This window comes from Lissotriton helveticus, chromosome 2_1, assembly GCF_964261635.1.
Source record: "Lissotriton helveticus chromosome 2_1, aLisHel1.1, whole genome shotgun sequence".
In the NCBI taxonomy this organism is placed as follows: Eukaryota; Metazoa; Chordata; class Amphibia; order Caudata; family Salamandridae; genus Lissotriton; species Lissotriton helveticus.
The window spans coordinates 1,343,276,657-1,343,348,745 of record NC_136059.1 but is presented as its reverse complement, the minus strand read 5'-3'; the positions used below and the strand labels follow the sequence as shown (position 1 = coordinate 1,343,348,745).

The window sequence follows — 72,089 nt, the reverse complement described above, 5'->3', positions numbered from 1 at the left end:
AAGCAGTTTAATGAGACTTTAGGAGGGAACTGTGCCCACTCCATCTCCCTCGGTGAGTCAGCTTTTGACTGTTCCCATTGCTCGCTTAAGCTCTTGCCCTCTTTTCCCACCGCCCCTCACTCAGGAAACCTATGATATGCTGCTATTAAACTGCAGCTCTCTGCCCCAGCACACAATGGAAATCTCACTCCTTATAAAGGATTATAGCCCTGGCGTGCTGTTTCTTACAGAAACATGGCTTCATATAGCCGCAGAGCCAGATGTGGTGCAAGCTCTTCACACAGGATATCTGATTCAGAGACTAGATAGATCGACCGGCAAGGGTGACGGTATCACTATTATTTATAAACAGAACCTCACCTGTCGCTTGTTTGGCAGCTTGGTAGAAGACTGTGAGAATTTCCAGTTTTCAATTGGGTTTACCCCCACTCTTTCTTTCTCAGGCATTCTCATGGGCAATTTTGTAAATCACTATTGGAAGTAGCCGCAAACCTTGCCAGTACTGAGGCGAATCTTACCTTGCTAGGAGACTTCAATCTGCATTTCTATGATGCCACCTCCCTAGCTGCAACTGAACTGGCTCACGATCTTGCTGTATTTCAGCTCCTTCAGAAGGTTCTGTCTGCGACTCATGTTAAAGGACACCTCCTTGATCCGATAGTCTCCAAACTGGAGGATATCTCTGGGAAAGAGCCCATTCTACTACCTTGGTCGTACCACTCTTTGATTCCATTCTCATGGTACACTCTAAATATGACTCCACATAACCGACCTATGCGAGTTTTGTCCCGTCCTAGGACTAAACTCCATGTAGACAAGTGGGTTCGGGAATTGGAGAGTTCAAAGCTAAACCTGAATACTAATCCAGTTGTCGCCAATGAAAGCTTCAACTGATGGAAAAAGGGTACCCTTGACCGAATTCTCCAAAAAACGCTGGTTTCAGATGAAAGAAGGGCCCAATAAGATGGCCTGTTATTCCCACAAACTTTGGGAGTCAAAACAGAATTGCAAAAAACTTGAAACAGCCTGGAGGAAAGATTTTTCCCCCAGCAAGAAATTAGATTATAGGGAGGCAGTTAGAATTTACAAATTAGAAATCAAAAGGGCCCAGGCTTCTCATTCTGAGGAGAGGATTTCCCTAGCCTTCAACTCTCCACGGGAAACCTTTCACATTGTGAAAAAACTATTAAAAACCCTCCTCCCTCCAGACACTCCGGAAGTGTCAGGCCTTTGATGCAATAAACACGCAGACCATTTTCATCATAAAATTCAATCTATATACGCCTCCTTCCCCATGGTTGACAATTACCTTAACCACTATCAGGAGAATATTGGTCAGCCGAATCAGGGACACCTTCTAGACGTTTTCTCTCTTATTAGCCAGGAATCCTTCCAGTTCATTCTAACAAAGGTCAAGAGAGGATCGCCTTGTGATCCGGCTCCTCCCAATATTCTGAAGCTGGTAGCCAATACAGTTGCACTAACTATTATTGACCTGTTTAATGCCTCGCTCTCTAAGAGTGTAGTCCCCCACCAATGGAAAAGGGCCATGGTAAAATCTCTTCTGAAGAAACCTAATTTGGACTCGGATTTATTGAGCAATTACCACCCAATTTCGCTTCTCCCCGGGATTAGCAAGATTGCAGAGAAATATGTAAACCTCACTCTCTCCACTTACCTGGAATCCAGTAAACTCCTCCACCCTCTCAGACTGGCTTTTGATAGCGCCAATGTAGTGCAGTTTCGGTACGAAAATGCACTACTTTCTGTAGCAGAGGAGTCCAGAAAGATCCTTGATGTGGGAGGATCCTCTGCGGTGATCCTCCGAGACTTGAGCGCAGCATTTGACATGGTTAACCACCAAATCTTGGTTCACCGACTTGGAGCTCTCAGGGTAACTGTTACAGCCCTGTTGTGGCTACAGTCCTTTTTGGAGGAAAGATCTTTCCAGGTGTTTGAGGGTGAGGCTATCTCAAAAACTCTGCCCCTTCATTGTGGAGTTCCTCAGGGATCGTCCCAGAGCCCCACTCTTTTTAATGCCTACATGGCCCCGTTGACGGAGATTGTGCTTCCCTTTGGGGTCCACATAGTTACCTATGCCGATGACACGCAGCTGGTTGTGGCTCTGAATCATCCCGACCAGGTATCCATGGGTCTCCGTCCGTGCCTTGAGGAAGTCGCCAACTGGATGAACTTGTCTCTCCTGAAACTCAACAGCGACAAGACTGAGCTCATGGTTCTTGGGGATCACATTGATTTTAAAGCAAATATTATGTGGCCAGCCTGCATGGGTCCTCCTCCTGCCCCCAACACAGAGATAAAGAGTCTGTGAGTCTGACTGGGCCAGGACCTCAGTTTTAAAATACAGGCCAGGAAGGTGGCAGCTTTGTGCTATGGCATCCTTAGGATGCTCCGCAAAGTGCTCCCTCTTCTTCACTTCCGGCCTAGAACACTGAGGATTCAGGCACTCGCCTTGTCGCGGATCGATTATGGAAACACCCTATATTTAGGTGCGCCTATCTCGGTACTTGTAAAATTTCAGACAATGCAGAACTGTGCGGCAAGAATGCTCATGGAGATTGTTAAATTTGGGGGTCTCTAGTTGGCACAGATAGGTACTTTTGACAAATAGGGACCCTTGCCTCTAGTCAGGATAAAAGGATTACACTCCTAAAATAACCCCTACTCACCCCCTTGGTAGCTTGGCACGAGCAGACAGGCTTATCTTAAGGCAGTGTGTAAAGCATTTGTGACCACATACAGTAACTCAGTGACAACACTACAAATGGACATCACACAGATTTTATATCAAAAATAAGTATACTTTATATAGAGTTACCACAAGACCAATAAACAACAAAAATCCACAATACTGTACTTGTAGATGGTAGTTTTAGCTTAGTTAAGTTGAGTTCTTAAGATGCGACACTTTGCGTCAATGTACCTTACGATGCATTGCGCTTCCACAACAAGTAATGTTGCAGCGATGGAAATGCGGCAAAGTTCTGGTGCAAAGAAATAAAGACAAAGCTCTCTCCTTGATGCAACACACTTCCCAGTGATGCAGGCGCGTCTGCGACGACGTCGATCCTCTTCTCCGGCGATGCGAAATAATTTACAAGATGCGAGACGCGACCGGCCCTGCGACAAGCTTCTCAGCGATGCGGCAGCGTCTGCGGCGATGTCGATCCTCTCTACTGGTGATGCGAGTTGCTTCCACAGCGATGCGAGCCGCGACAAGCCCTGCAACACTCTTCCCGGTGATGCGACGGCATCTGCGGCGACGTCGATCTTCTTCTCCGGCGATGAGCCAAGACAGGCCCTGCGACACGCTTCTCAGAGATGCAGTGGAGTCTGATGCGATGTCGGTCTTTCTCTCCAGCGACACGCTTCTCAGCGATGCGTCGGCGTCTGCTGCAACGTGGATTCTCTTCTCCAGTGATGCGGGGCGCTTCGTGTTGTGAAGCGGCAGCAGCAGTTCTGCGACACGCTTCTCGATCTTGAGTCACGCTTCCAGCTCCTTGCGACACGCAAATCCCCGACAAAGTCCAGCACAGCTGCAGGCACTTCAGGAAGATTTTTGGGGAGCTGGTGGGTGAAGTCTGTTGTCCCTGAGACTTTAGCAGAAGGCAAGCTCTTTTTCAAGCCCTTGGAGATCCTTCACAAGTTGAAAGCAAAGTACACAAAGTTCCTTTCTCCTTCCTTTGGCAGTAAGGCAACCACTGCAGGCCAATCCCCCAAACAGCACTTCAGCTTGGGAATAGTCTATCCTCAGTTTCTTCAGGTTCCTCTCCTCAGTAAAGGTTTCTTCTTGTAGTCCAAAAGTGATCTAATTTCATGGGCTCAGGGTCCCAATATTTAGACCCCAAAATCATTTGGTTTTTGAGGGGAGAGGGGCCGTTGCCCAGTCCAAACCAGTTCTTAAGCAATCTGTTTACCAGACTTCTCCTTTCCTTTCACAGTGCGGGCAGAAACATCAGACGCCCCCCAGGAGGTGGAGCCAGCATTGTGGAAGGCAAGTACAGACCTGGAGCACTTTGTTGACAGCACTCCTTCTCTTCCTTCAGTGTGCAAGGCAGAGACATCAGCCGCTCCACAGGAGGTGGAGCCAGCATTGTAGAGGAAAGGGCCCAGCCCTATTCAGGTCCCAGGTGCAACTCCTCCCTCCCATCTAGATGCAGATATCTCTATTCACCACTGGGCTGCCCCAGCCTGTCTCCTGGAATCCCCAGCCCTGTCACTCACAAACTCCAGACAAAGGAGATATACAACCTAGAAGAGGCAGGCTTGAAAGATTAGGCAAGAAAATACCTACTTTCTAAAAGTGGTATTTTCAAACACAGAATATTAAAACTAACTTTACTAAAAGATGTATTTTATTATTCTAAGTTCAGTCATACTAAACTCGAATTTCTACCATGTTCTCTGAGTCAGTTAGGGTTATAAAATGTAACAATTCTAACAGCCCATTCTGGTCTATGGAGAACAGGTAGCCTTGCAATAGTGAAAAATGAAAATGGCTGTAATTCACTATTAGGACATGCCACACACACACCAGGGCATGTCCTACCTTATACCTACAATGCACCCTGCCCTTGGGCCTACCATAGGGGTGTCTGATATGAAGAAAAGGGAAGGTTTATGGACTGGCAAGTGGATACACTTGCCCAGTCAGCATGACAGTACCAGACTGCACGCAGGTTCTGCAGTGGCAGACCTTAGACACATTTTACAAGGCTGCTTCTGTGGGTGGCACAACCAGTGCAGCAAGCCCACGAGCGGCATTTAGATTTACACGCCCTTTGCACGCTCAGTGCACTGTACTAGGGTCTGACAAGTAAACCAAATAGCCAAACATGGAACCACTGATTAATACATCAATTTACAATAGGGATCACTTGCAATATGGCACTGGACAGCAGCGGCACAGTACCCAAGGCATCTAACACCAGCAAAAATACATGAGGCAACAGCAAAAATGGAAGGGAGACCCACGCCAATGGTGCCAGGTCTAACACGTGTTCCCTCTAGATGAAATGTGGGGAGAACTACCCTACCTCCTGGGAGTTCTCATCACTAAGGCAGAAAAATCTGGACAGACCATCAGCGTTGGCATGTTCTGTACCAGGGCGGTGTTCCACCATAAAGCCCATACCCTGTAGGGAAATGGACCACCTCAACAGCTTTGGATTCTCACCCCTCATCTGCATTAACCATCTGAGGGGCCTGTGGTCTGTCTGAACCCGGAAGTGAGTGCCAAACAGGTATGGTCTCAACTTCTTCAGTGCCCAGACCACAGCAAATGCCTAACGCTCAATAGCACTCCACCTCTGTTCCTGTGGAAGTAACCTCCTACTAATGAAGGCTACAGGTTGATCTAGGCCCTCCTCATTCATCTGTGACAGAACAGCCCTCACACCATGCTCTGAAGCGTCTGTCTGAATGATAAACTCTCTTGAGAAGTTGGGTGCCAGGAGCACGGGCGCTATGCACATGGCAGCTTTCAGGGCCTTAAAAGCTTTCTGACAGGTGTTAGTCCAGATTACCTTCTTGGGCTGCTTCCTGGAAGTCAGCTCTGTCAAGGGTGCAACAATTTTGCCATACCCCTTGACAAACCTCCTGTAAAAATACCCTGTGAGTTCTAAAAAGGCCGTCACCTCTGTCTGGGTTTTGGGTGGCTCCCAAGCCAGGATGGTTTCAATCTTGGGTTGATGGGGCGCCACCTGGCCGCTCCCAACTTGGTGTCCCAAGTACACCACGGAACCCTGCCCGATCTGGCACTTACTCGCCTTGATCGTGAGGCCTGCCTTCCGCAGTGCCAGCAACTCTTCTCAGAGGTGGCACAGATGTTCCTCCCAACTGGCACTGAACACTGCGATGTCATCCAGGTAGGCGGCACTGAACTCATCCAGTCCAACCAACACCTGGTGGACTTACCTCTGAAAGGTGGCAGGGGCATTCTTCATCCCAAAGGGCATAACACGGAACTAGAACTGCCCATCTGGTGTGGAGAATGCTGATCTCTCCTTTGCCCCATCAGTCAAGGCGATCTGCCAGTACCCAGACATTAAGTCAAACATGCTGAGGTACCGTGCAGCCCCTAGCCGATCAATGAGCTCATCAGCTCTGGGGATGGGGTGCACAGCAGTCTTCGTGACCAAGACCACTGGGCTGGCCCAAGGACTGCTGGAGGACTCAATCACCCCTAGTGCAAACATCTTTGAGACCTCCTCTATGTTGCAAGCCCTCACCCTGTCAGTTACCCTGTAAGTTTTATGCTTCACAGGTAAGCTGTCTCGTGTGTCCACATCATGGACGCACCAATCTGTGACACCAGGAACCAGGGAGAACAGATCAGAAAACTGCCCCAGCAACTGGCGGCAGTCATTCTGTTGTTCATGGGTCAGGGTGGAAGAAAGGTTAACACCATCCACTGACCCATCTAGCTCTGTTGCAGACAGGAGGTCAGGAAGAGGCTCAGTGTCCTCCTCCATTCCAGCATCTGTGGCTAAGAGCATGCCCACTTCAGACCTCTCTAAGTGGGGCTTAAGGTGGTTGACATGTAGGTCCCTCAAGGGGTTCCTAGGAGACCGCAAGTCCACCAAGTAGGTAACTGGACTCTTGCGCTCCACATCCTCAAATGGTCCGGTCCACTTATCCTAAAGCGCACAAGGTTCCACTGGGGCCATGACCCACACTTTCTGGCCAGGTTGAAGCTCTACCAGAGTGGCATTCTGGTCATACCAGCGCTTCATCTCCTCCAGGCTGGCTTCCAGATTCGCCTCAGCGAGTTGCCTGAAATGCCTAGTCTGGTTCCTGAAGGCCAGCATGTAGCTACATACATCCTGGGGAGGTTTCCTGGGAGATTGCTCACATCCTTCTTTGACCAGACTCAGAGGTCCTCTCACTGGGTGTCCATAGAGAAGCTCAAAGGGATTTCTAGAGATTTCTGTGGCACCTCACGGTATGCAAAGAGTAGGCATGGTAAGAGGACGTCCCACTTACGCCTCAAGGGTTCCTCAATACCCATTACCATGCCTTTCAGGGTTTGGTTAAACCTTTCAACCAACCCATTCCCTTGGGGGTGGTAAGGAGTGGTAAACTTGTAAGTTACACCACACTCCTGTCACAGCGATTTCATATACTTGGAGATGAAGTTGGAACCCCGGTCAGACACTACGTCATGAGGGAATCCTACTCGTGAGAAAATTCCCATCAGTGCTTGTCCCACCACGGGGGCCGTCACTGTCCTCAGAGGTATGGCTTCCAGGTACCGGGTGGCATGGTCCACCAAGACCAGGATGACCTGTTGCCTATGGCTGTCTTGGGGTCCAGTGGCCCCACACTGTCAATCCTCATCTGCTCAAAGGGGGTACTGACCACAGAGAATGGCTGGAGAGGAGCCTTGTGCTTCCTCCCACTCTTTGCCCTTGCGTGGCAAGTCTGACAAGTCCTGCAATGAGTGTCTGAACTCTTGCGCATTTGGGGCCAATGAAAGTGGGTGACAATCCTCTCAAAGGTCTTGTTCTGCCCCACATGTCCTGCTAACGGCACATCATGAGCCAGCCCCAGTAGGAAGGCTCTGAACTTCTAGCGTAACACCAGCACATGGGCTGACCCAGGCTCAGCATCCTTAGGCTCACTATATAGGAGACCATTCTCCAAGTAATTCGAATCTGATCCTGACTGATCACCTGCTGCCTGGCTTGCAGCCTGTTGCTGCAAGCCCTCAAGAGAAGGGCATTCTCCCTGCTCCTGGCAGAATTCTTCCCTGGAGGGGCTTCCTCCTTGCTGCCAATGGGTCAGCTCAGGCAGGTCCCCCAGTTCAGCTACTTGTTCCCCGGTAGGCTCCAGGGCATCCCTCTCAGGGTCTACCTCCTCCTGGGCCATGGGAACTATGGGGACTGGTTTCCCACGCCCCCACCACTTCTCTCTAAGGCAGGTTCCTGGACCTCCCTCTCAGGCTCCAGGTCCTCTTAAGCACCACTACTGGCTCCCATTAACTGGGTGGTCACGCACGCCCAGTCAGGCAGACCCACCATCTTCAAGTGAGTACTCTTCTCCACCTTTTCCCAGGGGGAGCTCTCCAAATCAATCCCCAACAAACAGTCAACAGGCATGACGGGCCTCACAGCTACCTGAAGAGTACCATAGACCCGCCCCACCCAAATAGAACCCGAGCCATGGGACAATGGCTCTCTGTGTTGTCTGTGGCAACAACTCGGCAGAATGCATGAAGGACAATCTGCTCTTGAGACACCAGGTGACACCTGACAGCTGTCACACTGGCTCCTGTTTCTCCAAGAGCCTCCACCTTTTTGGCATTGATGGTCACCCACTGCCCATATTTCTTAGTGTTCCAGGGCAGCTACGTTTCTAAGACGACCTCACAGTCTCCTAAAGAGACAAGGGTCATCTGTGCGGGACCCCACCCACCTTGGACATCAATCTCCTCCCCAAGGCTACACTAGCCATCTGCCGGGGCGAAGCACCAGTGGATGCTGCTTTTCCAAATAAGCGGCACCTGGATCACTCACCTTGTCACCCAGGTCGCCACATTTGTAACATTTATGGGGCCCCTGTGGAACAGGACTACCTGTCGGGACCCCTTGCTTTCTCCCAGGGGGAGGCTGGGAACCTTTCCCTTGGTTCCCTTGGGGACTACTTTGGGGGCCTTTGCGGAACTCCTTCTGTTTACCCTTGTCCCCCCCACTCTTCTGCTGGGGACCCTGTCTACCTTTGGCTGAGTCTCCCATGTGACCCTTTTGGACCCGGGTACTCACCCAGGGGTCCGCCTCCTCATCAAGCTTTCTAGGGTTAGTCAGCTTGCTATCATTCAGGTACTGGTGCAGCTCTGGGAAACAATTATTAGACAAGTGCTCCCATGCAATCAAATCAAGGAGACCTTGAAAATCAATAACTTTGCTGCCCTTTACCCAACCATCCAGTGCTCTGCAAAAGAAAGTGACATATTCAACCCAGGTACTTGTCTCTATCTTCTTACAAGACCTGAACCTCTGCCTATAGAGTTCAGGGTCAAACCATACCTAGACATTAAGGAATCCTTCATGTGGCTGTATGAATTGTGGACTTCACAAGGCAAGTCTAACAATGTATCCCGCCTTTTCACCTGAACCCCGCTCCCCAATCTCTCTCAGGAGCCCAGTGGGAAGACATGGCTACCTCATAGGCTCTGAACCACTGCTCAATATCATCATTTTTATAAAACTCTTTCAGCATATCTTTGGGAATATACACCCTAGCTTCCACAGGCACTGACAGTGTGCTGCCACCAGAGGGAGTAATCTCTAAACTTTTGGCCTTCAATTCCAACTCCCTCAAAACATTTTCATGTTCAAATTGCAATTTCTTTTCCTCTATGGCTAGTTTGCATTTCAAATTCTAACTGCCCACTTAACTTGAGCTTGGTCAGCTCCATTTCATGCATCCTGCTCTCTTTCCTGTCCTCCAGCTCTTCTGGAGACAGTCCTCTGGCAGAAACACTGCTACCTGCTGGGGAGACTACTTTCTCCCCCCCTGGAGATAATAGCCCTTACAGCTGCTCATCTGCATTCTCAGCCCCTTTCTCAGTTGATTTCTTTACTTCAAACCAGGCCCTCAGTGCCTTTTGTAACTCCTCTTTCCTGGAGATACCGGTCATAGAAACTTTGAATCTTCTACAGAAATGCTTAAGCTGCTTTAAGGTGTAGCACTCTAGTCTCTCTTCTTCCCATTCCAGATCAACAGAGGCTATGGATGCTGCTTTCTCTATGGTAATTGTATTTGGCCTCTTTCAAAAATAGAAAATCCAAAAAGGAATCTACCAATAGTATGTGATTGCGTTTTGGTCTGCACTCACTAAGTAGTGTTCACCAATCACTGTACATGAGTCACAAATGCAAGTCCAGAATCCTCACAGCTGACCACCAATGTTAGATTTGGGAGTCCCTAGTTGGCACAGGTAGGTACTTGTGACAAATAGGGCCCCTTGCCTCTAGTCAGGATAAGGGGATTACACTCGTAAAATAACCCCGGCTCACCCCCTTGGTAGCTTGGCACGAGCAGACAGGCTTATCTCAGAGGCAGTGTGTAAAACATTTGTGAACACATACAGTAACCCAGTGACAACACTACAAATGAACACCACACAGATTTGATATAAAAAAATAAGTATACTTTATATAGAGTTACCACAAGACCAATAAACGTCAAAAATCTACAATACTGTACTTCTAGATGGTAGTTTTAGCTTAGTTAAGTTCAGTTCTTAAGATGCGACACTTTGCGTCAATGTACCTTACGATGCGTTGCGCTTCCACAACAAGTAATGTTGCAGTGATGGAAATGCGGCAGAGTTCTGGTGCAAAGAAATAAAGACGAAGCTCTCTCCTTGATGCGACACGCTTCCCGGTGATACGGCGGCGTCTGCGGCGACATCAATCCTCTTCTCTGGCGATGCGAGATACTTTACCAGATGCGAGCCGCGACCCGCCCTGCGACAAGCTTCCCAGCGATGCGGCGGCGGCTGTGGCAACGTCGATCCTCTCTACTGGCAATGCGAGTTGCTTCCACAACGATGCGAGTCATGACAGGCCCTGCGACACTCTTCCCAGTGATGCAGTGGCGTCTGCGGTGACGTTGATCCTCTTCTCCGGCGATGAGCTGTGACAGGCCCTGCGACACGCTTCTCAAAGATGCGGCGGCGTCTGACGCGATGTCGGTCTTTCTATCCTGCGACACGCTTCCCGGCGATGCGTCGGCGTCTGCGGCAACGTCAATTCTCTTCTCCGGTGATGCGGGGGGCTTCGTGTTGTGAAGCGGCAGCGGCAGTTCTGCGACACGCTTCTCGATCTTGAGTCGTGCTTCCAGCTCCTTGCGACAAGCAAATCCCCCACAAAGTCCAGCACAGCTGGCACTTCAGGAAGACTTTTGGGGAGCTGGTGGGTGAAGTCTGTTGTCCCTGGGACTTCAGCAGGAGGCAAGCTCTTTTCCAAGCCCTCGGAGATCCTTCACAAGTTGGAAGCAAAGTACACAAAGTTCCTATCTTCTTCCTTTGGCAGTAAGGCAACCACTGCAGGCCAATCCCCCAAGCACCACTTCAGGTTCGGAACAGCACTCTGTTTATCAGACTTCTCCTTTCCTTTCACAGTGCAGGGCAGAAACATCAGACGCCCCACCGGAGGGTGAGCCAGCATTGTGGAAGGCAAGTACAGCCCTGGAACACTTTGTTAACAGGACTCCTTCTTTTAGTGTGCAGGGCAGAGAAAACATCTGCTCCACAGGAGGTGGAGCCAGCATTGTAGAAGGAAGGCCCAGCCCTATTCAGGCCCAGGTGCAACTCCTCCCTCCCATCTAGATGCAGATCTCTCTATTCACCACTGGGCTGCCCCAGCCTGTCTCCTGGAATCCCCCAGCGTTGTCACTCACAAACTCCAGACAAAGGAATACACAACCTAGAAGAGGCAGGCTTGAAAGGTTAGGCAAGAAAATACCTACTTTCTAAAAGTGATATTTTCATACACAGAATATTAAAACCAACTTTACTAAAAGATGTATTTTATTATTCTGAGTTCAGGCATGCTAAACTCGAATTTCTACCATGTTCTCTGAGTCAGTTAGGATTATAAAATGTAACAATTCTAACAGCCTATTCTGGCTTATGGAAAACAGGTAGCCTTGCAATAGTGAAAATGAAAATTGCTGTAATTCACTATTAGGACATGCCACACACACAAGGGCATGTCCTAGCTCATACTTACAATGTACCCTGCCCTTGGGCCTACCATAGGGGTGTCTGATATGAAGAAAATGTAAGGTTTAGGGACTGGCAAGTGGGTGCACTTGCCCAGTCAGCATGACAGTACCAGACTGCACGCAGGTTCTGCAGTGGCAGACCTTAGACACATTTTACAAGGCTGCTTCTGTGGGTGGCAAAACCAGTGCTACAAGCCCAACAGCGGCATTTGGATTTACATGCCCTGGGCACACTCAGTGCACTGTACTAGGGTCTGACAAGTAAAACAAATAGCCAAACATGGAACCACTGATTAATACATCAATTTACAATAGGGAGCACTTGCACTGTGGCACTCGGCAGCAGTGGCACAGTGCCCAAAGCATCTAACACCAGCAAAAATACATGAGACAACAGCAAAAATGGAAGGGAGACCCACGCCAATGGTGCCAGGTATAACAGGGATCTCGTCTTGCCATTCGGCAAGGCCCCCCTTGCGGTCCTTAAATTGGCTTCCTGTTCAGGAGAGAATCCGCTTTAAAGCCCTGTGCATTGCCCACAGGTCGCTTGGAGGGAACGGCCCTCCAATCAATCAATCAATCCTTGATCCAGCCCTATCGGACCAACAGGCAACTGCGCTCTGCCTATCTTTTTTTAGCAGTTGTTCCCAGGATAAAAAAGGCCAGAAGTGGCAGACGGCTTTTTTCTTAAAACTTTGCCAGATTGTAGAATTTTCTCCATCTGCCATTGCGAAAGGAACCCAATCATCTGGCCTTCCGCAAACAGCTAAAGATGTGACTTTTCCCCTAGATGTTCTCTTCCACCTCTACGAACTGTTTCAGCGCTGGGATGCCTTCGGGTAGCTACGCGCTTTAGAAGTGCTATTTCATTCATTCATTCATTTAGTAACTCCCTGTCTCTTATTGTAACCTCCGATGAGGACAACCCTTATTGCATGTGTTGTTATGCTCTAGGTTTTAATTACAACCTCACGGCACTATTTTCTTAAAGTCCTTCAGACAGAACACTCACTTGATCCTTAACAAGGTTAGTAATGATTACTTTATTTTCTAGCACATCTCACATTTATATTAGACCTTCTATAAATGTCCCTTCATCAGCTCCACTCATGGTACTGTCTTGCATGCATTGCATTAGGGGAGTACAACATGTGTCCAAAAGTTTGATGCTCACTAAGGACTTCTACTGCACCTACACATCTATGTTAGACCTTCTATAAATGTCCCTTCATCAGCTCCACATAGAGTACAACCTAATCCGGAATTAATATAATAATTCTTTTGTCACATTTCAAAGCTACTAATTGTATATATTGAATGTACTGTGGCACTGTCTTCCATGCAGTGCATTATGGGTAGGGTGGATTTATCATATCTGCAAAGTTTATGATGCTCACTAGGGACATCTAGGAGAAGCTTGCAGTACTGCACCTACACATCTATGTTAGACCTTCTATACATTTCTCTTCATCAGCTCCACATAGAGTACCACCAAATCTGGAATTATTATAATAATTCTTTTGTCACATTTCAAAGCTACTAATTGTATATATTGAATGTACTGTGATACTGTCTTCCATGCAATGCATTATGGGTAGGATGGATTTAACATATCTCCAAAGTTTATGATGCTCACTAGGGACATCTAGGAGCAGCTTGCGTAGTACATGGACACATCTTACATTTATATTAGACCTTCAATAAATTTCCCTTCATCAGCTCCAAACAGAGTACAACTTAATCAGAATTAATATAATAATTGTTTTGTCACATTTCATAGCTATCAATTAGATATATGGACATAGCTATTTGAATGTACTCGTGCTACAGTCTTGCATGCAATGCATTAGTGGAGTACCATATGTGACTAAAAGTTTGATGCTCACAAGGGACCTCTTGGCACAACTTGCTGTACTCCACCTACACATCTATATTAGACCTTCTATAAATGTCCCTTCATCAGTTCCACATAGAGTACAACCTAATGCAGAATACATATAATAATTATTTCGTCACATTTCAAAGCTACTAACGGTATATGGTGAATGTACTGTGGTACTGTCTTGCATGCAATGCATTATGGGTAGAGTGAATTTACCATTTCATCAAAGTTTATCATGCTCACCAGGGACATCTAGGCGCAGCTTGTGGTACTGCACCTACGCATCTCCCATTTATATTAGACCTTCTATAATTTTCCATCCCTTAGCTCCACATAGAGTACAACCTAATCTGGAATTAATATAATAATAGTTTGGTCACATTTCAAAGCTATTAATTGTATATATGGACATAGCTTTTTGAATGTACTTGTGGTACTGTCTTGCCTGCAATGCATTGAGGTAGTACCATATGTCACTAAAAGGGTGTGATGCTCACAAGGGACCTCTAGGAGCAGCTTGCGGTACTGGCAGTGCTTGTGCCTTGCTTACTAGGGACCTCTAGGACCAGCTTGCGGTACTGGCAGTGCTGGTGCCTTGCTCACTAGGGACCTCTAGGAGCAGCTTGAGATACTGCACCTACCACATCTCACATTTATATTAGACCTTCTATAATTTTCCCTTCATCAGCTGCATATAGAGAACAACCTAACCTAATCCAGAATTAATATATTCTTTTGTCACAATTCAAAGCTATTAATTGTATATATGGACATAGATATTTGATGTACTCGTGGTACTGTCTTGCATGCAATGCATTATGGGTAGGGTGGATTTACCATATCTTCAAAGGTTATGATGCTCACTAGGGACCTCTAGGAGCTGCTTGCAGTGCTGCACCTAGACAAGCAGTGCTGGTGCCTTGCTCACCACGGACTTCTAGGAACAGCTTGCGGTACTGCACCTAGACATGCAGTGCCGGTGCCTTGCCCACTACGGAGCTCTAGGAGCTGCTTGTGGCACTGCACTGAGACATACAACGCTGGTTACTGGCTCACTATGCAATCATTTGCAATGCACCTGTTCTCGCATTACTGAAAATATGAGCTATTGGCATTGCATTATTATTTGCAATACCTATACCTCAAACTATCAGTGATGCAAGACCTATTGCATTGCAAATGCTTGTTCTAAACTGGTGTGGTGTCCATTAGTAGTGTTTTTACTGTATTACTGTGTGTGTTCACAAATGCATTACACACTGCCTCTGAGATAAGCCTGTGTGTTTGTGCCAAGCTACCAAGGGGATGTGTAGGGGTTATTTTAGAAGTGTATCGCCCTTACCCTGTCTAGGAAGAAGGGCCCCTACTTGGACAAAGGCACCTACCTCTGCCAACTAAAGAGCCCCATTTTTAAAACCCACTCAGACACTCTCACACCTACTCACAGACCGACTAAGACACTCACTCGGACACTCATGCACTCATCAGACACCCACTTAGACACTCACATACTCACCCTCAGCAGCCAAGGGGATTTTATCCCCCAAACAGTAGTACACCAGGAGGCCCCTTTGCAGAGTGGTTGAGAAAGAGGGCGGGCCTCCGACAAGGTCTGAACAATCCCGCTGTTGGGGGCCTACTTGTGGCAGCATTAGGGGTTATTGGCCCTCGACGACCGTCAGCAACCAAGGGGACTTCCCCCTCAGCCAGTAGTATGGCAGGAGGCCCCTTTGCAGGGTGATTGAGAAAGGGCTGGGGCCTCCAACGACATCTCAGCAATCCCGCTGTGGGGAACTTACTTGTGGCAACAATAGGGGTTCTTGGCCCCCCAATGACCCTCAGCAGCCAAGGGGACTTCATCCCCCAACCAGTAGTGCGCCAGGAGGCCCCTTTGCAGAGTGGTTGAGAAAGGGGTCGGGCCTCCGATGAGGTCTGCGCAATCCCGCTGTGGGGAAATTACTTGTGGGTTTATTTAGCCTCGGGAGGTGGTGGTCCCTAGGGCTCAGGGGGAGGGTTCAGCACGCCCACGTATTAATCTTTCTTTAGTTCCCGGGAGGTGGTAATCCCCGGGGCTCAATGAGCTCCTGGAGGGGGTCCCCATGCCCCGCCTCCTTTTTAAAAAAGATGTCTTCAGGAGGACCAGGTTCATCTGGGAGCTGTACTCAAAACAAGTGCAGAAGCCCGTGCTTGCTTTTTAAAAAAATAAATTGTCACAGATCTGTGGCTCCATCACTTTTTCACTGCAATTTTTTTTAAGTGCTTTTTGGTCCCATTGGGGTCCCTCTAGGAACCAATGACCAGAGCTAAGGGGTTAGGGTATTCCTACCCTGACCCTTTTTCTTTTTTTATATATTTTTTGTGGGACTCAGCTGAAGCCCTGTCTCAAGGTGACTGCCAACACTTTCTGGTTGAAGTGTAGGCAGCCAATCAAATCTCAGCACGAGATCAGGAGGGTTCGCGAAGCCTTTCCATCATGATATATACAAATTTTGATTTTCATTAATATCTAAAAAAAATACTGAACGGATTTACATCAATTCTTGAAAAAGTCGCTTTCTGGACCAAAAGCTAGCTTCCTGCCAAAGTTGGTGAAATTCCGTACACCAGTTTGCCCTGTAGTCATGTCTAAAATCTCTATGGAAAATTGTATGGGGAAAATGTGTGTTTTGGCCCCCTCTTTTTCTATGCCCCCACTTGAGGAATCACCCTAAAATGTTCAAAACGTGAGCTGAACTGACTGTCATACTAGTTTTGAAAATGTTGTGATGATTTATCAAACTCCACCAAAGTTATTGGCCAAACAAAAAAGTTGTATTTATGATATTTAGAACCCAGTATTTATGCCAGGCAGTTGGTGTCCCATGCACAGGTGCATACAGACTGTGAGCAATGGAGCAGGGGATCATAATGGAAGCACACAATCAATGAGCAGCAGCCGACGTTTCATCTGCCCCTTCATGAACGCCTGCTGTCGGCTTCCCCAACTCCTGAAGGATCACTTCAAGGATACAGATTCAGGCTGAGCGGGTGTACATACTCTGAACATGGCAGCTGAACACTAACTGGGGTTCTGCATAAGCATCCATTGAGTCCCTTTGGCTTTGTAATGCATCCTCGTCATTATCAACCACAGGGGCAGCCCTGCACACCCAAATCAGGGGCAATCAATATTTAATCCTAACAGTGGTTCAGGATTCTATTTACATAGACATACAGTTTTTTCAAACAATTAATAACACTGACAAATTGATTTTTTTAATAAAGAAAGAGGTAGAAGGAGAACAAAGATATTGAAAAATAGAAAACCCATATAAATGAGATATTAGAAAATTATATCCATTGTATTCAGTTTATAAATATTAAAACAATTAAGACAAACGCTCAGAACAATACACTGGTACATATAAAAGTGCTATACAATGCAAAACTAGACAAGTGAGTTACAGAAGGGATTACGTAGCAAAAAGATGTTCAGGGTAAAACTGAAAGGGCATCAAGCTAGAAGATGCGTCCTTTATTAATTACGGCCACACATGCGTCGACGGCGTTTCGACCTTTGTATAATTACATGGTCATCTTCAGGACAAGACTTTTTACTGAGTGTCCAAAAAGATCTATTACTGAAGATCATCCAACCCCAAATTAATTCACAGGTTATACTGTTGTATCCAGATTTTTTGGAAGGCAACAAAAGATGAATTAAAAAAATATAGATGCATGGTAATCACAAATATACCCCAAGATGTGAGAGAGCATCTACCCAATAGCTCCATTTAATTATTATAGAAGAACTAGCCAGAGATGGGGTGAACACATTTCCGGTGCAGTTTAGAGCCCAAAGAGGGCAACAACATCCACCGCCACCACCCCAGGACCCCCTCACCGGCACCCCCACCCAAACACAGACATGTCACATCAACTACACTCAAAGATGTACCAAACAATCCCCATGATGTCATAAATCACATCTGGTGACATGCATGTGACGTCACAAAAATGAGCAGCCCAAATTCACTTTCGAAGCAACAAATGAAAATGTATTAAAATAAACACTGAACAAAAATGAAGACACATGGCTGCTCCCCTCCGGACAATCTGTAGGCCACAGCCTGCAAGACAAAAATCATGATGAGAAGGTGTGTCCTGCGCACATCAAGCGACAGAGAGAGAGCGAAGGAGAGTGAGAGGAAGAGAGGGATAGAGAGAGAGAGAGAGAGAGAGAGAGAGAGAGTCCATCCGGGGTTGACAAGTACTGTGGGAGAGGAAGGGTACAGTCTGCAGTGTGGTCGCTGTGTCATTGGTCATCAAACAGGATATGGCAGTCCATGTCACTGTCCAAGGTGAGTGAAGCGGAGTGTATCGGGGGTCAGTGGAAGGTCAAGGGGCCATGTGCGGCACCAAGCAGAAACAGGCCAGGTGGCGTAAATTAATGCAGTGCCTCCTTCTAATCCGAATCCCATCCATGTCCTCGGATGTGTGCTCTGCCCCACCTGTGGGTGTTGCAGTACCGGCTGCGGCACTGTTTGCAGCTGACACATCAGGGGCCGGAGTGGATACCCCTGCCACACTGGGAAGCACTGACACACCAGGGGGCAGGGATGTCGATGGTGTGGGGCAGCAGCATTCAACATTGCCACGCCTTGTGGCAGCAATGTCATGATGAGAATCTGCATTGCATGGTACATCCAAGCTACATTTCGCTGATGTGCAGCGGTGGCTGCCATCCTTTCCGCCTCCATCCGCACCATGTCCCCCATGAGCTTCCGCATGTGTGCCAGCTTACAGCTGGTATCGCTGGAGCCACTCTGAGCGGACAGGTGTTCTTCTCTCGGCGTCATGACTCCAGCGATGTCAGTCAGGGCTCGTTGGAGACCATGGAGTGGGCCGGGGGTGTCCGTTAGGGACTAGAACTGGTCCCTGATGGGACCTAGATACCCATGGATGGGGACCAGTTTGGTAGCCAGGAGGTTGAACTGCACCCGCACCTGCTCAGTCGTCTCCCTCTGGCCATCCAGCACACGGCGTTGGTAGGCCATATGTTCGTACTTGGGGGTCTTGGGAGGCTGTGGGTGCCTCCTGCTGGGTGGTTTGGGTAGTGAGTGGGGTTTCCTCAATGCAGCTGGGCTGCCCTGATCCTGGACTTGAGTTGCGGATATTGTCAATGATGGTTTGGAGGGCTTGGGTGTCGATGCTGGGGATGTCCTCCCCATCATCGTTGAAGAGTGGCTGGGACTGCTGTGCAGGAGGTGTTGACAATACCTCTGCAATGTGAAAGGGAGATAGTGTATTATAAAGAGTCCACATGTCAGTAGCCACATGGTACATGTTGACATTCAGACAGCATGGCATTCTACATTGTGCAAGTCTGTAGATCTGGCCATGACCCAGAGTCATTGTGAGTGTGCACTGGTCTGTGCGTTATTGTGCATGTGTGCCATTGTGGCCATCCCCGCCCCTCCCCCCAGGACCTGGTGGTCACTCACCCTGTTGCGGTTGTGTTGTGTCCTGTCGAGCAGTGTCCGTTCCCCCGACTCCGGCCACAGTCTCCACACTGATGACTGTCGACACCAGCTCCTCCATGTCATCCAGCTCCAGCTGTGGCGCTGGGCCTACACCTCCAGTCTGCGTTGCTGCCTTCTGGTTGGCGGCGAGTTCCTCCTTGGTCTTTCGCTTGATGTCATTCCATCGCCTCTTGACCTCGTCCATTGACCTCCTGTGCTCTCTGAGGGCATTCACTTTGTCAACGATGTCCCGCCATATTCCATTTTTGGGGCCCAATGACATGTTGGAGGTGATGAACAGTTATTGATGGTGGTCCATCACCTCCGTGACTATGATCCTGTTCTCCTGCGGACTGAACTCCCTCTTCCTCATCTTCTTGTCCTTGCCCTTCCCTGTCCCCGAGGTCCCGGGCTGGTCATCCGGGGTGCTTGTGGGGTTGCACTCATCCTCTGCGCCTGCTCCGGCTGCCTCCGTGGTGCTTGGATGTTGGTCGGTTTGTGTTTCTGTGTTTTTTCTACTTTTATAGTGGTTTTACCGCCTGTCATGTGTGTTTTGCAGGCCTGGCACTGCTTATCGCTGATTTCCTCATCGCGCTTTGGCCCATCGCAGATTTTTTCACGTTGAGGTTTGTGTTTTTATCTCCGTCGAGGTGGTTGTATCACAGACATTGGCTGCGGTTTCGGTTGACTATCGCATGGTACCACCGTGTTGTGAATTCCACGTTGACACAGGGTTATCTTCCCGCGATGGGCTGTGGTGTGTAACGGTGCGTTAGCATTTTTTGGTGATATTTAGCACACCTTCTTGTGAATATACCCCCTAGTTTACTCATAGAATAGGACATATTTAATGGAGTCATTAGTAATTTGTTTTGAGCTATGTGTCCACTTGGAGTAGTGTTGTCTTGATGGGCCTGCAGAATGCTGTGTAAATGTTGCCCACAACACTCTAGGCCCTAATCCAGAATCGATACATATCATTGTTTCGAGTTTCCACATAGCCCGAGCGATGCATTGTCTTCCTTGTAGTCTTTCCCCTCTCGTTGACATCTGGGAATTGAGCACTTCTTTATTTATTTACAATTTTTTTTATTTATTAAAGTTTTGTATAGCGCTGGCTGGACCCGAGGGTATCAGAGCGCTTCACAACAAGTACAGAGGCATCAGACAGACGTTGAGGACGCAAAACATGGCAAGGGGCACATGGGCGAGTACAGTCTGTACAATAGCAGCCAGAGCGCAAAACAGGGCGGAAAGTCATAAGCAAGTCAACCAGCTCTGGGGTTGCAGAGATGACGGAACTTCAAAGTCAAATGTGGAGTTCTAGTATGTTCCAGAACGCTCGAGGAAGAGGACTTTGAGTAACATCTTGAATTTCGGGAAGGATGCGGTCATTCTGATGTGTGGGGGGATGGAGTTCCAAATCTTGGGAGCATTACCCGCAAAGGATTTGCTAGATGTTTTGTGTTTCTGGGATTTCAGAGGAATGAGTAGGAGCGTGTTGGAGCTTCTGAGGTTTCTAGACTGACCGGCCCTTTTGAGTTTGTTGGCCAGGTATTCTGGTTTGCCTGTATGCAGGGCTTTGTATGTGAGGCAAGCTGTGCGGAAGCTGGCTCGTTGGCAATAGGAAGCCACCTCAGATCCTTAAGAGCCGGGGAGATGTGCTCATATTTCTTTGTTCCCGTGACCATTCTTGCTGCGGCGTTTAGGGTAGAGGTCAGAGGTCCCAGGTGCGATTTGGCTGTTCCAGTCAGAGTAGCAATGCCGTAGTCAATTCTGGAGAGTACCAGTGCCTGCGTGACCTGTTTCCGGGCTTTCGTGGAGAGGAATGGTTTCAATTTGTAGAGAAGTTTCAGGTTCAGGAAAGCACTTTTGGCAGTTTTTGAGATGTGTTCTCTCATGACCAGCTTGGGGTCAAGGGTGATCCCTAGGGATTTTATGGAGTTCGATGGAACAAGAGGAACATTCAGGGCATTTAAGGCTTTGAGCCATTCTAGAATTTGGGAGTTTTCATCTTTGTTTGAGATGAGGAGCACTTCTGTTTTTTCTTCATTGAGTTTGAGGTGGTTGGATGAGAGCCAGCGTTGAACTTCAGTAAGTGTGCGGTTCAGTCTGTGGATGTCTGTGATCTACGTGGTTTCCAGATAGAGTTGTGTGTCGTCCACATAGAGGTGGAAGGGGATGTTGGCTTTCCTTAGAATTGAGGTGAGGGGCTCCATGTAGATGTTGAAGAGTTGTGGAGAGAGTACTGACCCTTGTGGGACTCCTCTATTGAAGGGAAGGATGTCCGATTCGCAGCTTTTGATTTTGATTCTTTGTGTGCGGTTGTTGAGAAAGGAGGAGAACCATTTTAGGACAGTCTTTTCCAGACCCACTCTCTCTTGGAGGACATTGAGTAGCAGGGCATGATCAACTGTGTCAAATGCAGCCGATAGGTCTAAGAGAATGAGAAGGCTGCATTGGTTGGAGTGAAGCGACATGTGTAGATCGTCCAGGACATTAAGGATTGCGGTTTCTGTACTGCAGCCTTTTCTGAACCCTGATTGGTATGGGTCGAGAAGATTCGTGTTCTCTAAGTGCTGGGATAGCTGAGACAGCACACATCTTTCCATAATTTTAGATAAGAGTGGAAGGTTCGAAACTGGTCTGAAGTTGTTCATATCCTGGAGGTCAAGGCCCGTTTTTTTTAGTAGTGGCGTGACTTGAACTACTTTAAGGCAGTCAGGGATGGAGCCTTCGCTCAGAGAGCTGTTGATGATCCTGGCCCAGATAGGGGCTAGAGTGAGCTTCAGGTCTTTGGTCAATCTCGGGGGAAGCTGATCAAGGGAGTGGGATGAGGGTTTGGCGGTGACTATGAGATTGCTTATCAGTTCAACCTGGATAGGTTGTAAGGAGGACCAGCGAGTGGTTGTGGTTGCTGGTCTGAAGTGGGAAGTTGCAGAGGGGAGGGCGGAGGGCATAGCGCCGAATGATCGATCAATTTTGGTAATTTTTTCGTTGAAGAAGCTGGCAAAGTCGTCACATTGGGATTTGGACGCCACCATGTTGTCTGTCACAGGAATGGAGATTTGGTTCCTGATGATGTTAAAGAGTTCTTTGGGGCGGTTTTTAGCATTGTCTAGAGCCGAACAGAAGGACGACTTTTTGTTCTTGATATAGTTATAGTAGATTTTGCGGGATGCCTTGAGTTGGTCCCGGTTGGGGGAGGAGGGGTTGGACCTCCAGGTTCTTTCCAGGGATCTTAGATGTCTTCTTTCTTCGTTAATGTCAGTGGAGAACCAAGATCTGGAGGGGATGCTTCTTTGTTTTTTTAGTTTCCGCGGTGCCAGCTGATCTAGGACGAGCTCCAGGTTGGAGTGGTAAAGCGAGGTGAGTTCCGTGGTTGAGAGGAGTTCCGTCGAGTTCGGAAGGAGTGAGCTAAGACCCTTTTCTAGCTTGTCAGGGGGACTCTCGATAGGTTTCTGATCCACTTGGGGGAGGATTGAGTGGGAGGGAGGGAAAGCGCCAAATGATTGATATGGAAGAGAATGGCGTGATGGTCTGACCAGTCCACTGGGATGATGTGGTCAATTGAAATTGTCTTTCTATCCGCGATGATTGCATCCTAGATTGCTCCTCTTTGGTGGGTTTCCTCTGTGCAGTGATGGGTCATGTCATGGTCTTGTAGAAGGGTGGTGAGAGATTGGATGAGCGGGTTTTTTGTTACATTCCATCTTAGGTTGAGGTCGCCCAGAATTATTCTGAAGTCGCTGTTGAGAGCGGTTTGAGTGATCAGATCCGTCAGCTGAGCGCCAAATTCGGAGGAGTTGCCCGGAAGATGGTAGAGGAGAAGGCATTGAAGTAGAGGGTGGTGAGGTGAATTGAGGTTGACCGAAAGGCATTCAAAGAAGTTGTATATGACGGAGGGAGATTCAGTGATGGAGAGGTCAATTTTGTGGCTAATAGCTATTCTGCCACCTTTGTGTACGGGCCTGTCTTTGTGTATAATTGAGAAACCGGGCGGCACCAGCGTGTCCATGATGGGGATGGATAGAGTGTTTAGCCATGTTTCAGTGAGGAAGGCTACATCCAGGACGTGGGAGACAATGGTTTCGGCTATTTCTGTTGCATGTTTGACGGCGGTTCGGCAATTGATGAGCATACAGTTGATTGGGGGGTCAGCATTCGAGATAGGGTTGACAGAAGTAGCTCTGGGTAAGGAGGAGAGATAGGGTGGTGGTCTGGCAGCTTTTCGGAGGGGCGGGTCCCTCCCCACTCCAGTGATGACTTGAATTGAGGAGAAGGGTGAGTGGTAAGGGGGAATTGCTTGGGCTGGCTGATTTGGAGGGGTTTCATAGGAGGCGATGAGGGAGCTCACTTCCTGGGGCGAAAGGGAGGAAACAATTCTTCTAGGACTGTCAGCTCGTGACTCAGTCCTGGGTTTGGTGAGAAGAGGCCGGGAGCCTGTGGGGGGCATGTACCCAATGTGGGGAAGAGAGTCAATCCTAGTGGGAGGCGGCTGGAGGTGGGGAGGTGGAACGAGAGGGGAGGGAAGCTGGAGTTTCTCTAGGGAGGATAGGGTATCCTTCAGGCCAAAAATCAGAGTAGCGATCTGGGCTTCTAGAAAGTCCAGGCGTTGTGTCAGTTTAAGTGCTGGGGAGGAGGGAGGCGGGTGGGTGAAGTTGGACTTGGTGTGGGAGGGGTATTGGGGCAGGACGTTGGACAGAGGGTAGGTGACGGGGGGCCCGGATCCAAGTTAGAGTTCGATTGTGGGAGGACTAGAGAGAGAGAGGGGGTTTGGGGCGAGTTACTGTTGAGTGGTATAACAGGGGAGGGGGGCACGGAATTGGCTTTTGAGTACCCCTGAGCAAGGGCACGGTGGGGGGCGGGGCTTCAGGCGAGTTACTATTAGGGGGGATAGTCGGTGTGGGAGGATCTGATTCGTGTTTCGAGTTCAGATGGGCAAGGGATAGGGAGGGAAGAGGGTTGCGGTCCCTTTGGAGGAGGTGGATGTCTTCACTAAGGGGGACGGTGTGAGCAGGAGGAGGGAGGGTTCGCGCAGGGGGCTGTGACTCGTGGACGAGGGGTAGACTAGCTCGCCCATTCATCACCTGTGCCTCTTGATATTTGAGCATTCTGTAACTGTCTTTACTTACCATTCCAGAGGCATGTGCCATCCTGGTTCTACCTGTTTCCTTTGCCAGATGCGTACCATTTATTTCTACCTGTTGGCAACGTGAGCTAGAATAACAGAATGGACTGCAGGGGAGGTATAGCACCTTCATCCAGTCCTCATTTTTAGCAGGAATATTGTGATTGGCAGGACTTGTAGGACCCAACTGCGCTAACATTACGGGTATAGGAATGGCGTAATTATGCTAAATAAATATTATATACAACACGCCATAATGTAACATGGCATAACATACCATAACATACGTAAAGAATCAATGCCATAGAAGACGATAGTATTTGCTGGCTCTACAGCTGAGGAGCATCTGTACCAACTATTTTCAACTCTCCCTTTCTGCCTGTTTATTGGGCAGGTAAGTACTTGTTGTTTAGGTCGCATTCCTTTGCGTATGCGGTGCTGCATGTTATTTTTAGTTCATCCGGTATTAATTTAGTGTGCTCCTTGTGGTGATTTACCTTAATTTCTACTTACCTCGATCCTGAACAGTAAGGGCCATATGTAGGTAATCTCTATTTACCGATTCTTAAATACCACATTTTACCGATTCGGTATTTAAGAATCGGTAAATAGTATGTAGGTAAAAATTCGGTAAATATTACAGAATCTGTAATATTCGGTTTTTAAGAATCAGTATTTACCGATTCGGTAAATACTGATTCTTAAAAACCGAACCGACTAGCTCGCCCATTCATCACCTGTGCCTCTTGATATTTGAGCATTCTGTAACTGTCTTTACTTACCATTCCAGAGGCATGTGCCATCCTGGTTCTACCTGTTTCCTTTGCCAGATGCGTACCATTTATTTCTACCTGTTGGCAACGTGAGCTAGAATAACAGAATGGACTGCAGGGGAGGTATAGCACCTTCATCCAGTCCTCATTTTTAGCAGGAATATTGTGATTGGCAGGACTTGTAGGACCCAACTGCGCTAACATTACGGGTATAGGAATGGCGTAATTATGCTAAATAAATATTATATACAACACGCCATAATGTAACATGGCATAACATACCATAACATACGTAAAGAATCAATGCCATAGAAGACGATAGTATTTGCTGGCTCTACAGCTGAGGAACCTTGTGGTGATTTACCTTAATTTCTACTTACCTCGATCCTGAACAGTAAGGGCCATATGTAGGTAATCTCTATTTACCGATTCTTAAATACCACATTTTACCGATTCGGTATTTAAGAATCGGTAAATAGTATGTAGGTAAAAATTCGGTAAATATTACAGAATCTGTAATATTCGGTTTTTAAGAATCAGTATTTACCGATTCGGTAATTCCCATTCATTCCTACGGGCCTGTAGGCCCATAGAAATGAATGGGAAGCCATTTACCATTACCGATTCGGTAAATACTGAATTGGTAATAGGGGGAACATATTCAAGGGTGGCAGGGTGTCACATTGACACCCTGTTGCACCCCTGAAGCGTGCATGTGTGTACATGTGGCACACATACATGCCCTAAGGGCATGTATGTTTGCCACATGGCACTTTTAAAAAAGCACAAAATTGCTTTTTTAAAGGTTTTAGATATTTACCACCAACTTGTAGTTGGTGGTAAATAACGAATCCTTAAATCAAAAATGCACTCACTTGAGTGCTCCCTACATAGGATTTTAGGATTTGGGAATTTACTGATTCGGTATTGTAAGGAATCTGTAATTTACTGAATCCTTAAATTACCGGATCGGTAAATTACTGAATCCTAAAATCAAGCCACCTACATTAGAAAAAGCTAAATACCGGTCAGTAACGGCAAATTTACAGATTTTCGGATGTTACCGACCGGTATTAAGCTACCTAAATATGACCCCAAGTGTTTTACAAGTGCTGTGTTCTGTCCTTCGAGACCAGCCGAGGGGCGGGAATTTGAGCAAAACAAATTACCAGCGGCTAATCTCTATTCAGTCACCCCATCACATGTGTATTTTTCTCAGTCAGACACCCATGAGACCCATGGCTTGCACAGGCTTGAACTGTACCTCGCTGAAGTGGCCACACAATGCCTTCTGAGGTGTGGGCCTCCTTGTGCTCCTGCTCGTGTGGCCTAACAGTTAGGGTGCAGTTTTCCTATTACAGTAGGACAGGGCTGATTTTCATACGGCTGGTCCCTGCCTGAAGTGCCACAGTGAGGAAAACAATCATGCACTGGAGTGTGGTCTAGAGTATTTAACAGTGACTGAGATTAATTCACGCATTCCACTCATCACTTTTTAACTTTTCTCAGTGGGATGCCCGGCCTATGACATGTATGCCCTGCCAAGGTTGGGCATGCACCTAGCTCACTATCCCACGAGACCCAATCTGTAGCTCACTAACAATTCCCAAACAGGCCAACGCTGGTCTGAGTTTGCTTGTGATCTATTGGAGCAGGGATGTGGTCTGGTCTGCCAGTTTGGGTTGGACTGTTCCTGTTGGACCGAGGCTGATTTGCATAGGATTGGACTCTGTATTTAGTGGCACAGTGAGAATAAATTCATAAACTGAAATATGACTCAGAGTAATTAACAGTGACTGTGATTAAGTCACACATATCACTTTTCTTTTTTTGGTGTGTACCATCTTCAGAAAGTTCAGGATTTTTATCTCAGGACTTGTAAGACCATAGTCCAATGCAACCACACAGCCATAGCATAGGAATGAATGGGAAGCCATTCACCATTACCGATTCGGTAAATACTGAATCGGTAATAGGGGGAACATATTCAAGGGTGGCAGGGTGTCACATTGACACCCTGTTGCACCCCTGAATCGTGCATGTGTGTACATGAGGCACACATACATGCCCTAAGGGCATGTATGTTTGCCACATGGCACTTTTAAAAAAGCACAAAATTGCTTTTTTAAAGGTTTTCGAGATTTACCACCAACTTGTAGTTGGTGGTAAATAACGAATCCTTAAATCAAAAATGCACTCACTTGAGTGCTCCCTACATAGGATTTTGGGATTCGGTAATTTACTGATTCGGTATTTTAAGGAATCGGTAATTTACAAAATCCTTAAATTACCGGATTGGTAAATTACAGAATCCTAAAATGAAGCCACCTACATTAGAAAAAGCTAAATACCAGGTCGGTAACGGCAAATTTACCGATTTTCGGCCGTTACCGACCGGTATTAAGCTACCTACATCTGGCGCCAAGGGCCAGATGTAGGTAGCCAAATACCGGTCGGTAACGGCTGAAATTACCGAATTTCGGCCCTTACCGACCGGTATTTGCACATTGAGATGTAGGGCTCCCAAAAACTACCGATTCTGTTAAATTACCGAATCGGTACATTTACCGAATCGGTAAACATTCCGAATCGGTAAAAATTCCGAATCGGTAGATTTACCGAATCTGTAAATATTCCGAATCGGTAAAAATTCCGAATCGGTAGATTTACCGAATCTGTAAATATTCCGAATCGGTAAATGTTCCGAATCGGTAAATTTACCGAATCGGTAAATATTCTGAATCGGTAAATGTTCCGAATCGGTAAATTTACCGAATCGGAAAATAAGAAATGGAAAAATAAGACCCCTGAGATGTAGGTGACCCCTAAAATACCGATTTTGCTGCAAATTCGGCATTTAAGAGTCGGTATTTAGCATGGATTGAAAGCAGGTGGTAACCAGGTGCAGGCTATAAAATAGGGCCCCAAAATGCATCAGTGTAACCAGAATGGCGGCATTCTACGTCATAGCAAGGCGGCTACGGCTACAGGCAGCAGGAGAGAGGGAATGGAGAAGGGAGGAGCAGGTCTACAGGCAGAGGATCACACTCATCCAACTGACTGAGCCAGAGATACTGCAAAGGTACAGACTGCACCCCCAAACCATCCTGGACCTGATCAGGGACCTGCACCCACTCCTGGAGCACCCAACACCAAGGGCCCACGCCATCCCACCCCATGTGCAGGTGCTCTGTAGCATACACCTGCTTGCATCTGGGAGTTACCAGAGTGTTGTTGCTGCGGTAGGTGGGGTGTCCCAGAGCTGCCTGTCCCGTTTCTTCAGGAAGTTCCTGGATGCCATGATGCAAAGAATGGAGAATTACATCCACTTCTCAGACACTGATGCGGACCTGCTCAGGACCCAGACTGACTTTTACCTAATGGCAAATTTCCCACACGTCATTGGCTGCATTGATGGCACCCACATCCCAATATGCCCACCAGCTGTCACTGAGTACATATACAGGAACAGGAAGTCATCACACACAATAAATGTACAAGTAATCTGTGATGCCAAGTACATGATCACAGATATAGTTGCCAGGTACCCAGGAAGCACCCATGACTCCTACATCTTCCAAAACAGGGGGATCTACACCCGCCTGACAGCGGGGGAATTTGGGGAAGGATACCTGCTAGGTAAATTACTGTGTGATACTCCCTTGATAGATAATGCAGACGTATGTTAATGTGTGCCTGTGAGTAATGGTTTTCTCTTTTCACATTAGGGAATAGTGCATATGCCCTCCGTTCCTTCGTCCTGACACCCTACCTCAACCCCACGACCCCCAGCCAGAGACGATACAATGTGGCACATAAATCAACCCGTAACATCGTGGAGCGCACCTTTGGCCTACTGAAGAGAGGTTCCGCTGCCTCCACAAATGGTGAGGCACGGCAGTACTCACCAGTAATATGCTGTAAGATCATTGCAACCTGTGCAATGTTGCACAACCTCGCAACTAAGAAGGCCACAGAGGTGGAATTGGAGGACTATGAAGACCATGACGATGACCAGGCACTACCTGCAGCTAACACAGTAGGAGTACCAACACCGACAGACGGCAGACAGAGACGGGCAGAGATCACACACAACTACTTTTGAGTAAGTATAGAGACACAGCAAGGGTTGAAATGCAATGAACGTAGTTTAATTGGCACTACGGTAAATGTCTGAAGACACAATTGTTACATCCTAAGTGTGCCTAGCACAACTGGGCGGACGGGGGTTACCTCACCCTCACATGTCCACTCGAATTTGGCAGCTTCACTGCCTGCGCCCATGCACTGCACTGCGTGATGCCTGAGGTTGGGTTTGTTCATTGTCTGCTGTGCCAGCACCTGTACTCTGGCGTCTGCTGCTCCTCCGAATTTCCGGGATAGGGGTGCTGCTCCTGCTACTGGTGTTGTCTGTGTCCCCTAAACCTTCACCTCCTGTGGTGGCTGACTGGTTAGTCAGCAGCACTTCCATTGCTGTAGTGACTCTCCCCATCCCCCTTGTGAGATCTGTGCAGCAGTGCACCAGCCCCTCCTGCATTTCAACAGAACGGCGACACAGCAGTGATGTCGCTGTTGCAAGACGGTGCATGCCCCTTGTCTGCTGTTGCATGCACTGCCTCTCCCTGCGCCTTTGTGCGCGGTCCTCATGGAGTTCATCACAAAGTGACATCACACACTGTGACATGTCCCTGACCCCATCGGCCATGTCCCTCATGCTGGCCGCCATTGATGTTATCCCCCGGTTCATGGTGTCAAAGTTTTTGTTCATTTGGCGCATTTGTCTGTGCACTGCACTAATTGCTTTCGCCTGCAGGCGCTGCACCTTGACCATTGTTGTCTCGAGGCCACGGAAGACACCCTCATCATGCCCACTCAAGCTTGCCTCCCGGACCCTACGACGTCTTGTGCCTCCGGATACAGTGACAGGAGTGGACGGAAGACCAGCTGTATTTCCTGCCATTGACTCCATTGGGATCTCACCCTCCCTTTCCTCATCAGAGGATGTTTGTAAGATCCTTAGCGGGGGAACGTCATGCCTCCTGGGCCTGCAGACGTCTGACACATCTGAGTCTGCTGGTGTGGCAAGTTGTTGTGGCTCATGTTGTGGTGAGTCAAGGAGCAGAGGAGATGCTTGCAGTTGCATGGTGGCTGCCTCTGGTGTGGCAGCTGCTTGTGTGCAGGGTGCTGGAGGTATTGCAGTGCTGGGCCCTGCACCCTGGCTTCTTCCTCACTCCCCTCCCTTTGGGGTTGTCTCTTCTCCCTCTCCTGCATTGTCTTGCGCGAAGTCTCTCCTGTGGACAGATATGGACAGTGGCTTAGTGGTGCTTTCACCGTGTATTTCTATATTAAATCACATATCATTTGCACTATTTCCTGGTCCTCCCCTGTCTCTAATTGTATTTTGTGGCATGCCTGACATTATTTCATGTTGCCTACTCTGATGTGTATTGTTATGAGTACCACTCCCATAATGCATTGCAGGTGGATACAGAAGCCTGTACTGGAGTTTCTCCACACACAGCCACATTGGGGGAGGGAGACAGGCAAGGGGTGAGGAATAATGGACATGTCCCTTACCTTTCTTTGATGCAGCTCGGGCTGAGCTGTCTGCATCACCAATTCCTACAACGCTCTCTGGCTCCAGTGTGGACTCCACGAGCTCTTCCAGATCCGTGAGTGCAGGTGCCCTGTTCTTTCCTCCACCTGTAGCATTGGCCTCTTTCATTCTTGCTGCCAATTTCTTTTTGGTAATGATCCTCAGATCATACCATCTCTTCTTCAGATCGTCCACTTCCCTGGTTGTCACTCCTATTGGTTTCACTTTTGACTGGATCCCCAGCCAGGTGTTCCTCTTCACAGCCTCTGCTACCTGCAGAGACTGCTTTCCAAAAATCTTGGAGTAGTGCTTTACCACCTCCTCCACCAGCACCTGAAGTTCACCTGTGCTGAACTTCATCTTCCTCTTCCTCTCTGCACCTTCCCTCTGGGAGTCTTGGGAATCAATTTGTAACTCCTGCACAGCTCAGCTTCACAACAGCCTGTCAGTGTGTAACTGCTCTCCTGGGTGATCAGTTACTCTGTACCTGCATGGGTGTGGCCACTTCCTGGTTGGGGGGTGGGGTGGATGCACAGGATTGGTTGATTGCTCTGTTGGTTGGCTGAGGGGCAGGGTGGAGGCAAGTGATTGGTTGATAGCTCAACTGCTTGCTTTTTTGTATCCCCGAGTCGGTATTTACCGAATCGGTATTTACCGAATCGGTAAATACCGATTCGGTAAATCCCATTCATTCCTATGGGCATCCAGGCCCATAGGAATGAATGGGATTTGCCGATTCGGTATTTGGTGATTCGGTAAATACCGACTCGGGGATTCCGAATTTTAACGAATCGGTATTTTTTACGGATTTTTTTCCTACATCTCATTTCCCTTTTCTAAAATACCGAATCAGTAAAATTCGGTATTTTAGAATCGGTAAAAATTAGTTACCTACATCTGGCCCCAAGTGTTTTACAAGTGCTGTGTTCTGTCCTTCGAGACCAGCCGAGGGGCGGGAATGTGAGCAAAACAAATTACCAGTGGCTAATCTCTATTCAGTCACCCCATCACATGTGTGTTTTTCTGTCAGACACCCATGAGACCCATCGCTTGCACAGGGCTCGAGCTGCACCTCGCTGAAGTGGCCACACAATGCCTTCTGAGGTGTGGGGCTCCTTGTGCTCCTGCTCGTGTGGCCCAACAGTTAGGGTGCAGCAGTGGCGGTTCGTCCATTGGGGGCGTTGGGGCATTGCCCCACTAGCCATGGACGACCGTCACTGACTGTGTGTCACTGTCTGGCATTGCGCATACCCAATACCGACACTACCGACAGTCATAATAACGCAAATGCATTTGAGGTCGGCGGGTCGCCGGTCGGGACGTCATCTCGATCGCGGAAGGACTGGTGGGGGCGGGCCTGCGGCAGTGAGTGGCAGGCTGGCAGATAGCAACAGCGTCAGCGTGGCAGGGAGGGCAGCAGCAGTGTGTGCGCATTTAGGACAAGTCATTTTCATGACTTGCCCACGCATGCGCACACACGCAGTAGCCCCTTCCCTCCTCCTCCTCCCCTAGCACTCAAACAGGCAGAGACCCGGGGGAGCCGGGTCTCATTATGGGCAGTATTAGCCCTGCACTTTAGCCAATCCTGGCGCAGTGGCGATCTTAATGCTGCGCCAGGATTGGCTGACTTACCGCGCACGAGAATGGTGGTCTCAGGAGAGTGAGGTGAGCGCGCAGGCCTCGTCAGGTCAGACCTTGTGACGTGACTTGTCGTGCCTGCCTTGCCTCATTCTTGGTGACGAAGTGTGAGAGTGTTTGTCGTCAGACAGTTCTGATGAAAGGCAGCACGTAAGTACTTAAAGTTGTGATTTAAAACTAGTTTTAAGTTAACCCCAACTCTGCAAGTGCCTGAGAACAGGCAGGGCGTGTAACACTTTGCTGCTGCCTTCAGGAAGCTTCCTTTACAGAAGCATGGAGGGCCCCTCCTCCGCTTCGTGAGACGGAATAATAAGGGGTTCAGAGCATGTGCTTAAGAGTCTCTGCTGGTTTGGGTACGGGCAGGGCCCTAAAGAGAGCCAGCTTATATCCAGGGAGCATGTGCTGGACTGCCATATGCTGCGCACCCTCCCTGGAGTTCACCGTCTGGGTAGGTTTCCAAAAAGCACACCGCTGAGGAGAGGGCACAGCACAGCCCATGCTGCTTCACCAAATATTATGTATTATTTCGGTACGTTCTATCCCAGTGAAAATCCAGTTAAGAGTCTGTCCAGCGAGCTCCCACGCGTTCCGTGTGCTCGTTACACCGCCGTGCAGCCGAGAGGAGGCTGATGGGCGGCTGACTGCTGCTCGCATGGCAATGACATTTCTATTCCTTCCTTAGCATCTAAAAGGGAACATCCTGTTCAGGTGAGGGCGGGGTGGAAGGGGGGAGGTGAGAATCAAAGGTAAAACCTTATGTACTTGAACCAGGAGTGGGTCCGACTCCGAACCATTACATGCTTGCAAAGCTCCTTGGCCTCGTTGTGTTGAGGGTGGAATGAACTTTGGGCGGTAATTCCGAGTACTGCCAGGCGATATGTAACTTTTAAATTTCGCACATATAGCTGTCAGTGACACAATTTTATATGCGACACATCAGCTGCTTCTACATTTCTTGCCAAACGCACTTTGCACTCTGGGACTTGCAGTCTTCTTTAACGGGGTGAGCCTAGGATGTACCAATAAGCACGGGACTTTTGATCTTGTGTAGTGAAGTTGGAGTTCGTGATGGCTTTGCAGACGATTTAGCAGAGTAAAGGCAGCTTTTCCATAGTGTAACTATTGTAGAAAACTTCTGTGTCATTCAAAACCCCACATATATGTCAGCATTTCTCATTAAGCCCAGGTTTTGCAATTGCGCAGCACAGTAGCATGTTATGATTTATTGAGCTTTCAACGCCAGTGTTGCCTCATTTTGAGAATATATGTCACCGAATTTCACAGCAATGTGCCTGCTTGAAACTTGCACAGCGGGGTTCTGGCAGTATCCCTGGTCCGCTCTACGTTGCATGAAATGCTCAGATAAAAATACAAATCTTTCCTTGCCTGGAGGGAATATTGCACCATGGAAGGACACCCACAGAGCTGCGGACAGCCATTCCTTTCCTATGCCTAATCAGGTAATGGTTTGCATCAAGTCCAACCCCTCAAAAAGTCCTGGTGTTTGCAAAGGCATGACTTGGCAGTGGATCTGTCGTAACATATGCTGCTGACAGCTATACTGTTGTAGATCCTACAGTATACCATGGCTTCTATTTATTTCAGAATAACCCGTGCTCATATCACAGTTTCATTAACTCAGAGCGAAATTCTGAATTGCTATTGGCGTTCAGAAAGTTGTCACGACAATTTACGCCTCACCACTTGCAAATGTCACCGTCCGCCACTGGGGTGCAGTCTTCGTATTACAGTAGGACAGGGCTGATTTTCATACGGCTGGTCCCTGCCTGAAGGGCCACAGTGAGGAAAACAATCATGCACTGGAGTGTGGTCTAGAGTATTTAACAGTGACTGAGATTAATTCACGCATTCCACTCATCACTTTTTAACTTTTCTCAGTGGGAGGCCCGGCCTATGACATGTATGCCCTGCCAAGGTTTGGCATGCACCTAGCTCACTATCCCACGAGACCCAATCTGTACCTCACTAACAATTCCCAAACAGGCCAACGCTGGTCTGAGTTTGCTTGTGATCCATTGGAGCAGGGATGTGGTCTGGTCTGCCAGTTTGGGTTGGACTGTTCCTGTTGGACCGAGGCTGATTTGCATAGGATTGGACTCTGTATTTAGTGGCACAGTGAGAATAAAATCATAAACTGAAATATGACTCAGAGTAATTAGCAGTGACTGAGATTAAGTCACAAATATCACATTTTGTTTTGTGGGTGTGTACCATCTTCAGAAAGTTTCGGATTTTTATCTCAGGACTTGTAAGACCATAGTGCAATGCAACCACACAGCCATAGCAATGGCAAGGGCCTGTTACACACATTCTACGTACCGCACCATACCTTAATAATCACCTTGCCATACCATACCATACAACTGGAAAAACAAAAATCAAAATGCTGCTGCCTGATGATGTCATGCAAGACATGTGGGCATTAGGCAGCAATGCAACTTGTCTAGGTCTGCATCAACCCTTCTCAATGCCAGCTTGCTAATCTCCTCTGATTGGGCCACTTTAATAATTGTTGTTTAGTTCCATTTCATGTGCAGCCTGCTTTTGCTTGTTGATAATTAATCCTGCATTTCCTCTCCAAGATCTCAAGCACTTGAGCTGTCATTTTTCTGATCTCTACCAGTAGCTCCATAAACATGGAGGAGGAAAGAAATGTCAGGCGCGTATTTTTTGATAGCAAGAGCACTATAGCTCAACAGTAACAGCATCACAACTGTTTAAGACACAAAGAAGGGCCCCCTCCTTAATACAGCCCACAAGGCACACATGAAACATGCTCCATGGTCCTATTTAGTACACCCTCTCTCTCGTGCTTAGAGAAAAACTATCATAATATTCAATCCGGTGCTCACATTTTGTCACTAGGGACAGCCAGTAAGAATCCCCCAATTAGTAAACCGTTGTACATTACATTTTACTACATGAGCCTAACTGTATTTTAACTCAGCAGCATAAAACGTTGCAAACCCATTGACCAAAAACCCCATGCGCATGTGAGTTATTGCTTCTATTGCTGCAGCATTCCTCAGCGCTTTTCACATATTACCCATTTATGTGCATGGTATTTGTTCCCTTTTCAGAAACTGTTCGAACGATCACAAAATAATCTGATGCCGACTAGGACTAGTAAAAGATAATGTGAGGTTACCTGAGGTCCATGTCCCCATCAATCCAGTAAGTGATGATGTTGGAAAGGCTGCCCCCGGGGCAGCAACCCATGATGAGAATAGAAACGGCCTGGGCCTGCTTCACACAGAATGCAGTTGCCAGCACATAAGCTGAGAGAGGCATGCACCCAAACTGGCACACCATTCCCACAAAGAGCGGCCAAGGTTTCTTAATGTGGGCCCACATCTTGCACAGCTCGACAGAACAGCCCAGCGAGAAGATAACCAGGGCAAGCATGGCAGAAATGACCCCTCCTAGAAGGTTGTGGACAGCGCTGTATTCCCCAACGCTAACTGTGCTTCTGTTGGTGGGGAGCAAGGACGTGTTGGTAGCGCTGTTCATCTTCTCCTGATGCTTGAAGCAGCTGCTTAATGGATGGCTGAAGTATTTATCAGAAAGCACAAGCTGTACTAGTGAACTGCAGCGCCTTTGAGCCAATCATCCCTGTCACACTGCTTGACTTCCATAACCAAGGTGGATGAATATTAACAGACCTTTTCCTTTTTCAAGAAATAGATCAAAGTCAACTTTATTCAAGTTCTTGTACTAAGACTTCTAGAAACAACTGAAAACTTTCCTCGAATCCGTGACATAATTGAAATATTCTCCTGGGCCTGCAGAACTCAATGGCATTCAGGCTATCCTTCTGACAGTATTGCCGCTGTTCCTGGAAATGCAGAAACCAGATACTACTGCAAGCGAAATTAACTTCCAAGGGCCTCCTTTGTAACCTTTAACTTTCACTTGCAGGTGGGAGCGCGGTCCAACAGGCAGGGCTCATTCTTGGAGTTTGGGGTCGGTGTAGAACATCTGCTTCAGGCAGCACAAGGGTTAAATGCAGTGACCAATCAGTCATCGTGATTTGATACAAAGGTGTAAGGTTTGTATTACCTCAAGTAAACATGTGCAGCTCTAGAAAAGTTAATATGGCTCTGGCTTCTACCATCTTGTATACCAAGCACAAGAGGGACAGGGGAAAAATTGTGCATGGGCAACCAGTTACAATCATGTGCGAATTTAACCTTGAGTTTGGCTCAGCTCAACGCCTCCGCACAGACGTGCATCGGCATCTTGGGGGTACATGGTCTCTTATGAGTTTGTGGCATGGGGATGGTTGTCAGCCCAGCCAAAACGTGGACACCCCAAAACCCTAACAGATTCTAGCACTCTGTCAGTGAGGAACACACCATAAAGTGGTAGAGCATTATCTCAGGATACCTATGATACTTGCCTTGCTGCCAGAAAACATACCGGGTCTGCCAGAAGGAACAGCCGGTTATCCATGAACACACAGACCTTTGAACGTACGTGATCCTAACAGTGGGGACATTCAACATAGGTCTAGTAGGGGTGTGCTATTAGCAAGTATAAGCACAGGGTATGTAAATGATTATCATGTTTATTTATTGTATGCAATTCTTTCTTATGTGGATATTCTGTCCTGGCCCAAAATAGAACATCCCAGCTCTGCAGAATGTTGGATGGGCTTTTTACCCATCCTCAATGCAGGGGAAGATCACGGACACTTCTCACAGGATAGGGTGAGGTACAGAAGAAGAGGGTACAGTGGCCTATGACTTTCCTCCAAGTACATTGTCAGAAAACTCCATTTTATATTTCCCACAGTACACAGTCAGTGAATACACAGGTAGCACAGCATCTTAAATATGATTGGTTGTATTAATTCAGTAAGAAACTGAGGGGCATATTTACAAGAAAGTGGCAGAGTGCGGGATAGCTCCAAACTTACTAACGCCGCACTCCATCACTTTAGAAGCGCAGGTATGTGCTATATTTACAATAATACGGAACACTCCTGCGTTTCTCCCTGTGCTGGTGCTAAATTTAGCTACCTGGCGCTAACGCAGGCACCCCTTGCACCAGAGTGTAAGGATGGCTGCTTTGAGGAAATGATTGTTTATGTGCAGGAAGGTGTCCCTCCCTGCACAGCAACAATCCAGAATGACGATTTGCAACTCCTATATGTGCTACATTGTGCAGTACACATAGAAGTTGAAAATCATCAGATTCTTAAATATTGCTGATATGCAAGAAAGGACATCTTCCTGCACATAAACAATCATTCATGGAATTTTGCTGTTTCTAAGTGTGTTGCACAATGCAATACACATAGGCCCACATGCATCAAGCATTTTTGCAGTCGCAGACGGTGCGATTCCTTAAAATCGGCCGTTTGCGAATGCAAAAGTGCTTGTTGGGATGCATCATGCCATTTTAGAAGTCGCATCTTTTTTACGATTTCTAAAATTGCATTAGCATTTAAGAAATCGCAATTGTGCGATTTCTTAAATGCTATGCATCATTGTAGAAAAATATTCTTTTTTTAAAATTGGAAGTGCAAATTACCACGAAGTTCAACTTCGTGGTAAATTGCGAAATTGATTAAATATGCACAAAAATGCATTTTTTAAACTGTAAAGTTACACACACACATGTCCTTAGGACATGTGTGTATGTAACTTATGCTGAAAAGTACATTTCAGGGGTGCATGGGGGGGTCCTTTGGACCCCCCCCTGCACCCATGAAATTTTCTAAGTGCCACTCGCAATTTCCATTGACTCCTATGGGCCTTTTGGCCCATAGGAATCAATGGAAATTGCGAAAATGAAGTTAAGAAATCGGTATTTCTTTGGGATTCGGTAAAAAATGCGATTTTTACCGAATCCCACAAGAATACCGAAAATATTGATGCATATCATTTTGCATTTCTTAATTTGCGATTCCTTATTTTTCGCAAATTAAGAAATGCAAAAAGACACAATGATGCATGTGGGCCATAGAAACAGCACAAATGAGGAGAAATAAAGCATTTCTCCTCATTTCCCCATGACAAGACCAGGTTCTCCCTGGTCTTAATTCTGACGATGCCTCCTATTTACGCCATCCTTGTAAATAGGAGCAGTGTCAAAATCAATGGGTGATGGGGTGGAACGCTCACCAAAACGCCCATTGCCCACCCCTTTCACTCTAAGTCTAGCGTTAATGGTGGCCTTATTTACAAGGCGACGTTAGGTAAGCCCCCATCATCACAGGTACGTTGCAAAAAGTGACGTTCCTGTGGTGATAGGGGCTGGTAAATTCATTCAGAACTGATGTTCTGATGCTGTTTTTTTCTGTCTGTCTGTCACGAAACGAAAAACAAATAGTTCAAGTTCATTTTTATTGTTTGATTAATTAAAATCATTACAATTCCCCCTGAAGTGAATAAAAGATAATTTAGGAGATTACATTACAGTCCCAATTTTAAAATGCACCTGATTTTAAAACAATACCAAGGTTACGGTACTTACATACAAAATGCTTATTGTCAAAAATCATATATAAGGGTTCCTACTTTAACAGCATTCTCCTGACATAAACCCCTTTTTGCTCTTTAACTTTTTGGTATGGTCCCTCCCAGTCACATGAATAAAAACGCAAAAAGACGGGCTATCAAATTAAGCAGCATAATACAACACCGCTAGGGGCTAAAATTTCAAACTCAGTACAACAAATTTAACGGTGTGTAAACCCCTTAAGGAAGACAATAGTAATAATGAGGTCCCAATGTTCGACTGTAGTTTTCTGGGCTGTCTTTTTATTTGAGGCCTACAGCTAGGCGGGGTCGTTTAGTGGGTTGACATTCTGGCCGCTTGATTAATATGGAGATTCAACTGTTGCCTGGTTATGTAAATCCTACTTATTTTGTTTGTTCTTCATCGGCTTGCCGTAAAAGTCTGTTAACCATTGTCATGTATTTGACCCCCCGGCAAGCCAGGATGTTGGACGTGCCCTCCAGCCAGCATGTCACCGCTTGCCTGCTTGAACTAATGTTCAGCTCGTTGAAGAAAAATTTTAAGTGCTGTTTCCTCTGGTCCAGAACAGCTGGACAGGCACATAATAAGTGGGGTAAAGATTCTTGTTTAAAGCCACATAGTCGACAGATCTCCGATTGAAAGGCCTTTTTCCACGATGGATACAGGTACTTTGAGTCGTGCACAAGCATTCGAAAGTATATAAAGCTCTTTTTTAGCTGTGAGCTGAAGTGGGCAGATAAATATGCTTGTGGCCTTAAAGATCTGTAGGAGTTAATGACTGTCAACCCGTGCTGGCGCTTGGTGATTGCCTTTTTGTCAGCAAGGATTTCTTTTTTGCTGCGATGTTTGCTGCTTTGCCAAGGATTACTCTGTCTTCCCCATTTTCCCATACTGTTTGTAGTTCCAGCTCGGCCAGAGAGGTTCTCAGAAAGCTTCCCCAGGAGTTCGGTCTTTCGAGATTCATCTGCTGCTTAATTTTGTCCCAGCATAATCTGTTCAAGGTGTCCGGTTTTTGGAGCGGAATTTATGACAAAGTTTAACAAAGCCGCTCATTTCCCGGAATTTCTGGTGCTGAAGGCTGAATTCCAGTCTGACCTGGGAGGGGGAAGCTGATTTTGGCAGGTCAAAAACGGCCTTATACATCTTTGTCTGCAGCTCATTCAATAAGTGCGCTTCCTTGCCACACCAGGGAGCCAGGCCGTAGGACAGGCTGGGCTAGATTTGGGCAGCCATAACTTTTAACAGGTGAATGTAATTCGGACTGTCCATTTTATTACGTAGTAATCTATATGCATAGATTAGTGATTGAGCTTTTGCTTTTAGTGCCAATTTATGTTCTTTATGAGATGTGCCCTGCCCAATTGTTATGCCCAGATATTTGTATGAGAGCTGCTCCTCCACGATTGCCACTTTGGCCGACCATTTAAACTTGTTTTTTTTGGCATCCACTAAGCGAACAATTTTTGTTTTTTCTTTATTTAGCTCCAGTTGTTCCTGATCCAAGAAAGCTGCTAAGTTGTTTATTGATCTCTGTAAGCCAATAGGAATTTGGCTCAGCAAAACAATATCGTCTGCATATTGTAGGATGTCAACTGACTCATTGGCCATGTTCGGTGGGTGGGAATGGTGTTTTTCAATGTATGATGCAATGTCTGAGAGGAACAACTAAATAGGCTGGGAGCTAAGACGCAGCCTTGTTTCAAGCCTCGTTGCGTATGGATGCTTGGGGTTGTACTGAACCCATCGCCCAGCTTAACTCTTGCCCAGGTGTCCGTGTACAGGGAAATTATGGCATTGAGCATTGCGCTTGGCAAGCCCCATTCATTAAGTTTCTTCCAGAGATGACTCCTGCTTACTCTGTCAAAGGCAGATTTGATGTCCACAAAACACGCAAATAGCCGAGATATTTTTTTGGGAGCTTTTTCGATTAGGAGTGCTAGAATGGTGAGGTTAGTTGTGGTGCCCACCCCTTGCCTGAAACCCGTCTGAAACTTGGGGATTATGTTCTTCTCCTCCATCCAGTCTTGCAGCTGGACTGGCAGGCAAGATGCATAAAGCTTAGTTTCTACATCCATCAATGAGATCAGTCTATAGTTTCCCATCTTGTGATGGTCTCCCTTTTTAAATATGGGGTGGATGATATTCCCCTTCCAGGATGCCGGGATGTTGGTCTGAGTGTAGATCTCGTTGAAGAGGGGAGTGAGATGGGAGGACCAAAACTCTGGATCGTTCTTAAAGATGACATTAGGAAGGCCATTTGGACCTGCCGCTCCCTCGGTCTTAAGTTTTAACATAAAACCTCTTAGTTCCTTCGCATTAGTCAGAGTATCCGGCTCATTACTAAATGACTCTGATCTTGATGATCTGCCTTCCGCGTATTCTGGGGTGGAAGATGATTGTGTTTCTTCCTGGTCGAGATGCCGCCCACGGGGCCTTCCTGCGAGTCCCATTGCTGTATTGCTATATAGAGATTGCACGTGGTGAATCCACGTATCTTCTCCGATTCCCACTTCTTGTGTAATGTTGGGCCATTGACAGTTTGTTTATTATACCCCAAAAGTCACTACTATTGGGCTTTTTGCTTGCAGTCAATAATTGTAACCAGATGGTCCCTTTGTACGCTATTTTTGCGCTCCTCAGGTTCCTCCTGTAGTTGCTCCTCAGATCGCACAGCTTCAGTTTTTCTGTTTTACGACCCATTTTTGCTGCTTGTGATTGAAATCGCACCTCTCTTGCTATCTCTCTTTTTTGTTTTCTTAGAACTTGGTTGAACCAGGGTTCGCTTTTGATCACCATTCTTGAAGTGCTGCCCAGAGTGGCGGGGAATGTTTGGACTAATAACTGGGCCAACTGTTCCCAGGTATTAACACAATCATTTTCTGCTTGAGGGCCCTGTTTGTAAAAGAAGTCCCTGGCTGTCTCCTGAATAAATTGAGGTGCCACTCCCCGCCATTTTAACTTTCGAAGATTACATTTTTCAGGGGGTTGCGTAATAGACTTGATTTTTTGTGCAGGCTTTACTTTGATATTTATTATTAGGATGAGAGGAAGATGGTCGCTTTCGACTCGTGGAGTGATTTTAAATGTGTCGATTTGTGGGAGCAAGTTGTTACTAATGATGGTAAAGTCTATCGTTGAGAATACTTTTCCACTTAAATATGTTGCAGCAGCTGGAATATCCCCTGGAGTATTGCCGTTCAGGATTGTCAAATCGAGAGATTCTAATTCGTTCGCTAATGCTCTCGCTCCCTGAATATCTTGTCTTTTACTTCTGAACAGAGTGCTCGCTGTGAGATTGCAATTGAAGTCACCCAAAATAACTATTTGAGAGTGCTGGTGACTTCTCTGCATTGATTTTATTAATTTCGTTAGGATTTTGTGTTTTCCTTTCTGCTTTTTTCTTTCCAGATGAATATAGACATTGATTAATAAGAGTTGCCACTTTAATTCGTCGGACGCGTGTTTACCACTTAGTTTGGTCGCTTGGATCCAGTTAGCCCTCGTGTCTAGTTCTTCTGTTGACCAGTCCCGCTTTTGTGTAACGTATGTTGATAGGCCCCCTCTTGGATACCCGAAACTAGAGAATCTTTCAGCCAGGCGGTGGTGTTCTATGAATCCGGAAATTGAAGTTGGAACCAGATTCCAAGTTTCCTGGAGCAGGATTATGTCTTGTTCAATAAAGAATGATAAGGTTTCGTGGTCTTGCCCCATATCTTTAAATCCGTGGACATTCCATGAGCAGAACGTGAGGTTGGCTAGACATAGGTCTTCCACTTTGGGGGCCGTCCTCCTTGCTGCTCTTGTGCTTTTATTATATTCATTAGGGATGCTTATTATTTAGTGTTTTAGACACCCAAGACCAGTCCCTGGTTTCCTGTGAACTGCCCTCCATGTTTCCGTGGCTTTCCCTTGTATTGTGCCTGTTCTCGTTGGGGGATATTGCGGGCGAGTTGGAACGTGCACCACGTACACATGTGATGTGGCTTTTCCCCGGAGTGTCCACCTCTTTTGGATTTTCAAGGAGGGGATGCGGATACCTTGGGCATTTGTGGGCCTTCAGAATAATTCCCCAGGCTCCGAACCTTGCAGTCATTGAAGATATTTTATCCACCAGGTTCCTAGAGGACGAGGTTGTCAGAGTCTCTTCAGCTACCATCCTTGTTGTTTGTTTGAATTCTACCGATATTAAGTCTCGAGAACGAATTACTTTTAATTCGGGGATTTCTTTGAAAGACCTTAACAGGTTCCCTCTGTTTAAGGTATCTTGTCTTCCTTTGTTCGAATATTCGGGGACAAATGACAATTTAAGTACAAACTCCTCTGACTGATTTTGCACGTGGTCGCGGAAGGATGAAATTTCCTTTCTTCCAGCTTCAGAAGTTATTGTTAGTGGGGTGTCCTTTTTACATCAGGGTTTGCTCTCCGTGGGGACAGAGATTGCCTCCTCTGAAATCCGTTCCGGTGCTCCCGGATTTTTAGTTGCACTTTTCCCTATTTGCACCGACACTTGATCCGAATGTTGGAACTTGCAATGACGGGTTTTTGCGGTTATTGTAACCGCAAATGGTTTGATAAGGTTTAGAACCTTGGGGGTTGTTGGTGCCTGAAGCTTCTTAACTGGAGAAGCTTTCCGCTTTTCTAAATCTGACCCCTTTTTCCTCTCTTCATGTTGGAAATCCCGTGATTGTGTGCTCGGATCTCTGTTGCTCCCAGGTTCTCATTTGCCTAACATAAGCGATGTTTTTCCTTGCCCCTCTCCTGTGATGGATGCTTCATTTCCTACTTGTTGCTGCACTTCCTGGATGAATTTGTGAGCTGCTCTTACCTTTGGGGAGGCTCCTCCGTCTGTTTGTAAAGCTTGGACTGATTTTTGAAGTATGGGGGTTCGGGTTGTGCTCCGTTGCTTTGATTTAGGGGACTGAGTAACTTGAGGTTGATCTAGTCCAGGAAGTGCTGCCCCACGCGGGGTGAACAGTTTTTTTTCACCATGGATGGTTTTATTGTAAATAACGGGAAGATTTTTTCCGAGGCTGGGCTTGGCTGTTTATTATATATGAGCCGTGCCTCCCTTGCGCGCTTTCTTTCCCGTTTTGTGGGTTTGGCAACCACCACTACTGGTTTCACGGAGCTCTGTGGAGCGTCTAGTTGGAGGTCTATTGAGTCAGGTTGGGCCTGGGGCTCCGCTTTCTCTGATTCGTCATTGACATCGCTGATTTCTTCTATTATTAATTTGGTGCACTTTGTTTTTTCCTCTAATTCTGCACTTTTTGGGAGTTTTTATGCTGCTTGCTGTTGCAAGATTGTTTTACTGCCCCTAGGACGTCCTTTAAAATTTCGGGAAGGGTTGCCAGTTTCTCTATTATGGAGCCGCAACAGCAGATGGATAATTGTTTGTTGCTGTCTCTCAGCTGGTCCGTATTTTCCCTATTTGTTAATATTGATGTTATTAAATCTATTTTGGTGTTTACACCTGAGATGTGGCTGGCAATGAGATTTACAAGGTCAATTTGAACATCCATTTTGTCAGACTGGAAGCTCAAAACCCTTATAGCTTGTTCTAGAGTGTGAATCAGGGTTTGTGCCCATTGAGTGTTTGAGCAATCTTCTTTATGTTGCGCCGAGGCCTCTGACCCGGGGTCTGTCCCACTAACAAATGAAATGGTTATTGGTGGTGAAAGGTTTAATTGCTTAACTCTTATAGAGCTGTGACTGTCCTCCTCTAGTATTGAATGCTTAGGATCTTGTTTGCCTTGTAGGCTTAAAGGTGTTGATGCAACCATGTTGAATCTTCTCTGTGGTGTTCTTTTACTTGATACTGATTGTGGGTCTATTCCTTGGCGTTCATTGTCCTGACAGTTCGATTCCAATATTTCTAGGATTTCCACCAAATTTTAGTGGTTTATGTTAGAAAATGATTTGGTGCGAACTTCTTCCTTAGGGGCTGCGTTTGCTGCGGATTTTATTAAGTTTAGTTTTTCGACCTTTGTCCTTTTGTGTTTGGTCGACCTTCTTCCTTGAGGCCTACTAATAATTTTCCATTCTTTGGGCCCGTGGCAGATATTAATCCCTTAGGGGCTACATTAAAAGCTACAAAACTGCTGTTAGAGTTTTCCCGTTCTCTCTTTTCCTACGTGAGAGTCTCGGTCCTTCCCACCGATGCAACGTTATAGGCTGGCTCAGTTGCATTAAGGTTGAGGGTATTAGAAGTCACTTTAGGTTTTGTTGTGAGTGTTGTGGCAGGAGTTATAAGCGTAGTCTGATGCACCTGGGCTGTTATGGTCTGATTTTCCAGCGCCTGAGCAAGCCGTATTTTGTTCCGAAGAAGATTCCCTTTGTAATGCATTATTGAGGTTTACCGGGTGTCTGTGGGTCGATAACTCGTGGTTTATCAGGAAGAATTGGTCTTGGCAGCTGGGAGGCTTTTGCTGATGGAGCGTATATTGCCACAATTGGATCCTTTAGAAAAAAGAATTTACGGATCCCGGATTTGTATTTTGGGCTTGTCGTTGTTGTTGTCGGTGTGGGTACTGAGACCAACATCTTCCTTAAGCCTATTCCCTTTGATGTTTGATTGAGAAGAGAGTCCTCTTCTTTGGATGTTTTAAGTTTGGTTTTTCTATTTGTTTTTTTGCCTGTTTTTTTGCCTGTCGCTGTTCGGCGGACTGTCCCCGATCTCATTTGCGCAGCCCTCCGCTTGGCCTGGAAATTGATCTTATTTCTTGTTTCTTTACACTTTGTAGACAAAAAACTCCCTGGCTCCGTGACCAGCTTAGGGCTAAGGGCTGTGGATTGGATAGGTTCTCTAGGGATGAGGATGATTATTGCCACTGTTGCTTTGAATTGTTTTTTTTTCACCTGTTGAAGTGACGCTCACTAAGCAGAAATTGCTTCCCCCCTCCAAGTTCCCCCACCGGGTTCGCTGTATGGCGTTATGCCTTTTTCCAGGCAAAAAGTATTTTTGATGGTTTTTGACAGTATGTAGCAGCGATATGGGCTAACTAAACTAACTGGACAATATGTAGGATGCCTTTTTCCTGGCAAAAAGTATTTGATGATTTTTTGACAGTATATAGAAGCGATATGGGCTGACTAGGCTAACTAGACAGTATGTAGGATGAGGGCTTGGCTAGGTCTTAAGGTCTCACTTCTTCTTTGCTCTCAAGCTTCTCCCCGCAGGCGTCCCCCCCACCAGAGCCCCAAAACAGTTTACTCTGTAGTCCTGGGGTCTCTGATGGCAGATTGGCAGCTTGGCAAATTGACAGCTTCGCATGCGACACCTACCCGAACAGTCGCGGCCGTGGAAGCCAAGGGGGAACTGGCTGGAGTGCGGCGGTGCTTATGCAAAAAACCGCGGGGGCCCGCACGCCTACCACCAAGTCCCCCGCTCCCTGCTCCTGCACTTCACGGCACTGTATGCCCCCCCCCCCCCCCCCGCCCCCACCTCGCGTCGCTCTCCTTCGCACCGCGCCGCTGTGTACAATGGCTGGCGGAAGGCGGCGGGGGCGGCTGACTGCGGCACGATTCAGGGGCACAAAGAGCTCAAGGGGCGGCTGGCAGCAGGGCACGGAGCTCAGAGCCGGATGGTTGCTCAGTGGCTCTGTGCTCCTTTGTGTTCACCGGCGGGGTTTTCTCAGTGGTTTACCCTCCCGAAGCTCCGCCACCACGCCGCCTCAGGCAGCTGCTGCTCGTCTCTCTCGGCTCTCTCGGACAATCGGAATGATGCAAAACTCCGGACCGGATCAGCTAGTCGAATGATGATCCTCACACTCTGGGGGGAAACTCCCAGGGTGTGTGGGGGTCATTATTTTGTTGATTTTCAAGATCAAACTCGCTATGTGGGAGTTTGTTTCTGAAAAATAAAAAGGGTTGGTGAATGGCCGTCTAAAAAACAGTGGCCGCACAACAAATTTTCAGTGCCTTCAGAGGAGTCACTGTGGCTGCAGCTTCTCTGAAGGAACAGAGATCACTGCTAGGCCAGTGATGATTTTGTAATTCGATGGGCGGTGGTCAGGCGGTAGTGGCAGGCAACACGTCCGCCAGCCTAACGGCGAGCGGCCTGCCAGCCAAACCTAAATAAGGCCCATACACTTGTAGCAATGTTTCTTTTGTGACCTTTTAGCTGTAGCTTCCACTTTTCCATCTGTGGTCAGCATCCTTGCTTAAGGTTTGTGGTCACACCTAACAATGAATACTTTGTCCCATACAAATACCCTAGAATGATTAAGAGGCCACACATTATGCCAGAGCTTCTCAGTGAATAACCATCTATATTTATTTGGCTGGTAAAAGAAGCTAAAGTAAAAACTGATACATTCCCACGTTCAACTTGATGTATCCAGATAGCTTCCAATCCTTTGTTGCTTGCATCTGTTACTTTTAGGGTCAAACCCCTGCAAGGTAGGAGCGGCACAGATGGTGTTCTTTATCATGACAACATTTTTTGACATGCATTTGATCATACGAATTTAGATATCCTTTCCAATACCTGTTTGATATGATACATCTTGTTGACAAATGTATTAACACATTTGGCATAAAATATGTCCAGACCCAAAAATGACAGTACATTCCATCTTAATCTGTGGTGCAGGTGCTTTCTTAATTGCTTCTATGAATTTAGTTTTGGGTTTTACCCCAACTCTGCAAATGTAATGAACCAAATAACTAACTAACTCTCTACATTCTACATTCCTTGGAGGCACCCACGCCGTGAGGGCAACGGCAGTGCACAGCGGCTCCACAGACCACCAACCTTCCTCCAGAGCACCGTGGGGGCAACGGCAGGGACAGCACAGCTCTCCCCCTCGCAGTGAGGGACTCCATCTCCCAGGTGCCCCAGGGCCGAGCGGCGCACCTGGCTGCGCCCGGAGGCGCTAATAAACAGCGGAACGCCTCCCGCCCCGCGGGACGCACGCGGCAGGCGCTGGGCTAAGCCCGGGCAAAGGGCGGGCCATCTGTGGCCATCCGGGGCCAGAAGAGGCCGGGACGGGCCACCACCCTTGGCTGTTGAAATGGGTAAGCGAAAACAGGATAATCATGGAGAGGTGGAGGGAAAAAAGGCTAAAGTTCCTAGGAAATCAGAGACTATTATTTCCTATCTGACCTCAGCGGTGGGGGTGTTGAGCGTTGAAATTGCTAATGCAGAAAAAGAACTAGGATTGGTCACGCCTGCCCCCATAGGTGAGGCCCCGTAAGTTTGCCTGAACCAGCTCCAAGACCTATTATCCCTCTGGACCCTGTTGTGTTGATTAAGAACCCACCACTTGTGCCTAACAGCGGTCTAGCCGGTCCTGAAAACCAAGCTAGTAATGTAGAGGGTCTTTTTCAGCTCCCTCAGCTAAAACTGATGAAGTATCCACAGGCTTGGTTAGGAAGTGAAGGAAACCGCGGAAGTCAACTAATAAACCAATACTTGGCGCGGTCCCACAGCCTTTAAACCATACTGGGACTGATCGCCTGGCGTCCCTTGTGGAAGAAATGTTTTGAGTCACGTCTGGAACCTGTTCTTATTGGTCTAGCTAAGAACATTGTGGACTCTTTGAATACTTGTGTCGCTAGTCTGGTCACTAAATGTGCAAATATTGATAAATTTATAGAAGAGCACAGAGTTTGTTGCAGGCCAGGTAGTCATGTACGTGAAGAGCACAGTACCAATGGGGCGGAAAAAAGGCAGGAGGTTACAAGTGCCACTATCCTAGTTGATGCACCCTTCATTCCCACATCAAACTCTGGGAAGGTAGGGGTTCTGAATAAATCAAAAGCCTCTCAGCCCCTAATTGCCAACATTGCCAAGGCTAAATCAGTGCAAAACGGGGTTGTTACGCCCCCCAGGGCAAGTCTCAGCACTAGTAAGGGGCTCCATCAGGGGAGGGGATTCATTTTAGATCTCCCGCCAGACGCTGCACCGTTGGTGGCTGTCCTGACTGGGGTCCCTCCTTTAACTAGCAACTCTGTTGAATCCACACGAGACCTTATTGGGATGGCCAAAAAGTGGTGTGCCCAATTGAGTAGTGGTAATTCTGACATCTCCTCCCATGTCATCATGGCAAGACGGGCGGGGTGGGTCGGGAAGCGGAAAAAGTGCATTTCGGGGGATTGTGTTGTGGTCAATTTTAATAGCTAAAATATTGCAAATCGGCTGTTTTGGGATGCCTCTGATATTGGTGGTGGCGGTATTAGGCCTCTCCCTTTGGGGTATTTCTATCCACCGGGCACCAATATCCAATCACCCTTGCTGGAACGGAATTACTTGCCCCCCAGATCTAACCATTGGGTCGATGTCCCCCAAAGGTTGGTAAGAGGAGGAGGGGATAGAGTACCGGAGAAAGTGAAGAATACAGGAGAAACCCCCACCAGCAACCCTGGTAGAGCCATAACGAGTTGGGTCACAGATATGGCTCTGTCGAATCATTTTTCTCCTCTATCAAATATGGAGGACAATGATTGACTACTTGATATATTCGATAAACCAGGGGTGCCTAACAGGGGGCTGAGTAGTCCTTCCACCTGTAAAATTCTGAGCTGGAATGTGGCCGGATTTAGAACTAAACGGAATGACGAAATATGGCTGGACTTTGTTAAACATTACAATATTATAGCCCTACAAGAAACATGGGATATAACAAAGGATTTTGTCTTGGATGGGTACTCCAGTTTTATAGTTAGTGCTATCCTAAAATTGGAACGATACAGAGAAGATTAGCATGGCCCCTGCGCAAGGATGACACGCAAATTCGTGAAGCGTTCCATATTTTGTTTACGATATTTATCAGCAATTAATTATGGCATAGAATTGGAACGATACAGAGAAGATTAGCATGGCCCCTGCGCAAGGATGACACGCAAATTCGTGAAGCGTTCCATATTTTTGTCAGGTGCTGCACCGTCCTTTCTTCTACAGTCTATCCCTGGCGCCGGGAAACCCACTGTGGGTAGCTGTGCGCGATAAAAGCTTAAATAAATAAAATAAAATCCCGGGGTTAGGAGGTAGACCAAAGGGTGACCTGGTCATGCTTACCTCTTTAAAACTTACTGGCTCTTTCTCTATGTTGGAGTCTGGGTCTAATAATCTATTAATCCTTGAGTGGGGTAGGCCGGACTCATGCACCATTTTATTAATTAACTTTTATAACGCCAGTGAGAATGAATTTGTGAACCAACATTTAGGTTCCCTGGCACGTTTTCTAAATGATTATAAATCAGTACACAAAACTTTATTCGAGACCATCATTATGGGTGATTTTAATATCCATCCTTGTGGCTGGGACTGTGTTTTAGACAATATTTTTGGACCTCCAGGCTCGCTGATCCCGCACTTTGAACACAATAGGCAGGGTGAGGCTTTAGAGGATCTTTTAGCTAGTTCGAATCTATTTGAGGTGGCACGGGACCTGGAGGAGGGGAGGGCCCCTACATTTAAGGGTAGAGACTCGGATACTGTTATCGACTATATCTTCGTCTCCTCTGAGGTAGTGGATAGGCCCACCCTGTATGAAGTAATTCCATCGGGGTTCAGTGATCATAACCCTGTGACCCTGGAATTTAATTGGGGGGAGGTCGCTATTAATAGGAATAATTTAGCTAGTGAGATCACACATCTGTCCCCAAAAGATGAAGGAAGGAGGCTTAAGTGGGCTAAGGTGATTCCAGAAGCCTTTATGGAGGGTTTGCTCCGAAAGGCAGAGGCTCCCTTGGGGGTCTGTCTAGATAGCTCAGCCCCAAGCAGTGATATTGTTGAGGCTTATGTCACCATTTTCACCCAGATTGAAGCAGACCTGATGGTACAAAATAAATTGATACCAAATAAGTTATACAGGTGGTTTGACGGTTGTTGCTCCAAAGCACATGTTGCTCTTTTGCAGGCAATAAAACAAAAGCCCAGAGACAGAGCGCGTGTGATTACCCTAAGAAAGGCTTATAAAAGGGCAATATATAACCGGAAAAAGGCTATCAAAACTGAGGCTTGGAATAACCTTTTATTGGTAGAAGTCTTAAGGGATAGCAGCAAATTCTGGGCAACCATCAACCATCCTTTTTTCTCAGGACAAGAGACTGCGTGATCCCGGATGAAAAATGGCTGTCTCACTTTAGAGGGGTCTATGCTAGTGAGAGTAGCACCACCCAAGAGCCCATACAGCCTGTGCCTCCTCTTTTATTTCAAGAGGATGTCCATAAAGCGATATTAGAAATGTCTAAACATAAAGCCTCAGGCCCGGATGGTGTACCAGCGGACTTATATAGCACTTTACCCAAATTTTGGGCAAAGATTTTAACTAATGTTTTTAACGCGTCTAGCTTAAATGGGTTCCCGGCATCCTGGGCAACCTCTGTAATAGTTCCAGTTTTCAAAAAGGGCCGGAGGGATGACCCCTCTTGTTACAGACCAATCTCGCTGATTGACTCTGCTGTTAAAATATTGGGCAGAGTCATCCTGTACCAACTTAGGAACTGGTTGGAGGAAAGAGGGGTCCTTTCCAATTTACAATATGGGTTCAGGGAGCAGAGAAGTACATTAGATCAATGCGTAAACCTGCACCTGTTGATAAGCAAATATACCCAGGCCAAGGAAGGGTTGCTCTACTTGGAATTTATGGACCTCTCTTCGGCCTTTGATCTGGTGAACAGGTTGAAACTTTGGGCTATTTTATTAAGCATAGGGATTGACCCATCTTTAGTAAATTTTTTAGCCGCTCTTCGTCAAGGGCTTTTAGCATCAGTCAGGGTCACTAGGGAGGGGGGTCGCACCAGTCACTTTAGTTCGAGGCGGGGCGTCAGGCAGGGCGGCATCCTGGCGCCCCTTCTTTTTACTTTACATTAATGCCCTAGACAAAAATATGGAGGGCGCCTCACTGGACGTTCCGCGTATAGGAGGTTCTGTAATACCGGTTCTCCTGTACGCGGACGATGCAGTGTTGTTGGCTAGGACGGGCCTTGGTCTCCAGAGACTATTGGATTCCTTTGGGACCTTTATGGGTTCTTTAGATTTGAAGGTCAACAACCCTAAGTCACATGTTATGATTATGGGCAAACGTCCGAGGGGGCAAAAACTTAAACGTTTCTTTTGTATCGGTGTGGAAATCTCAAGGGTACCTGTTTTTACTTATCTTGGGGTTTTATTTGATGAAAGAGGTACATGGGGCCCTCAGCAGAAGTTAAAGTCCAACGTTGTAGCTAGGTCAACAATCGCACTTATGGGCTTCGCAAAGCGCTGGGGGCGAGACCTATGGAGGCACTTTTAAATGTGTACAAATCGAAATGCCTGGCAATAGCCTCGTATGGGGCCTCTGTATGGGGCTATATACCTCAGGAAAAGATACAGGTGGCCGAGAATAAATTCCTAAGATCCCTCTTGGCGGTTCCTCAATATACTCCCACATTTTCTATTCATTCTGAATTGGGGTTGGGATATGTGAGTAATTAACTGAAGGTTGCACCATTGATTACCTGGATTAAGACTTGGCTGATCCAAGAGATTTCACTGAACCATCTTATTTTGAGAGATTGTATGGTCTTAGAGAGGATAGATAGGGTACCCTGGCTAGTTTACATAAAGGAAATGTTTTTAAAACTCGGGCGCCCTGAAATTTATCTGGCTCCAGAGCTAAATAAAAAGGAAGACATAGCCTGGACAAAGAAGAATGCCCTGGATATGTTAGCTCTAGAGCGTGAGGAACGGGAATTGTTGAAACCCTGTGCCAGAGCTAATTATGCTTTATTGACATCAATGTCATTAGAACCATATTTAAAAATTGTCACAATCTCGTTCCATCGTCATCTCTTAATTAGATTCCGGTTCAACTTAATCCACTTACCGTTAGGCCATTTTTCAGTCTGGGGCAAACCGGAACGCTCACCACCTTGTAGCTGTGACAACTTCTCTAGCCAAGACACGATGCACTTTATCATGTTCTGTGAGCACTACGTCGAAATCAGGAAAATCTTTTTAAAACCGTTACTGAGGGAGGCTGGGTTTTTACATGTCATGACCTACTTGCAACTATTAAGTAGTTACCGAGTAATGTTTGGTGTTGCAAGTTTTCTGGTAGCAGCTGTTTGGAATAATGCTAAGAGATCAGTTACCTGTAATCGCCCTGACTGAATTTGTTTTTTCCTTTTGGTTTTAATATTTGTATATCCCTGATTTGATTAACTTTTTTAACAGTTTTTACTATATGATAAATTTGCACATGTGATTGTATGTACATGAAGTAATGAATTGTCACATTTTTGCTTTTATGATTTTAATTAATCGAATAAAGTGTTTTTGACTGGCTGACTGAACTCTCTTATCTGCTCATTTGCATTTTAAATATTTAACTGTCAGTCCCTTCTTATTCAACATTTTCAGGATGTTCTATAACTTAGAAGCATGTATCATTTTAGTTTTTGCCCACGATAATTATGTCATCCTGGAAAAATATTATTTTTATTTTCTTTATCCAGCAATTTAAAAACGAATCTTTGAAAGGGGGATGCTGCTGACACTAATCCAAGTGGCATTTATTCAAATTGGTAACAACCATCTGGTCTGATAAACATAATGTACCACTTTTAAGATATTTGGAGATAGGCATTGGAGAGGGGTAGATGGTAGAAAGCCATCTGCCACCACGACCAATGCCATAATCTCTTTGATCTTAGGTAAGGAACCCAAATCTACGACAATTTGAATAACGCACCACCAATCGTCATAGGGCACATATTTAGAATGATACTTTCCTTCACAGTTAAGACACTATTACAACTGTCTTGTTGAACCATCACTAGATGTTCTATCCTTCACCCCATCGATGTATTTAACTCTTGGATTGCGTGATTTCTTCCTACACAAGAAAGAGAAATATCCTACTGTGCTACAACTACTACACTTCTGTTTAAGCACTGGTTAACACCTGCTATATGCTAAGTGATTGAGCTATTGCATCTAAAGCAGTGTTGTTTTTTCCACCCCATTCGCTCTTTATCTTTTCGCTGCTTATTCTAGTGTGATTGTCTTTTGATGTTAATCTTTTCTACCACTTCACCTTCTACTCTATTGGGCTCCTTTTTACAGTTTTGGTGCATCACTCAGGCATCTCTCATTTTTGTACAAAATTTGTGATATCCTTAAACTCAGGATCACCATTCACCCAGAACCTCACTTGTATATGGCTGTATTGTTGGAATGCATCATAATTGCATCCCTTATAAGTTTTTCATGAAGTGTTCCAAACGTATAGCCTTTTCAATTCAGTAGCATAGTTACTAACTGATTCTTCCTTCTCCTGTTTCCTGTAGAAAAATGTATATTGAATTATAACATTATAAACATCAGGAGTAAAATATGTATCTAACCCCCAGATTCATGAAAGTCATGTTTTGCGAGTCCTTAATAGCGAATTTTAAGGATTCGCTATTAAAGACTCGCAAAACGGGATGCATGAAGAAATCGCAATATTTTTAGCTATTTCCACTGCTTCCTTATTTGCGATTCGCTAATTGCTAATCACAAATAAGGAATGGCTTTCCCATTCATTCCTATGGGCCTAAGGGCCCATAGGAATGAATGGGGAGTCATTCCTTATTTGCGATTCGCAATTAGCGAATCGCAAATAAGGAAGCAATTTCAAGGGTCCAAAGAACACCCTGTTGCACCCCTGAAATGGTAATGTACACTGGTGTTGCGCACACACATGTCCCAAGGACATCTGTGTGTGTAACATACAACCTAGAAAAATGCACTAAAGTGCATTTTTCTAAGTTTTTGCTATTTACCACGTAGTTAGACTTCGCGGTAAATAGCAGCCCCAGATTGCGAATTCGCAATTTTGAAATAGTTCATGCATTGCATTTAAGGAATCTCAAATTGAGATTCCTTAAATGCAAATAATCGCAATGTAGCGATTTCTAAAATTGCGATTTTTGCATTTGGGATGATGCAAAATGCAAAAATACCGCTCGAAAAGGGCCAGATTCTCATAATCTGGCCCTTTGCGAGTGGATTTTGATTTGATGAATCTGGCCCTAAGTCTGTAAAAGCATTGTCTATATACCTCTAGTCTTTCAGGACCAAAAGTGTGTAAAAGAATGTTTTTTCCCTTTCCGGTGTCAAGCTGTTTCCTTCATCAATAGCTGATATATAATTGAGAAAATACTCCATCCACTCAAACCACTGTATTGTTGTCTCTCCAGTTGTCGCTAAAAATACCAGCGGTAGATTAGTGGTAATCATTTAGGACCTCTTATGATTTTGTTAATTTGTATGGATTAGTCCTAACTCTATACCTCACCTTTTAACAAACCACTAGTCCTTAGTTCGCTCTACACAACATACACAACATACAGTAACCTAGAAGCTGCTCATGTTATCTTGAAACTTATAGAGCGCAAACTGTCGCTCCGAAAGGAGCATCCTGGCGCTAAGGTACGGGGGAGACAACAGAAGTGAAACCTATATGGCCGCTAGTACATAGGCATCTGACAAATTAAAAAGCTACGTTTTAAGTTGGTTACGGAAAGAGGCTTCCTGGTCAAGTAGCCTTAGCTCCTTTGGCATCCCATTCCATGCCTTAGAAGCCAGGACACTGAGGGTTTTTCCCCCTTTAGTCTTAAGATGAAAGGCGGGGATATTGGCTAAATTACAGCCTGCTGATCTCAGAACTCTAGTGGGACAGTAGTGGGAGTATCTTGTTATAAGATACTTGGGACCGATGTTATTTAAGGCTCTGAAGGAGGTCAACAAGATTTTAAAAAGAATCCTTTTGTGTAGGGGGAGCCAATGTAGTTTCCTAGGGGCCGCAGAGGCCGATGATTTCCTGGGGAGTTTCAGTACCAAGCGGGCCGCTGCATGTTGGACACTTTGTAATTTTTTTAATGTCGTTTTTTTTACTCCGGCCATAAGACCATTACAGTAGTCAAGGCGGGAAAGTATAAGAGCCACCGCCACAGACTTTCTAGCATCAATGGGGAGAAAGTCAAAGAATTTCTTCAATGACTTAATGATGTTGAAACAACTACCTGCCAAGCTCCTTACTTGCTGGTCAAAAGAAAGTGACAAATCAAAAAGGATGCCCAAGTTCCTGGCCGTTTCTACTGAACTCGGAGGCGAGGTTGCACCCACTGGCCACCAATCGTTGGGACTAAAGTTGACATTTTTCACAATGGGCAGTATTTCTGTTTTTCCAGAATTGCATTTTAGACAGTTGTCATTCATCCATTGGAAAACGTCAGCAAGACAATTCTGGACATTTTGTTCGGCCACTCTGGAGTTTTTATCCAGTGATACAATCAGCTGGGTGTCATCAGCATATGGTGTTACCATTATCCCATAGGATTTAATTAAATAAATGGTGGGCACCATATAAATATTAAAACGCAATGGACTCAAGATGGAGCCCTGGGGAACTCCTGAGATAACACTCTTCTCCTTCGAGCAAAATGGCCCCAAGGCGATAGTCTGAGTTCGTTCTGATAGGAAAGATCTTATCCAATTTAGAGCCCCATCTGTTATGCCACTCAGTCTTAGCCTATCAAGAAGGATTTTATGGGAGATGGTATCGAACGCCGCCGATAAATCAAGAAGAATCAGGACGTACTCATAGATGAATAGTGCACATCTAAAGGTCTCAGATACTTCAGGGTGAATGCAGATTTTGGCCCAAATTGAACTGATGCAAAGTAAAGCATATTGACACAAAATCTCATGAGGATTTTTAATATCTGTAGACATCTGCCTTTTCTGCATGCTCACCACAGATTTTTCACCTTTTCCTGAACCCTGTATTTTCTGCTGGCTTTAGAATTCTAGGCACTTAACCCTGCCAACCAGGGGTAAAGTGCCTGGGCTTGTCCTTTAAACATGGTTGAATTGGCTTGGTCCTAATAGACACACTTCATTTGCCTATAAATCTGTAGTATATAATGTAGAAACTGCACCCAGGGCTTGAAAGTTAAATGCCACTAGTGAACTGAAGCACCTATTGTGCCATCCACTAGGGTAGCAGTGCAAACAGGCCCAAGACCTACTCTGCATAGCCTGACTATTGCAATGGAACCTGTAGCTTGACCTGTTAAAAAAAAAACTTTTGACAGGTAAAATCCTCTCTTTTAAGTATTAGTAAGTCACCCATATGTAGGTGTTGTAGCCCACAAGGCAGGGAGCATGGCATTTAAAAGTGGGACCTGTAGAAAATTAATTATACCATGTCCCTATAGTGAGATGGCCTGAAAGGCTATTTTCACTGTGGCAGGAATAGCTGTCCTATGTAGAAAACCAGAGTATAGATCAAAATACAAATACTGTGTCTCAGGAATGGGACCAGCTAGAAAAAAATTCAGCAGCTATTTTTTAATAGTTATTAAAAATCCAATTGAATGCCGAAGTCGGATTTTTAATAAATATTAAGGAAAAGTAACTTTTAGATCCGCTAGAGGGCTAATAAGCACACGCTTCTAACAGCTTGCAGCCTATGGTCATCCTTGAATAAGTGTGAAATAGGTGACAAATGCCTCCCAAGAACAAACAATATGCTGAACTGAATGGGCAAACGTGATTCCTCTGAACTCCCCAGAATATGCAAGTTGATGGCTGTAGGCTTCCTTTCAGAAGCACAGTGTCATATCTTGCTTGTCCGGTCTGCTGAGTTACATGAAACACTTGGGGCAAACTTGAAAGGGAGAGACTAGGGTGCCAAGACAATTCTTTGGGCTCCCCTATTTAGTTTCCAAAGGACTCCGCAGGCTCTGCATTTATTATGGGTACTGTACCAGCTTGAAACTGGAGTTTAGTTTAGTGTTAGATGTGGGAGCATACTGGGATTACCATGATGCATTCAACACTGACGCACCCAGGACTCAGAGCCCAGGTTTAGTGTGTCTGAAGACTTCTGCCACCTTAAAGATGCCATGACACATGGCATTTCTGTCCTGTTTGCAGTAAGGTGAACAGGAACTACTGAAAAAGTGGGTAGGATTGACTTCAGGAACTTTAACTCATTGTTTAGGGTGAGTCCAGGAGTCATCCTGTGCCCCTAGCTAGTACTAGGCACACATGTGCCACCTCCAGGCACCCCCTTCAGAACACTCTCAGGACCTATGGAAGATCAGAAGGGGACTGAACCTGCTCTTTGTGACCTGAGAGAAGCTTGACAAACTGACCTGCTCTCTTCTGTGCCCAGGACCAAGAAGTGTCAGTTGGTGCACCTACTGTTTGGCTGCAGGATGATAACAAGCTGCAAAAGGCCTTTTCTTGAAGTACACAGCTGACCAGTGGTAACTGGGCCTGGACTGCACCCTGCTGGTGCCCTCTGTTTGACACACTGCAAATCTCTAAGAGCCTCCCCTGGTGTACTTTGGGACTTTAGAAGTGTATTCCTGTGGTTGTCTGGCACTTAAAAGATTAAGGGCCAATTTACCGATTCTTAAATACCGACTCATACCGAATCGGTATTTCAGAATCGGAAAATGGTATGTAGATAAAAAATCGGTAAAACTTACCGATTCGGAATGACTCGGTATTTGAGTTCGGTATATACCGATTCGGTAAATTCCGAATCGGTAAATTCCGAGTCGGTAAAACCCATGCATGGAATGAATGGGTTTTACCGATTCGGAATTTACCGATTCGGAAATTACCGAATCGGTAAATACCGAATCGGTAAATACCGAGTCGGCAGTATGAAATTCGACATGTGAGCCTGCCAACCAATCAGGGACACCATACACCCCCACTACCAAGGCCCAGAGAATCCAACCAATCAGAATGAAGCACCCCTCCCCAGTACATGGGAGTGGCCACACCCATGCAGGTGCACACCAACTGAACAAACATTTGAGCTGAGGTGAGAGGAGCTGAGCATCCAGAGCCAAGCACTGCAGCAGGATGGAGTCTCAGGAAGGGCAAAAGGAAGGTGGGGAGCGCAAAAGAAAGATAAAGTTCAATCCAGAAGAACTACAGGTGGCTGTTGAAGAAATAGTAAGTCACTACCACCAAATATTCGGGAAACAGTCTCTGCATGTAGCAGAGTGTGTGAAGAGGAACATATGGCTTGGCATACAGGGCAAAGTCAATGCCATTGGTGTGACCCACCGGGAGATAGAGTACATTAAAAAGCGTTGGTATGATCTGCGCATCATAATCAAAAAGAAGATTGCTGCACAGAGAAAGGATGCTGGTGTGACAGGAGGTGGCAGGAGCAAAGCACCAAAACTGACAGAGATGGAGGAGCTTGTCGAAACCACCATGGAGCCAGAATGCATCCATGGGATTGGAGACCTGGACAGTACAGCAAAAGCAACTAAGAAACAAGGTAAGATGCATGTACCCCAATCCACAACCAATTACCTGAACCCGTACCCCACTGTGTAGAATCATTACACTGCAGAACAGATCTTACTTGTGGCCAGCAATGCATCATGGTAGACGTAGTCCTGAGTACACACATGCAATGCATACACCACAAGACTCAGCAAGGCATGCCACACACATCACCAAACACACAATGTACACTGTGCAAAGGTGTGTAAACAATTTATTTAAGAACTACACACAGATGAACAACAACATTGACCCTATGTCAATTTGTTTCCACAGGAGGGTCCTCACGCACTCCAGCACCAGCAAGGGAGGAGAGGGCACCAGCAGCTAAGAGAAGGGAAAAAGAGAGCGAAGGCACAAGTCACAGCGCTGTGGAAGGAGGCAACACCACCACCCAGGAAGCCTCATCACCATAGCGAGCCTCTACACCTGTCCCGCTATCACCTCTGTTATTCGGATCTCCTGAATTGTTAAGCACACCGTCTACACCCAAAGCTAAGCCCAGGTCGTCCATGCAGGGAAGTGCAAGTAGGCCTGATGTGCCCCCTCAGAGGATCCTTCAATCCTCTGATTTGGAGGATGAGGAAGTTGCACAGCAAACAATAGCACCTGTGGCTGACAAGGCTACAACACAGATTCCAGCAGGCTCTGCGCGCACCAGTGTCCTAGGCAGGAGGGCATGTGAGGGTGGCGATGGCCAGGAAGGTGGGAGTGTATTCTGTGGCCTGGAGGCCACAATGATCAAGGTATAGCGCGTGCAGGCCAAGGCACTGTTGGCCGTGCATAGGCAGGTGCGCTGCATGAACAAGAAAATGACCAACATGGACAAGGGAATAGGCCACATAGCATGCAGTTTGGAGGCAATGTCAAAGGGGATAACAGACATCTCCACCTACATGGGTGTACTGTCCGATAAGTTGGACAGAGATTACATACAGCGGCGCAGGGAGCGGCAATATATTAACAGATTTGCTACAGCAACTTCACTACTTTGCCGACGCTCCATATCCATGCAGGATGCAATTGTGCACTGCTGCACAGACTTGACACGGGGCATGGGAAGGGTGACCTCTGCGGTGGAGCAGATGCTAACCACTAACACAGGCAATGCTGGTGACATGGGTATGGAGGAGACAGAGGGGTCAACCAGCAGGAGTGGCTCAATCACACCTGTACCAGAGGTGCGCAGGAGCGTCAGGCGCAGCCATGCAGAGTCAGGCCCCAGCAGAGATACTGAAAACAATCCCGCAATGTAGTGCGTGGGCGTAAACACTGAACAATGCCAAAGATCCACAGGACTGCACACAGTGACGGCAACTGAGCACAAGCAGTCATGGACATGGACAATGATGGGCAATGGCTTTTCCTGTGTAATGATGATGTAGTGATTATTAAACTACACTCGTCAAACACTATACCTGTAAATGTGTCATACATTACCTAGAAATATCGACGTGTAATTTCTGTCTGTCTCAATCTTCCATCTGTTGCTGCTGGTCCTGTTGCTTGGGGGTCTGCATGTTCTTGGTCATCATCGATGTCCTCGTGATGTGTCACCTCCACCTCTGTGCCTTCTTTGGTGGCAAGATTGTGCAACATGGCACAGGTTACTATTATCTTGCAACACTGGATGGAGGTGTACTGTCGGGCACCTCCACTCTTGTGGAGGCAACGGAACCTGCTCTTGAGGAGTCCAAATGTTCGCTCCACTACGTTGCGAGTTGACCTGTCTGCCACGTTGTAACGCCTTTCGCCTCTGTTAGTTGGGTTGAGGTACAGTGTGAGCACAAAGGAACGCAGGGCATATGCACTATCGCCTAGGAGGGAATGAGAGGTCCATGAGTTACATACACTTAACACATACATCTGCCATTCATTTCAGGGTGTGTAACACTTATTTACCTAGCAGATATCCATCTCCAAAATCTCCAGCAACAAGCCGTGTGTATATTCCGCTGTTCTGGAATATGTAGGAGTCGTGCGTGCTCCCAGGAAATTTGGCCACTATGTCTGTGATGATGTTGCCAGCATTGCATATCACCTGCACATTGATGGAGTGCGTTGACTTACGATTACTGTAGATGTGTTCTGTGGCTGCAGGTGGGCATAGTGGAATGTGTGTGCCATCTATGCAGCCTATCACATGCGGGAAGTGTGCCAGTCCATAGAAGTCAGTATTTGTTTTGGCAAGTTCCGCAGGTGTGTCAAGGAACCGGATGTAATGGTCCATTCTCTGCGTCTTGGCATCCAGGAATTCCCTGAAAAATGGGACAGACAGCTCTGGGACACACCACCCACTGCGGCAATCACACTCTGGTAGCGCCCAGAGGCAAGCAGGTGTATGCTACAGAGCACCTGCACATGGGGTGGGATGGCGTGGGCCCTGGGTGTTGGGTGATCCAGGTATGGGTGGAGGTCCCTAATTAAGTCCATGATGGTTCGAGGGTGTAGCCTGTACCTCTGAAGTATCTCTGGCTCAGTCAATTGGAACAGGGTGATCCTCTGCCTGTACACCTGCTCCTCCCTTCTCCATACCCTCTCACCTGCAGCCTGTAGCCTTTGCCGCCTCGCAATTACATAGAATGCCGCCATTCTTGCAATACTGTTGCATTTTGGGCCCTTTTATATAGCCTGCACCTGGTTACCACCTGCTTTCAGTCCATGGTAAATACCGACTCTTAAATACCGATTTTCTTGGAATTCGGTATTTTTGGCCTTTCCTACATCTCGATGGGCATTTTTTCCGATTTCTTATTTACCGATTCGGTAAATAAGAACTCGGTAAATAAGGAATCGGTAAATACCAATTCGGAAGATATGGACTCGGTAAATACCGATTCTGACTTTTACCGATTCATATTTACCGAATTGGTACATTTTTGACACCTACATCTCCTTTTCCAAATACCGGTCGGAAACGGACGATTTTACCGATTTTCGGCCGGTATTTGCCTACCTACATCGGGCCCATAGTTAGAAGAAAAATCTTTGAGTTGCACAAAACTGTTTGGTGAATCCAACCCAACCAGTGCTCCATCACAGTTAGCCTGAAATTGCACCTCGGTCTAGGTTTACAACGTCCATAGACTATCTTGGCCCTTTGTGTTTTTTTGGCACTTTCTCTTAAATCTTAAAAAACGAATCTCTCTGGTTCCAATTTATTAGATTTTTGTCATTTTTGAATAATTTTGTTTATACAATTTTACTCTATTGTGAGATTTTTATTGTTTTGCATTTTTAATGTATTACTGTTTTAGTACTGCATAAATATGTTACATATTGTCCTAAATTAAGCCATAGCTACCAAATGGATGAGCTCAGATTAATTTAGAGAATTGGAGGGTACACCCTGACAAGGGTTGTGATTATTCCTTGAAGTGGTCAGTAAACCACCCAAATAATAGTCAAAATCTTACATGGGCTATCCGGGGCCAGTGGTTTGCATGATCACATAGTGATTTAAGTTGAACTGTAAACTACTTTTCGGAATCAACCGCAAAAAATGATTCTTTTAACATTTTTGATTGCTTTATGGTTTCTAACTGGATTTTTTTTTCTTTTACAAATTCACTCCTACACTCAATATATGCACATTAAGTCTTTGAGAACATGGAGTCGGATCTTGCTCGTGGAGTGCTTTAACATGGCAGGGCTGAAGAGCATGTGCATGCACTGAGGACTGAAGCAGGACAAGAGTCCAAGAAGGAGGAATACCGCATTACCCCCAGTGCCGGGCAGGATATCCCTCAGCTATAGTCCACATCAGAGGAAAATGAAGATGTAGTGGAATAAAAAAATAAGGAAGTATTGAGGAAGCCCCTGTATCAGGGGAGTGTTCCCCCTGAGCCTCACCTATATTGTCCAGGGCAGGGGGCAGTGTGTTCTTCCACAGTTTGTCCCCTTCAGAGTTAGAGGTCAGACAAGCAGAGAAGGCCTTGAAGTTGTAGCTGGCTACACTTGCCCTTGTAGATTAATGGATAGCCCAGGCTGTTGAGGAGAAGAGAAGAAGGCAGCAGCAACTCTTGTATTGTAGGGGAAAGAACAGGTTGGAATTGGCCTAAAAGAAGAAGAAAGCCCTGCTGCCCTATAAGAGGAGCCAACAGAAGATGTGCTTGAGGTCACAAAGGATTAGAATAGGTTGTATAGTTTGATTATGCTGGAGCACATCTTGAGCAATAGCTTTGTGCCAGCACCAGATAGACTCCAAGCTCACTGCCCCGCAGATCCTTAGAAGGAATCTGAGCACAGCATCACCACAAGAGTATCCAAATAGGTAACCAGGTGTGACCACAAGAAGGATTGTTCAGGTTTCCTTCCTGTTCAGTCGTCACTACGGAGGATATTCATTGGGTGGAGTCACTTGGCTTTTGTCTGTCGTTTTCACCCCATCATTCGTGCGCCGGATTATTGCTATATAAACCACCCGGCCATGTTGGTTCCTTTCACGATGAACTTCACACTGCTCTCTCCCCAATAATTATGAAATTTAAGCACTGTCTGCTTCTGGGTGATTTTAACATCCATATGGATGTTGCAGATGCAGCTGACACCATAAAACTTCTGGACGTTACAAGTCCATTTGGTCTGTCTCCTTTCATTTCCACAGCTACACATAATAAAGGTCATATCTTGGATCACATTTTTTCAACAATTCCCATCACTTCTCCCCCCCCTCTATCTTTGACGTGGTCTGATCACTACTTACTGAACTTTGCCATCCTGCGTGTGACTAAAGAGGCCAGTACTGGCTCTGGCTCGCAGCCTACTGCCACTCGCCCTTATCATCGTGTCTCTGCTGATATGTTGGAGCAATCTTTGGCCATGCATCCATGCCAGCTAACAGGTGATCTGGCCAGTGACTTAGCTCTCTTTCAGTCATGGCTAACGCAGCGTCTTGACGAGCTAGCACCTCTCTCTATCCAGTCTAAAAGAAATTTGCGTGCTTCTGCACCTTGGTTCACCCCTGCGCTACACGATAGTAGAAGGCTTTGTAAGAAAGCCGAGAGAGCTTGGCGTAAAAACTATGATGCCTCATTAAAAGAGGTATACAAGGATCTTATCAAAATTTACCATAAGGATATAGTTACAGAGAAAAAATCTAATTTTTCTAAAAGAATTGAATCAGCAGCCAATATTAGCAAAGAAATTTTTACAATAGTTAAGGAATTCACTTCCCCCGCATCTTTAATATCTAAATTTTCACCCACGGAACTTTGGATCAAACAACTGGCCAGTTTTTTTGCCAATAAAATCAAAAGCATCCAGGCCTTTTTCACGCCAATGGGCTCAATAAGCGACTCGGGTTTAAATCTCCCCGCACTTCCTTCTCTCCCCGAGAGCCATACGCTCTCAATTTTTCCTCCCCTCTCCCCACAAGCATCACTGGACCTACTATCTAAATTAAAGTCCGGCTCTCCGTCGGATCCTTGCCCTGCGAAGTTCTTGGCCAAGATGGCTCACATTATCAATCCTATCATTAATCCGGTTCTTAATTCTTCTCTTAAAATCGGCATTGTTCCCAGTACTTGGAAAATGGCTCACATCCTTCCCCTACTGAAAAAACCTAATCTGGACCCCCTCGCCCATTCTAATTATAGACCTATTTCGCTACTCCCTGCTTTCGCTAAAATTGTGGAAAAACATGTCCACTCCTCCCTCTCGAATTTTCTCGAAACCTGTGATATCGTCCATCATACTCAATCCGGGTTCGGTTCCAACTTGAGCACGGAGACGGCGTTGCTGGAGGTTACCGAGTCTATTAAGGAGGTCTTGGACAATTGAGGGAAAGCGATGTTGGTTCTACTCGATCTTTCGGCGGCTTTTGATACCGTCCCTCACAGCCTTCTTCTTTCAAGACTCCAGGAGATTGGTCTGAGAGGGACGGTATTTAGTTGGTTCGAATCTTTTCTATCTGGTCGCCAACAAGCGATTTGGGCCCCTCCATTCTCAGCTTCAGTTCCTCTGCCGGAGGTGGGGGTCCCACAGGGATAGATTTTGAGTCCCATTCTTTTTAATATTTACATGTCCCCCTTGGCTGTTTTGGCTGAATCTCATGGAGCCCGGATTGTTTCCTACGCAGACGATACGCAGCTTTTATTCACTTGCGATAAGAACACAGACTTCGCCGGCGATAACATCATGAGCTGCCTTGAGGCTGTTTTCTCATGGTTCCAGCTGAATCAACTTAGATGCAACTCTGATAAATCAGAGGTCCTTTTTTTCGGCTGTTCCCCCGATGCCAATTGGAAATCTTGGTGGCCCGCCGATATGTATCCTCCTTCGCCTGCTACTTCTATGGCGAACAATTTGGGCGTTAAAATTGACAACAGCCTGACCCTTAAACCCCAGATTCTCAGCGTAGTTGGCCAATGTTTCGGCCTTCTAAAAACTCTTAGGAAATGTCTTCCCTTTTTGTCACATGCCCATAGGAGGATTACGGTACAGGCTCTGATCGGCTCACGGCTGGACTATGCCAATATACTTTATCTAGGCCTCCCGGAATATCTCCTCACCCGTTTACAATCTGTTCAAAATTCGGCAGCAAGGGCCATCTTTGGCCTCAGCCGAAGGTCTAATACCTCTGCTCTTTTGAATTCGCTCATTTGGTTGCCGGTGCGTAAACGCATTCATTTAAGACTCTCGTCACGGCGTTTAAATCTCTTCACGGCACCAGCGCTTTCTATTTAAGGAGAAGAGTGCGTTTCTATTTTCCTTCTAGATCTCTATGATCCGCCTCTCAAGCGCTGGCTATTGTTCCTGCAACCAAACGAGTGCTTATTGGAGGACGCTCATACAGAATTTTGGCGCCTCAAATGTGGAACAAACTGCCTCTTTACCTCTGGAAACTAGACAACCTGCTCTCCTTTAGAAAGGAGCTTTAGACCTGGCTGTTTGGACAGTAGTTTTCCTGCTTTTTGCCCAGCCTCTGCAGGTCTGTTTAGCACCAGGACACTCTGCTCGAGTAGCTGAGCGCTTTATAAAACCACCCATAACATAACATAACATAACATAGAGGGAAGAGGATAATACGGAGAACTTTGCTAAAGGGCCCCAAAATTCTTTTGAGAAGCCGGATCCCCAGAACGTTTGTGAGCAAAAGAAGGGGAGTTTGGGTGGGAAGAAGCCCATGGTAAAATATCACCAGGCATGTCTATATGACATAGGAAACCACCCACAGGTGAGCACTCTGCCTGAGTGACCAGTTTAGCTGTAAGGGTAGGTTATTCCCAGGAGGAGAGGGTACAGCATATCATATTATCCCTGTGAGGTGGATCAAGAAGGTCAGCTTGTGATCCCAGAAAGCAGTAGACATTACCTCCAGGAGGCCACAGTGAATAACAATCCAACATACACAGTTCAAGAATATGATTTTAAAAGAGTTCTAGGCTTTGCGTCAAAATAATCCACAGTTGCGTCACATTTAGCCAAAAGTACCTTTAGATGCGACAAAAGTTCCAAGTGAAAGCTGCAGCATTGAAAAACAAGCAATGCGTCACTCCTGAGACCCTGGGGAGGCGATGCGACAGCCAACCGGGATGCGGCGGGTGTGTTGCGACGAATTCGGTCTGTATGGAGAGGGATGCGATACCTTGTATGGATTCCGGTGCGCAGATTTCGGAGGAAGCGTCTAGCAAAGGTACGTTGCGACGTTCTTCGGGACGGCGACGATCTCAGGTGCGGCGGCGATGCGCAGCGCAATGTCGATCTTCTCCTCTCGCGGCCCCTCGATGCGATGGCTCTGCGATGACACTCGCAGCAACGTGATGCGGTCCGCAACAAGCGGTGCGGTTATCTCACACAGCGACGACAGTCTCTACAATGATACTCGCAGCGATGGTAATCTTCCCGCACCGGAGCGATGCGTTCCACAAGCGAAGGATGCGTTGGTTCTTGCAGCGGCAACAGGTGCTGCGACGATCTCGATCTTCGTGGTGGCAGGAATTTCCTTGCATTGTCGGGAATGCGCTCCGCAATCGAGCGATGCGTGAAAATGTGCAGATTGTCTAAGTTTCTCCTTGTCCAGCTTCCCAAACAACAGGAACAACTTCCAGAGGCACCATAACTTTGACCAAGCACTCTAGGAAGGACAGAACTCTCTCAGTAGAGTTCAGGGGGAAGCTGGGGGTGAAGTCCTTTTGTTCCTGGGACTTCTTAACAGGGAACCAGCTCTACTCAGGCCCTTGGAGATCTTTTCAAGCAAGGGGATACAGCACAAAGCACAGTCCTTCCCCTCTCGTTGGCAGCAAAGCAACTGAAGGTCAGCCCACAAGTACACAGCAGGACTGTCCTTCCTTTTCAGTCTTCCAGCTTTCTCCTTGGCAGAGGTTCCTTCTTGATTCCAGGATGATCTAATTTTCTGTAGTCTCGGGTCCTGTACTTATACCCCAAAAAGTCTTTGTTCTCTTTGTGCAGGAGGGCTCTGACCCCGGTCTGAAACAGTTCTGGATGTTCCTTGAGCACTTTGTTTTCCTGGCTTCTCCTTTCCTTTCAGAGAGAGGGGCAGGGTCGTCAGCCGCCCAGCAGGAGGTGGAGCCAGCATTGTAGAAGGCAGGCACAGCCCTATTCAGGCCCAGGTGCTACCCCCTCCCACCACTCTAGATGCAGATGGAGCTATTCAGCCCAGGGATGGCCCACTCAGCCTCTGGGAGCCACCCAGCCCCTGTCACTCACAAACCAGACAGTCAATTCACAAACAGGCCAAGGCACACATAAAGGTCAGACAAGAGAACAGCCACTTTCTAAAAGTGCTGTTCTCAAACACAGGATTTAACAAGCATTGGCATAGCCAATAGGTCTCGCCTTTGGGATCTTATAAGTGTTTAGCCATGCAACGGTTGATCTTGTTGCACCAAGGATATTGTGCTGCATAACTAAATACTTATAAGGTTCCAAAAGCGAGACCTATTGGCTGACCAATGCTTGTTTGGTTTGCAATGGGCCCCTCACACCTCTGGGGCCCGGTGCCACAGAACCTGCCACACCATTGGTAGCTACACCACCTCAAGCATTTTAATGAACCGCGTTGCACTGGGCCAAACGCCAGCTAGGTTCTCCTAGTTCCATGGTCATTCATTTAGTCCTAGAATTTTTTTGGGGGGACAGCACATAAAACATTTAAGGCACAGTTTCTGTATTTCATAAACAGTTCTTGATTGCTGTGCTTCTTTGTGATATGTGTGTTCCAAGCATCATTAACTGTTGTCAGCAGCTGGATTTCTTCATTGCTTATAAGATGGCGGGCCCTTCCCACAATGTCATCCCTTTTGAAATGAATCAGAACACCAGCTACTCAATAAATAGCCCGTTCATTTTCATAATTGACATGTTGTTCTCTTGTTTGGCTCAATATAAAAAAAATACTTGTTTATACAAACTTATTCACTTGCACACGCGCTCACTCAAATAAATGTAAAGCAACCTGCTCACAGTATCCTAAACGCTAAAAAAAGTAATTGCGCATTGTGGCTCTAAATGAGATTCCATAAACAAGCAAATCAGGTTTCACTCAGCTTTTATAATGTAAAGTGCTGGCTTTTGAAGGCGCTATCTTCTTCAACATATTACAAAGCTGCCAAGCACAGCTTGACCAGGGTGGCTTGGGCACTCTATGATGTGAATTTCTTTTGCATTATCATCTGCAGTCGCTGGAAGGAGTTAAAAAAAAGCACGTGTTGAATCTATTAATAGGTCGAGCAGTGCCATCCTGGCATCCATCCACATATTCAGCCTGGTTGAGATGGATGCGGCAGGATGGGAATAACTACAGCCGGCCCTCCATAATAACCCGCGAGCTACAATGAAGGGACAGTCTACTGAAATCTGCCGCGCACAGGCCTCTTTAAGCAGGCCGAAAAGGGCCACAGTTTCCATTCAAGGCCAGAATATTCAGCAGAAAAAGCTGAAACAACACGTGAAACCGGAGGCAGCTTTTCGGATGGCTTTACAAATAAAACATAAAACTGGGCATGATAATCTTATTTAAGCTTAAAATCAAGCAAACCAGAAGTAGGTCAAAGTGCTGGGTAAAGCTGCTTTCGGGCTGTTGTTGTGAGTTCCAAAGTAAAATAGTTTGTTTCTTAGTTTTGCTCGTCAAGGTTTTATCACATGAAAAATATAGACCGTCACACGTGTTATGTTTTGCATGTATTCAAATATCTAGAACATATGATATGAGGGATGCATATTTTAAAAAATGTAGATAATAAAATTCAGATTTTAAGGAGCGGGTATAACTTTTCTCTTCATTAATTCTTTCTTACCTCTCTATAGACATTTTAAGTTGTGTGGGCTAAGAAGCAAAATCGAAACAAAGTGATGATTTTAGTCGCCGCCCTTCCGAAATACTGTCTCTAATCGATGCGTGCCAAGTAAGAGTTTGTCACAGGTTAGCGAGTACGCATGAAATATTCAATTCGTAGTATAGTGATACCGTGTGCGAACTGATGGGCGCTTCGGTTACATTTACCACAAATATCATGGCTGTGGAATGAGATGCAAAATGGCGATATTGGCACTAGCATCCCGTGTGTGAAAGAATAGGCACTGCAGATTTATGGGGAGAGGGCCTATAAAGCCAATTAGGAAACGTGACCTGCCATGTATACGTTGAATCTGAAGTTGACCCAGAGCTCTTCGTGACTGCAGTCAGAGGGGTAATATAATACTACATAACATGTAAAACCCGAACAATCTTATTTACGCGTTTGTGTAATTTATTTCCTTTCTTCTTCAGGAGCATGTGAAATACTGCAGCGTTTTCAAGCGTGAAAAACAAAAACCTCCCAAAAAACGTAATTACACTGGCCTTGTGTGTACTGCAGCTGAAACCACTGCTGATTATCACAAGCAAGAAGATGGGGGAAAAAAATTGGCATCGTGTCATGTCTTCCATCTTAGCCCCAGCTGGTCCCAGGCCCTGGAGAAATAAAGCGCCCTCAGACTGCACTATCATATATTAATGAACAAGGCGAAATATAACAAGCATTGGCCGCGCAGCCGGGCCGCTAAATTAAATAATAAAAAAAAACGCGAGTTATGCGCGCGGGCGACGTAAAAAAGTGCTGTGCACGTCACGCGCATGCTTGTGCGCGTGATGGTGAGCTGATCGGCGCTTTGGAAGCACTTCCAAAAGCGGCTTCTAAATGTCTCGGCCGAGAGCAGCGCATGCGCTGGATCAGGCCGAGACCTAAAAACCACCTCTCCTAAAAGATGTGTTATTCAATTCTGAGTTCAGGAATACCAGACTTTTATGTCCTATCTTGCTTCTACGGGAAGATATGCAGTTAACCACTGTACACAGCATTCCCCATTATAGCCTATGAGCAAGATAGCCTTACAATAGTGAAAAACGAAAATGGCTGTAATTCACTACCAGAGCATGTCACCCACACTAGTACATACTCTACCTTTCACATACACTGCACCCTGCCCAGGGGGGTACCTTGGGCCTTCCATAGGGGTGTCCAATATGTACAGAAAGGGAAGGGTTAGGCCTGGTCAGTGGGGACACTGGCCAGGTTGACATGGCAGTCCCCAGACTGCACACAGGCACTGCGGTGGCAGACCTGAGACACGGCTCATGTGGGTGGCACAATCAGTGCTGCAGGCTCACTAGTAGCATTTGAATCACCCGCCCTGGCACACTCAGTGCTCTTTATTAGGGACTTCTTGGTAATACAAATATGCCAATCATGGATAACCCAATTACAATAACAATTTTTTCAGGGAGCACTTGCACTTTGACACTGATCAGCAGTGGCAAAGTGCCCAAAGTATCTAAACCAGCAAAAACAAAATCCAGCACAGCGTCAAAAATACAGGAGGTAGAGGCAAAAAGTCAGGGGAAACCACACCAAAGATGCCAGATGTAACACGTGTCCCCTCCAGCTGAAGGTTGGGAGAACTGCCCACCCTCTTGGGAGTTCTCTTAACTAAGGCGGAAAAATCTGGACAGACCATCAGCGTTGGCCTGTTCTGTACCAGGGTGGTGTTCCACCGTAAAGTCCATTTCCTGTAGGGAGATGAACCACCTCAACAGTTATGGGTTCTCACCCCTCATCTGCATTAACCATCTGATGGGCCTGTGGTCTGCCTGAACCCGGAAGTGAGTCCCAAACAAGTAGGGCCTCAGCTTCTTCAGAGCCCAGACCACAGCAAAAGCTTCCCTTTCAATTGCACTCCACCTCTGTTCCCTGGGAAGTAGCCTTCTACTAATGAAAGCTACAGGTTGGTCCAAGCCCTCGTCGTTGATCTGTGAGAGTACTGCTCCCACACCATGCTCTGAAGCATCTGGCTGCACTATGAATTCACTGGAGAAATCAGTTGTCTTGAGCACAGGTTTTGCGCACATGGCAGACTTCAGGGCATCAAAAGCAGTTTGACAGGCATCGGTTCAATTTACTCGCCTGGGCTGCTTCCTTGAAGTCAGCTCTGTCAAGGGGGCAATGATGGTGACATATCCCTTGACAAACTATCGGTAATACCCGGTGAGACCTAAGCAGGCTCTCACCTCTGTCTGGGTCTTGGGGGGACCCCAAGCCAGAATGGTATCAATCTTTGCCTGTAGGGGCGCCACCTGGCTGCTCCCTTCCTGGTGTCCCAAGTACACCACAGATCCCAGCCCTATCTGGCACTTACTGGCCTTGATAGTGAGGTCTGCCCTTTGCAGAGCCTTCAACACTTCACAGAGGTGTTTCAAGTGTTCTTCCCACATGGAGCTGAACACAGCAATGTCATCCAGGTATGCGGCGCTGAATTCCTCCAGGCCAGTCAGTACCTGGTTGACCAGTCTCTGGAACGTGGCAGGGGTGTTTTTCAACCCACAGGGCATGTCACGGAACTGAAGTGCCCCTCTGGCGTTGAGATCGCAGACCTCTCTTTGGCCCCCCCAGTTAAGGCAATCTGCCAGTACCCAGATGTTGAGTCAAATGTACTGAGGTACTGGGCAGCTCCCAACAGATCCACAAGCTCATCAGCTCTGGGGATGGGGTGTGCGTCAGTCTTGGTGACCGCATT

At 46.5% G+C, this 72,089-nt stretch overlaps 2 non-coding genes across 2 annotated transcripts; both read left to right on the top strand.

Moving 5' to 3' along the window:
• Nucleotides 1-49,427: 49,427 nt before the first annotated feature.
• On the top strand, nt 49,428-49,537 carry LOC144820550 (U6 spliceosomal RNA). Its single transcript, XR_013607839.1, has one exon. It is a non-coding gene; the product is annotated as a U6 spliceosomal RNA (small nuclear RNA).
• A 9-nt stretch (nt 49,538-49,546) lies between these two features.
• LOC144820551 (U6 spliceosomal RNA) lies at nt 49,547-49,651 on the top strand. The gene has a single exon (XR_013607840.1). It is a non-coding gene; the product is annotated as a U6 spliceosomal RNA (small nuclear RNA).
• Nucleotides 49,652-72,089: the final 22,438 nt, after the last annotated feature.